This window comes from Misgurnus anguillicaudatus, chromosome 20, assembly GCF_027580225.2.
Source record: "Misgurnus anguillicaudatus chromosome 20, ASM2758022v2, whole genome shotgun sequence".
In the NCBI taxonomy this organism is placed as follows: Eukaryota; Metazoa; Chordata; class Actinopteri; order Cypriniformes; family Cobitidae; genus Misgurnus; species Misgurnus anguillicaudatus.
The window spans coordinates 30,320,178-30,392,266 of NC_073356.2; the positions used below are offsets into that span (position 1 = coordinate 30,320,178).

General features: G+C 36.9%; 2 protein-coding genes across 2 annotated transcripts; one reads left to right on the top strand and one right to left on the bottom strand.

Moving 5' to 3' along the window:
- The first annotated feature begins 3,721 nt into the window (after positions 1–3,721).
- Positions 3,722–40,140, top strand: chrna11 (cholinergic receptor, nicotinic, alpha 11). Its single transcript, XM_055220362.2, has 10 exons — positions 3,722–4,077; positions 9,732–9,871; positions 12,993–13,037; positions 13,833–13,942; positions 16,089–16,168; positions 25,962–26,129; positions 28,943–29,137; positions 32,614–32,700; positions 33,440–33,549; positions 35,687–40,140. Exons 1-10 carry the CDS (start codon positions 4,026–4,028, stop codon positions 36,473–36,475), a joined length of 1,776 nt encoding a protein of 591 aa, XP_055076337.2. The 5' UTR covers positions 3,722–4,025; the 3' UTR covers positions 36,476–40,140.
- An 8,497-nt stretch (positions 40,141–48,637) lies between these two features.
- snx27a (sorting nexin 27a) lies at positions 48,638–69,668 on the bottom strand. Its single transcript, XM_073858508.1, has 13 exons — positions 69,145–69,668; positions 64,409–64,637; positions 64,055–64,247; positions 61,850–61,914; positions 61,667–61,771; positions 61,427–61,505; positions 59,758–59,921; positions 53,548–53,637; positions 52,907–53,056; positions 52,559–52,687; positions 52,340–52,399; positions 52,205–52,253; positions 48,638–50,262 (listed from the first exon to the last, which is right to left on the bottom strand). The coding sequence occupies exons 1-13, from the start codon at positions 69,480–69,482 to the stop codon at positions 50,195–50,197; spliced, it is 1,719 nt and encodes a 572-aa protein (XP_073714609.1). The 5' UTR covers positions 69,483–69,668; the 3' UTR covers positions 48,638–50,194.
- Between the last annotated feature and the right edge of the window lie 2,421 nt (positions 69,669–72,089).

Sequence of the window (72,089 nt, forward strand, 5' to 3'; positions counted from 1 at the left end):
ATCTAGTTTAAGGTCATTACTTAATTTATTAAACTTTGTAAATTTCTGTAGATATTTAGTGGATATTACGCTGAAGTCAATACAGTTTTATCAATTTAACTTGACTTAAATCTAGATCTGGTGAATACAATTAAAGTTTCTCTCATTAGGCAAAATCTTATAATTTAAAATAACTTATTGGGAAATGCTGTAATCTAAACATCTAATTATAATTTATAAGGCATGCGAATATTTTATTAGTATGCTTGTTCCTTGGGATTGAACCCAGCTAATGCTAATGTAATGCTGAGCTACAGGAATCACTTATAGTTTGGCATTCACATAAACCTTTGGATTGAACAGGTATTCATGATCATGAGAAACATGCATTCAGTCGTGTATTTACAAACCTTTGGCGTAGTTATATGGTATGCAGCTCATTCTTTTAGAAGTTATTTTGTACTTGTTTGTATAAAATTGTCAGAATGCAGATTTACCCCATAGTGTTTTTCTTTAATGGTCTGGTCAGAAAGCCCTGTTTATACTCCACCATTCAGTGGTCACGTAGTTCCAGAACTGACCACATGGTGTCATACTTGTGACAGACCAGGCCCGGTTTTGTTTCACTGCATGCATTGTCATTGCATTGTGATTTCATTATTGCAGAACATTAAAACAGTACTTGACTTGATGAAAAGTTATGTAAGCAATATACTGTGCAGTATAAGCAAACATTTACTGGAGCATTTAAGTTTAATTGATCTTATAGATTGTATGACATGTAGTGAAATCTTTGGTACAACTTCTTCCCGCAGTTTAGGCAATTACTTATTAGATTAGAAAAAAAAGATTTATTAAATAAAAGGTTAAGAGAAAAAGAATATGCACGTGATACTATAAAATAAGAGGCACATCGCTTTTAATTGTTCTGTCTTGGAAATAATTTTCCTTAATTATTGTGTTAAATGTGTTGTTTTGCATTTGGGTTACACTGAGATGTTCTTGACTATTTCATAGTTCATGTTAGCTGTTTCTTTTCATAGTTTCCATCTATTATAAAGGAAAACGGTTGCACACACCTCAAATAGCTCATTTAAAGGGGCCATGGTATGAAAATCTGACTTTTTCCATGTTTAAGTGCTATGATTGGGTCCCCAGTGCTTCTATCAACCTAGAAAATGTGAAAAAGATCAACCCAGTAACTTAGTTTTGGTAAACCATTCTCTACAAGCACATGAAAAAATAGGTCGTTGAAATTTGGCTCTTCTTATGATGTCATAAGGAGCTCCTACTATAATAATACCGCCCCTTAATCTGCACTATACAACCACATCACTCCCATTTAGTGCAGAGAAAAGCACAATTGAGTTTTAATTGCAACAAACCACCATCATTGTGATCAGTGTTTGAATTTCATCAGCTCATTTGCATTTTAAAGGACACACCCAAAACGGCACATTTTTGCACACACCTACAAAGTGGCAATTTTAACATGTTATAATAAATTATTTATATGGTATTTTGAGCTAAAACTTCACATATGTGCTCTGGGGACACCAAAGATTTATTTGACATCTTAAAAAAGTCTTGTGACATGGCCCCTTTAAGTAACCCTGTGTCTTTTACAGTAATCGCCCAGTTAAATTCATCAAACATCTGGGCACCATCATTGTAAATGGTGCTGTCCTCCAGTTGATATATGACACGCTTGTTTACGGTGACACATCTATATGTTAGACCACAGTCGTGCTACTGTACGTCTCAGAAAGCAGCGGGGTGTTAAGTCTCTCCGGATGCCTGACTCTGAGCTCCACACACCTCGTCTCCCCCCGGTGTAAAGAGGCTACCGAAGGCCATCTGAACTAATAGGGTAATCTATTATAGGTCGCTGTGGTGCTCTGTTTTCCCATTCCCCGGTCCCTGTCTCAGCACTTCGTCAGGATGAGCGAGAGGAGGAGTTTAACTAAGCACATTACAGTGGGTCACATGCATATCACAGCACTTTCACAATTAAAACACTCCACTATAATAATCCTTATCCTGTTAACACACACACACCGGCATGCCTGCATGTGCCTGACTGTACCGATCAGATATTTGGCAATCTTAGCAAATGAAAAGCAAATTGCATTACACCTTTAAAACTGCTTGGGCTAGGTTATTTTATTTGGTTGGGCTTGACCCATTTTGACCCAACCCAGAGGATTTAAAAATATTTCCTATAGAATTATTTACATTTTTTAGATCATTATAAAAAATGATCATTACCGCAACATGATATTACATTAAATATATGCATTTACAAACTCATGTTTTGGTAATGAGAACTAAAAGTTGTCTAGGTACTATGACAAACAAAATTTTATCTTTTATCTTGAGTGTCACAGTCAATTATGTCCCTTCCAACAGTTTTTTTAAATGTTGGTTCATTGAGGGCTTAACAATGATTGAAATTTGTTGCGGAGGATGAGAACATTTTTCTTGAACACATTTATATTCCTTATTATTGTCTCTACATTTACGAATGATCACCAAACACATGTTTCTTTACTGTAAATGTTTATAATATAACATGCACTGAAGCTTTTTAGATTTTTTAATCATAAATATTTCCATGTCAAAGAACCCAAATCCAGTCATGGACACGTTGCGGTAATGAAAATGTTCCCCTTAAATATGGAAAAAACAACAAAATTGGTTTATATGATGTCATTTGAAATCATGTGCAAAATAGTACGTTTATAACTGTACGCTTCTTATTTTGATACTCTTACTTTGCATTTACTTTTTTATCAAAATGTTTCATGACACCTCATAAGTCTAATTTCGCGAGAATCACCTCATTGGGTTCCTAGCTGGGTTATTGATGGGAAATATGTTCATGGGATCAAAATGGTCTACACAAGGGTCTCAATTTCTTTTATCAAATATACAAGTGCAAACATAATTATAAAGAATAATGAATCTAAAAAAAACCAAATGCAGCATCTTTGTCAAATCAACATATATTTTTATGCTATAGTTTAACTTAAAAAATTAAATTAGCAAAATTTCAGCATCCATTGCAGCAGGTGGTTACTGTAATGGTAGTATTGTTTACAGTTTCCTATCTGAGATTTGAGTTGGTCTCACCTTTAATGTCTAAATGTACCTATTAAACGTCATTCGTGATAATTCAAATGTGTTATTTCTGTTTGGCAACTGGCTTAACAAGATACCTGTGGTTACTTTAATAGGAATTTTTTGGCTGAGGGAAACATTAAAGCCACAGATTACCCTAAAATAAAAGTGAATGATGACTATAGCAGGGACAGCTGCCATCTTAGTGTTTGGAAGAACGCAAGTAATGTAATAATTTTTTCTTTAACAATCATGGATTGGAACGACGCCAATAATAAAATATGAGCTTATTGGTAAAATGCATAATAAAGTCAAGTAAATGCTGAAATGATTGCTGACCATACAGAGGCTTCTTCAGTGGCTTTCTGATGCAGTTACACATTACAGCCTTGTTTGTTCCCCATAAATTTCAGACATGATAGTGCTGTTCTGACTCTCATTACCATTCCATTAATACAAAATTAACAGAGAAAGAAAATAGGACACACACACAGAGAGTGAAACATAAAAAGAGACTTGCAAGAAAAGAAGATAAAGCAAATGAGTTTTTTTTTAGGTATATGAAGACCCTAGTTTTGTCCTTGATCATCCCCCTTTGTATTTTCAATCTGCCTGCCCATTTATCTATCCGTCCTTCTCTGGGAATCTCCGAGATTTGGGGGGTGGGGAGAAGAGAGAGAGATCTGACTTGTACGTCTCAAAGCAGTCAGGTCCTGTTTTCTCAGCTCTCACTTGCTGCGATTTGCTGACAGCACTGGCTAACAGTCTCTCTCTCTCTCTCTCATCCACATTTATTCTGTCCACTGCTTGCATCAAGAAGCTCTTGGTTTGCCGTCCTCTCCTGCTCTCCTTCAGGATATATTCTTCTTCTTCACATCTAAGCATATTCCGTTTTTTCGACACTGCTTTTCTTCCGATCTTTTGGAATGTGGCACTCTTTGGCTTTTACTCTGTTTGGGATCTCTTCTCTGATCCAAGGTAGGTTCCTCAGGATACATTTTTGTTTCTAACAAAATTATAAGATATTTTGGAGAGTAATCTGTCTCTGCGTCTTTTTGCGTGTGGGCAACCTTGTGCTTCCAGATGTTTTAAAGGGGTTTTCTTACAACTTATAGCAGTCAGGAAAGATCAGAAGGAACATAAACTAGAAAGAGATCAAATTGCTTTGCAGTAAAGAATTAGAAGCTGCAATCATAAACTGCTCCCCCATCCCTTCTCTCTCTCATTCCTCTAAATCCATGAGTATACAGACTGCATGTGGCTTATGGATACACAGTTCTCCGGTGTTTTTATGAACATGTTGCTGCATTGGAGTATAGATGCAGGGAGTGTTTTTTTAATAGATTGACTCTCTTTCATTTTCCATTCTTTCTTTGTCTGTCTATCATATCATAGAGAGAACTTTTACACACTGAGTCTTATGGGTTCTTTTCATTTACATGACGGTTCTCTTTATAATGCTTTTTATTTGGATGTTTTCAAGTGTGCAGAAGTTAAAGTATTTTAAGAAATTAAGAGCTCAGATGCAAAACCCTCTAAGTGCATCTGACGTGTTTTCTTGTAAATGAGCATTTTTATCATGTTTAGGTTCAATCATTTCACTTTAATGTAAATGAAATGGTCAGTAATTGAAATGCCTTATTTTCACAAATGTCACTTTAGTCATTTCATTGGTATTTAATAAAATTGACTGTCTCTCGCTGCAAAACCCTCTAAGTACATCAAAAAATCTCCACTTCTAAAAACATCACTACAGTCGCTATTCACTGTCCTTTTTGAATAAAGGTAAAAGGCTAAAAAAATCATGCACCTTGAGGTACGAGCCTGTCGTTGATCCAATTCTTCGTCCGTGCACTTAGAGGACTTTGCTAAAAAATTATGACATATTTCTGAATGACCAGGATTAAGCGGATTTAAAGTAAACGTATTTGATGTACATATACATGCCAAGAGCATTTGGTCAGTATAATTATCTCATTTTTAACAAGCATGTTTAGTTGCTTTTGCATCTGAGCACTTCAAAAATTTGCATAATCACACTTAAGTCTGTTTTTAGTATAAGCTCAGTTTTAAAACATCCAGGGGTAGTTTCCAGTACAGGGCTTATTCTAAAAATGCATGTTTGAGCTGCCTTAATGTAAAAACTATACTTATATTTTAACATATATCAGTGCCATTGTTTTGTCTCAAAATACAGTTATGTTTTTGTAAGGTTTGTTTGTAAAAAAATGTCCTAAAATAACAAACGAGTCCTGGATTATTCTATACCCTTTTCCGGAAACCACCCCCTATTGTTTAAAATAGCTTTCATTTAGTTAATGTAAGTTTTTACTGCTTCACTTAAAATTTAAAATGTACGACATCATTGAAATCAATGTAAATCATACGTTCTGTTTGTGCCTGTAAGAACCAAGTGATTAAAAAAAGTGTTACATTTAATTGATTTAAAACAAAAATTTTATAAAACCTTTTTGGGTTTTTATAGGTTTTGATGAAAAAACTAAACATTGTAATTACATATTTCACATAAAATAAGAAAAACATTAAGAAGACAGGGAAAGTGTGTAAATCAAGGTCATGGGTTTAACGTAAATGTCGGTGAGGGCACATTTGAATGAATAAATATAATTAACCCTGAATATTAATTATTTCTCAGCTTCATTTATATATCTTAAAGAAGTCATTAAATATGAAACATGAATGCAGAACCTACGCTTCAAATATAGATGCAGACATGTCAGTAAACGAGTCATTCTTCAATTGGGGTGCCAAGCGGTGTCCCTATACTTTATAAAGTTTATTTAACTAATTTCGGGAGGAGCATGGTCATGTGATCCAACCAATCAGGATGAAGAGGTGCCTATAAATAGTAGTCCTCACCTCTGTCCTGTGACAGATTTTCTGCAGCATCCCTCCTCCACCCCATCACCTCACTCTCTTCGTTTCATTTATCCCAGTTAAAGAGGGGAGGGGGGTACTCTGGGTTCGGACTAAAATTCGGAGTTCGTTGCCCTTTCCTCGGACAACACGCCAAATATGCTTTCTCTCATTCCCTATCTATTACATGATAATGCAAAACTCGTGAAACCACGGTTAAAATAAACTTTAAATACCAATAAATTATAAAATGTCTCCATGTTTGTATTCTGTAGGATACACACAATTCGTGCACTATTAACAATGACATTTTTTGTTTTAAAATACATATTTAATTAAGATTGAGAGATTGCATTTGTAACAAAATATGCATATACCTCACCTTAACTCACTGTTAAATAAACACAAAAACTGGCCAAAAAAAGTAGTGTACCCCAAATTCATGTCTGTGGTGTTACAACAATGGTCATTGCAAGTGCTGTTGATCATGCAGGGGGTGCATGGTGAGTGCATTCTTTCTTATTAATTTTCATAAAGTTAACTAAATTTCTGACAATTTCACGTGTCACACTTTATTAGTGTTATGTTTATAACTTGCAGATTTTACATATTTCAATCAAAATTTTTAATTTTTCTTAAATGTCCCCTAATCTTGAAATTATCATGATTTCTATTTTAGAAAATAATGGATTTAGGCTTATATGTCTGTAGTGTTACTGTCTTAATTACTTCAAATATTGGTAACACCACAGACATAAATAGATGTTTCACCATTGTTTATTAAACTTTTGATGTCTAAAAAATGTTGATGTCTTTCCTTGTTCAGTCGAAAAGAAATTATGTTTTTTGAGGAAAACATTCCAGGATTTTTCTTATTTTAATGGACCCCAAAACTTAAAGGAATAGTCTACTCATTTTCAATATTAAAATATGTTATTACCTTAACTAAGAATTGTTGATACATCCCTCTATCATCTGTTTGCGTGCACGTAAGCGCTGGACTCTGAGCGCGCTGCGATGCTTCGATTGCATTTAGCTTAGCCCCATTCATTCAATGGTACCATTTAGAGATAAAGTTAGAAGTGACCAAACACATCAACGTTTTTCCTATTTAAGACGAGTAGTTATACGAGCAAGTTTGGTGGTACAAAATAAAACGTAGCGCTTTTCTAAGCGGATTTAAAAGAGGAACTATATTTTATGGCGTTATAGCACTTTTGGGAGTACTTCAACTCGGCGCAGTAACACCCTCCCTCTCCCATTATGAGAGGGAGAAGGGGAGCGGACTTTTCAGGCGAGTCGAAGTACTCCCAAAAGTGCTATTACGCCATAAAATATAGTTCCTCTTTTAAATCCGCTTAGAAAAGCGCTACGTTTTATTTTGTACCACCAAACTTGCTCGTATAACTACTCGTCTTAAATAGGAAAAACGTTGATGTGTTTGGTCACTTCTAACTTTATCTCTAAATGGTACCATTGAATGAATGGGGCTAAGCTAAATGCTATCGAAGCGTCGCAGCGCGCTCCAGCGCTTACGTGCACGCACACAGATGATAGAGGGATGTATCAACAATTCTTAGTTAAGGTAATTACATATTTTAATATTGAAAATGAGTAGACTATTCCTTTAACAATTTTAATGCAGTTTAAAATTGCAGTTTCAAAGGAATCTAAAAGATCTCAAATGAGGCATAAGGGTCTTATCTTGCGAAACGATTGTAATGTTTCGCAAGAAAAATAAACTTTTAAACCAATTCAATTCAATTCAATTTTATTTATATAGCGCTTTTCACAATGGTTAATTGTTTCAAAGCAGCTTTACATTAATAGAAGCCGTAAAAGCCACAACGAAAGGAACTTTTAAACCACACCTTCTCTTCTTCCTCCGGTCCTGTGAAGCGCCAGTGCGACCTCACGTAATTGCGTAATGCTGTGGAAAGGTCACGTGTTACATATATGAAACGCACATTTGCGGACCATTTTAATCAGTAATCTGACACAAAGACATTAATTAGTATCATTCAACATACAACAACGTCAGAACGGTCCTCTTTTCTCCACACTTTTAAACACTGGGGCGTAGTTTCGATACGTCATCCGTGATCTCTTGACGTGATGACGTAGTACATGAGGTCGCGCTGGCGTGTCACACCGACCAGAGGAAGACGAGAAGTTGTGGTATAAAAGTGCACATTTTTTATTTTTCTTACCAAAGGTGATAATCGTTTCGCTAGATAAGACCCTTATGCCTCGTTTGAAATCGTTTAGATTCCTTTGAAACTGCAATTTTGAACTGTCAAGTTCTGGGGTCCATCAAAATGAAAAAAATCCTGGAATGTTTTCCTCAAAAAACATAATTTCTTCTCGACTGAACAAAGAAAGACATCAACATTTTGGATGACATGGTGGTGAGTATATTATCTGGAATTTTTTTAAGAAAATTGACTAATCCTTTAAAATTAAACATGTTATTAAGCTTCAATTTTAATGGAAGTAGCATATTAAACTATAATTTTAAATGCATAACAATACATTTTATTAAAAGAAAACAAACAAGCATCATTTGCCACCCCAATTGAAGAATGACCCAACCACACTGTTATATGCAGCAGCCATTCTAACCAAGCTGTATTTTGATTTATATCTTGTTAATTCATCTACTTAACTTCATTAAGAAACCCAAGAGTGAATTTATGCTGTAGTAATTAACACAACCCAGCCGAAATTGCTTTGCAGAATTGGTTTAGCTTTTCTCCGAGACTGGTCAGACTTGTCTGGATTACTTATTTCAAAGGGTTTTTGGACACTCAGACAACTTGGTCATGCTCTGTTACCAGAGTATAGTAACAGTGTTGACACCTGTAACAAAACTGGCAGAGAATACACAGAGAATCTCTCTCACTCTCAAACATACATGACTGTCAACACTGTTTCAATCATAAATATGTTGCTGAAATAAAAATGAATCATTTAAGTTAAGGGGTTTAAGAGATCTCAGTCTAACCTTCATCAGAACATGATTGACATCTCAACAAAATCAAACTTCTGGTCTGATTTTCATCTAAAGCTCGGTCATTACAGTTAAATCATCTGTAAGGTTACATTAGCCCGGACCTACCGGGAATATTACGGAGAAACAATATTTCATGTTTCTTGTACATGAAAGAGTTGCCCCGAAGTGTTTGTACGAGCTCTGTAACAACAACACAAGCTATCCTTATTTTCCTTTCATATCCAATCATGGTCGTATTCGGGTCAGAATGCCTGAGGGAATTTGTAGTTCAATCTTACCTGTATGCTGTGAACCCAACATCAGCTTTACAAATGCCTGCTGTTTGGTAGCCCGAATAAGAAACAAGATTTTACACCAGTTATATGTCTTGAGGCTAACACTGTTTCATAGAGGATATAATAAATTCAGTCTTATAACTGTCAGCTCAGCGCGAGCTGAATTAATGTTCTTCCATTTAGCTGCACCTTGACTGTGCCACAAAAACAGATGCGGACACACGGTTCACGCTGCTTCAACACGTCGTTTATGTGGCTTTTGGGTAGAAATAATTGAATGGTTTTATACTTTAGTCCTTTATGCATTTGATATCACTTAAAAAATCCATCCATCCATCTCTCTCTCTTTGTCTGCATATGTTCAGCTATTATTGTTTCTCTCTGATGTGTCTCTTTGTATGTAACCCTTTAGTCTGGATTTAAAGTTATTATTCAGAGTGGTGTGGTAGATCCATGTTTTATTTCAGTGTCACTACAAGGACCGCACCAGAGGACCCTCTTAAAAAACCTCCTGAAGGACTATAACCGCATGGAGAGGCCGGTCGCCAATGATTCTCAACCCCTTACTGTTTTTCTCTCGATGAGCTTGGTCCAGATAATGGATGTGGTAAGTCAATCTGTTTGATTACAAAGCCAAAATGAGAAATCAGATGTCTTTAATACTCAATTACTAATCAGTTGTTTCTTCTCCGAGACAGCAATTGGACTAAATGTTAAATGCGCTCACATTTGCAAGTCGTTCATGGATAACAGGGTCGGCTAAATGACTAAATATAGCAAAGAGATTAAAAAGGGGTCAGAGAGAATATGCTGCTTAAATCAAAACATTTAAAGTTCAAACAATTGTTTAATACCATGTTTTATGGGTATACTGTATATCAACTAATGTCCCATATGTAGTGTCTATTTAAATGGATAGTTCACACAAAAATGAAAATACTGTCATCATTTAGTCACCCGTAAGTTGTTACAAACGTGTAATTTTTGTCACCAAACCGTTTTTGAGCACCTTTGATTTCTATAGTATTTTCTATTTCTAATGGAAGTCAATGGTGCTCATGTCTTCTGCTTTATTATAAATATTTTTTGTTCAGCAGAACAAAGAAATTTTTATAGGTTTGTAACAACTTGAGTAAATAATGACAGAATTAGCATTTTTGGGTGAACTATCCCTTAAATCTCTCAAAAAAGGGACTAGAAATATCAGAAACTTAAAGGGACACTCCACTTTTTTTTGAAAATGTGCTCATTTTCCAGCTCCTCTAGAGTTAAACATTTGATTTTTGCAGTTTTGGAGTCCATTCGGCTGATCTCCGGGTCTGGCGCTAGCACTTTTAGCATAGCTTAGCATAATCCATTGAATCTGATTAGACCATTAGAGAGCATTAGCATTGCGCTCAAAAACGACCAAAGAGTTTCAATATTTTTCCTATTTAAAACTTGACTCTTCTGTAGTTACATCGTGTACTAAGACCGACATGAAATTAAAAGCTGCAATTTTCTAGGCAAAAAAAGTGCCAGGGCCAGATCCGAAGATCAGCTGAATGGATTTCAAAACGGTAAGAATCAAATGTTTAACTCTATGGGAGCTGGAAAATTAGCATATTTTCAAAAAGAGTGGAGTGTCCCTTTAACTCAAACATAAACGAGCCCCTGTTTAATCATTTAAGAGCAACAGAATTTTAATGGGTCAGAATACCATTAATCATAACCAGTGTTGTTGGGCAGCAACTAAATATTAGTAATAATATTACTTTTCTTGGTAACTAGTATTGTAACTAATTCCTAAAAAAATTAATATTACAAAAAAATTCTAGTTACTAGTTACTTTGTCACAACGTCACCAACGCAGGAAGCTAGCTCTTTTTCGTTCTGCCAACATGTTTGGTTGGTTCCACCAGCTTGAGCCCTGTTGCTGATTTTAGTATATATGTTACTGGTTTATTAAATTACAATAAAGTTGTTTAAAAACCAGTCCCTCCAGAAAAACGCGATTGTGCGATCGCGCGATATATTGTATAATCAGCCAAAGTCCGCATATTTATGCGGGGCTGCATTTTTTTCAAATACGACGCACTTTCGCCCCATTAATTACATATTTCCGCGCACAAAATATGCGGGGCTTCCATGATTTCATAATCTCCGCATTTTCGTAGCAAAAAAGTCACATATATATTAGCAGAAAGTTGAAAAATGTTGCATTTACTTCCCAAAAGCGCAGCCGTGTCCTCTATTGCCATTGGAACGTTATGAAGTGAAGTGATTATGTGACGTGAACATCATTGCAGCTTTTGCAAGTTTCCGCAGTTTTGCAAGTTCCACAATTGTCGCAAATTCCCGCAATTCCATCGCATAAATATCCCTCATAATCCATCGCATTTAAGAAAACGTGCTGCAAAATCGAGGAATTTTGCCCGCAACAACCACAAAAAAACTCCGCGTTTTTCTGGAGGGACTGAAAAATAGTTTGAGCCAGTAATTTATTTGTAATTGTCATGGATTCAGAGACTGCAGAAATTAGGCCAATGCCAATAACCGATTTTTTTGGGGTGTAATGGAAAGTACTGTAACTAGTAGTGTAACTAATTACTGTTGATTGGGAGTAATAAGTAAAGTAATAATAGTACTTTTGAAAGGAATAACTAGTAATGAGTAATATATTAAAGTGCCCATCTTATGACTGCTTTTCCACAAGTTAAATAGGTTTATGAGTTCCATAAAGCATGTTTCAAAAGTTGTTTGCTCGAAATAGCTTGTAGGAAAAGATTGTTACCCATCTCTAGTAGCCTCTGTTTCAGGGCAGTTCAGATTGTGCTGTTTTGAGCTAGTCATTACATATTTATGAGCTGCTGCTCCTTTGATCACGCCCCACTACTAACGTCATGTGCGCATGCACGGTGATTTTGTGAGCAGTACAGGCCATACTGTGTTATTATTTTATATATTATTATTAACGGTTCATGTTGCCAACAGACAAATCAAGCAGAAAAGTATCACTAATAAGTACACTCCAGGAGAAGACACTCATGACACACAATGATTCCAGAGTCAATTGTGATGTAGCAGTCTCAACAATACACTCGTTTTCCCTGGACAATGCTAACATATTCCCGTTATAAAACATTTTCAAACGCATTATTTTCGCAAATTACAGAAATTAAGACTCGGCGGGGGATATATACTGCTTGTGGACCGCGTGCTAATTGCTAGAAGCTAGCGGGAGGCGGGAGTATAATCCATAATATCCAAATAGCGCTGTTATTTCCGTGAGCCGTGATAACAACAGCATAGAGGACATCAGCGAAGTGACTGCTCTGTGCTCTCTAGCTACCTGGTGGGTGGAGACCTGCGAGTGGGGTGGTGGGTGGGAAAATTCAAATAGAATGTGATGAAACGACTAGTTACGTCACTTCGGAGCTGAGTTTGAACTCGTGCAATCTGAGACTCAAGGCAGAGGACATTCAGAAACCTGTATCTCACTCAAAACAGCATGGATGGATTTTTTTCCAAGTTTGTATGCGTGTGGAAGCATCAGAGACACAAATTAACACCCAAAAACCCAGAAAAAGTGAGTCTTTCATAATATGGGCACTTTAAATTTTTTGAGAAACTAGGGACTGGTGATAACTCGACACTGGTGATAACTTGCATTATCTGACATGTAATGTGTACATTAACCAGCTAATGCCAGATTTCACATCTCATTTAAACCTCTCTTGCTTTGACAGGATGAGAAGAATCAGATATTGACCTCCAATATCTGGCTTAACATGGTGAGCTAAACCTCAGTAAACTTTCTTTTTTTAACATTTAGACAGACAGACCGTACTACACTCTTAAAATGCTGGGTTATTTTCAACCCAGTGTTGGGTCAACAAGGGACAAATGTTGGGTTAAATGAACCCAGAAAATGTTTATATTTACATCTACACATTTCTTTGTTAGGGTGAACACAAAGGAAAATATTTTTATCAAGCAATAAACAGAAGCACCATTGACCTCCGTAGTAGGGAAGAAAAATACCAAAAAAGTTTGGTTACAAATATTGCTTTTAAAAGGACACCCCCAAAACGGCACATTTTTGCTCACACCTACCAAGTTGCAATATTAACATGTTAAAATAAATTATCTGTATGGTATTTTGAGCTAAAACTTCACATATGTGGTCTGGGGACACCAAAGATTTATTTGACATCTTTTTAAAATGTCCCTTTAAAACAATTATTGTGTGATTAAAATATCTGGACCGATGTGTTTTTAAGGCACAACTGCTTTAACTCGCGTAGTCTATTGCAAAACTTACTTAATAAAAAGGTTAAATAAATTCATGTTTTCAAAGTCACTGAGTAATCGTGTGAACTAACAATGGTTATGATTTTGATCAAAATAATCATGACTATGATTTCGACCATAATCGAGCAGCCCTAATCTGTAATCACATTGTTTTTAAAGCATATGGTGATGATTCTCAGGTTTAAACACTGCTATTGAATCTGGCATTAAAAATGATGTCATCATATTTGATTGTGTTTTGAAACCTAAACATGTCTTTTCTGTATGTTCAACAGCATTGGTATGATCACTATCTACAGTGGAACCAGTCCGAGTATCCAGGAGTCAAAAACCTTCGCTTCACCACAGAGCAAATATGGACCCCTGATATTCTGCTCTACAACAGGTGAGCTATTCAATCCTCCCTTATACATACACATGCATTTGCATATTGAGAAAAAATAGCATAGCATTTGTCAATTGTTTTCGATAAAAATGTATACTAAATAAATGCTTGTAGGTTTGAATCTCAAATCCTGCATTACAGTTCGTAGCCCCCTGTTAGATGATAAACGGCAAGATTAAGAATAGTCCCCTCGTGTGCTTGAACGAAGTGGTAAAGAATTCTGGTGAATTGCAACGAGCAGACATTGTTTTTTGTGTGTGTGTGATTGAGGACTGCAGTATCAGAACAATAATTCAACCTGCAGGCCTAAACAGAAGAGCAACTACAGATCAATGAACTGAAAATTTGGTCCTTGGGCAAAAGCAGATCGTTCAGTAGAATAGCTGGTGTCCAAACAGCCTATTAACAACCTTCTTCATAGACTCTCTTTTTTCATTTGTGATTCACATGGGAGCTTGCTGCATTGTTATACATTAAATATAATCATGGCCTTAAGCTACTTTTCGAAAGGGACATGATTCATTCACATTGAGTTATAACTTTATGACTGGAAAGAACCTCATTGCATATTTAGCTTCCGCTTCACAGAGAAAATCAAAGACTTGAATCTCATCTGTATTTGAATTTCTATTGTTGGAGCTGTGGGCTAGTGGTTAACATCCCAGCAAGCGATAGCCATCATTTTATTGTCTAGGTTAACAATAGACACGATATAGTCCGGCTATGAGTAACCCACTTCTATCCAAAATAACTTGAATTTGATTCCATGTCGTTTTTGCAAAAAAAAAAAAAAATGTAAAGATGTTTGATATTTCATGAACAGTTATTATACGGCGTTTGGTACCTAAAATACCAGAAAATCGCAAATGTGTACACCGCAATGTTTTGCAATAAATTAGCGATTTCATTTTAATACTTCTAAAAGTTACACACGGTAAAAGTTTTAGGTCGATGCGGATAATATAAAACCTGAAACGCATGTATTTATTTTATTTATTTTTGTTTATTTGTTTACATTTTAACAATGTCTGATTTGTTTTATGCAACAGTAAAATTAAAAAATATATATTTTAATACAATTTAAATCAGTTTTAGGATAAGAAAAAACTTATTGCACATCGAATATCGCATTATTTACCATGCTATCGCATATCGCATTTTCCTTTAACTCATTCCCCGCCAGCCATTTTTTAAAAAGTTGCCCACCAGCATTTTTTTTGTGATTTTCACAAAAGTTTCACTAAGGAAAATTTTCTTCTAAAAATATATAAACATATAAATATATAAAATGAAAGAACAGACACTCTACTTTCAAACAAATAATAAACAAACAAATGGGGAAAAGTATTTTATCTATATTTTTTTCTCTGTTTATAAACTCTTATATGGGAATTTTTCTTAAAAAAAATAGCAAAAAGTTAAAATAATTGCATATTTGTGAAGGAATTTTGTTAGAGATCAGATTCAGAACAATTATCAAAACATACACAGAGTTTAAAATTGGTAAATAATTTTTTTGCTTCATTTATTTTATAAATTGTGATAATTGCGGTATAACAGATTAACATAAAACCTCATCATGAACACGGTTTTTATGCAAATGTTTATTTAATTGACAAGATAACTCGTCAATGGCGGGGAAAGAGTTATTACGTTGTGTTTGGTTTCATTAATTATTTAATTACATTTATTTTCGGCTACACTCTAAAAATAGCTGGATTATTTTTGACCCATGTTGGGTATATTTTGAACAAAACACATGCTGGGTTAGAAATTACCCAATGTTGGGTTGTTTTTATGCAACCATGGGTTATAATAACCCAGCAGTTGGGTTAAACAATTGTAACACAGTGATGTGTTCTGTCCAATATTTACCCAACATGGGTCAAAAATAACCCAGCCATTTTTAGAGTCTATTGTTAGATGTCTAGTCACTTTTCACTGACAACCCAAATTTGTTGTTTTAGCCAAGACGTCTGGGATGTGTTTGGACAGACGTCTTTTAAATGCAAAATTGCTTGCTTGGATTGCTTATTGCGAGTTCAATTCTGGATTGCAACCTTTTCCCCTCCTCTTTCACATCTCATCACTACTATCTATTTAAATGTATTATATATTTATATGTATCCACTCTATCTATTTGCAGTGCAGATGACAAGTTTGATTCTACCTTTAAATCTAATGTGGTGGTGAACTCCAGTGGCTATTGCACCTACCTGCCCCCAGGTCAGTGTTAAAGCTGTGCTTAAGGTTTATGGTGTGCTTATAAGATATGATGCATGAAATAGTAAAACCAATCATACACTGTAAAAAATACTTTGCTGCCATAACATTTTTTGTTGAATCAACTCGGATTTACAAATCATTTCAACTTACTATTATTTATCTTGACAAGAGATGAGTTGTTATAACTACAGGTGAGTTGTTATAGCTTATAAAATTGGGTTGACTTTTTTCAACTATATTTTGTAAGTTGTGACAACTCATCTGTGTTGACATGACTTGTAGATCTGAGTTGATTCAGCAAGGAAATTTAGGGCAGCAAAGTATTGTTTACAGTGTAGATGAAGCAAACATTATTGTGCTTGGCAATCACAAGTGGCATTAAAAGCAAGTATTATGCTATAAAACAAACATGTTTTTGGAATGTTCTACAGTTTGAGAATACATGTATGAATTTTGTCAATAGAAGTGCAACCGTTCAGATGTGGGCCTGTTTCTTTAAAGCCGTTTAAGTATTAAAGAGTTCTCCGAGTGCTAGGTGTGGACATCAGATACCGCTGGTGTATTTCACTGTAAATGATGGATCAAGGGCCGCCATCAATTCATAGATGTGCACCTTGGAAACCGAGACATTTACGGCACAAAAGTAAAGAGGGCCTTCATGAATTATGTTTCAGCTATTTCCCATGAGAGGCACTCGAACTCAAAAATATGCAAATGCAGATCACATTTATTTTTGGAAAATATTGCAGAAATGCATTTTAATGAGCATAAACATTGTTTTATTTCTAGCATGTGCAAATGTAGCCACGAATGTTATAAATTCATCTGAGAAATGACATTGTTACTCGAAAGATAATAGATCCTTCAGCCGAGGTCTATAAATGTAAGCATACATTTGAATTCCCTTTTCGTCCGTCTTAAATGCGCACACAGATTTGTGCACTCAACAACCCTCAACATGAAAGCGAAAGAGTCTTTAAATAACCCTCACTGCAGTCGCAAACAAACACACATTGACTATCGAGAGCAGATCTTGCCCGGACGGCTCGTATTTGAAGTTGATTTCATTACAATTTAAGACTGCATATCTCTCTTCTCGCATTTAAGTCATGCAGTCCCTCAACTCCAGACAGAAATCAAATGCCTTTTTGAAGTCAAGTCAGGCAGAGAGAAGGCGAGAAAATGAGGGAGGCTGCAAAAGTAGATCTTATTTTCAGAAAATATTTATTCAGATTGTTGTGGGTGTAAACTGCTTTTTGTAATCCAGTGATCTGGACAGATGCCAGGGACACAGACACAGTTTACAAAGCCAAAATATTCATTTTTATTTACTGAAACTGTGTGACTGTATCTGTGTCAGTCACATACTGTAGATGCTGGTGCTTTAAAAGGTTTAACATTTCATTAACCATAACCCATGCAGCCATCATTAGTCCATAATAATTTATACAGTTAAGTCTCGATGTAACATATTTAGAATATGGACAAAATGTCTGTGACTTCAACCGTATGTTTTTGAAGAGCATTTTTTAAAGCCAATAGTTGGCAGAGCCTGCCGTCACCATGTTGGCAGCGCGTCACCATCACTTGTGGATAACTGAAAATGGACAAAGAGGAGGGACGTCAGTGGAGCTAAGGTGCCTGGTGACTTTAAAAATCACTAAAAGTAAAATACGTATAATAATTTTAAAGAGCACCTATTTCATTGCTAAAAAAACTTTATTTTGTGTATTTGGTATAAAACATCGTGTCTGCATGGTTTATGGTTAAAAAAAACATTATTCTGAACACGGATTTGAAAAGCTCTGTCACTGATTGGCCAGCTAATCTGTATGTTGTGATTGGTCTGAATATCTCTGACGTCAGCTGGAAAGTGACGCTCCTTACCATGTTTGAAAGATTCGCACACAATGCAATGCTGACAGGAGTTAACTTACAGTCTGTGAGTCCGAAGCGGGAGGAGTTATGATAATGTCGGTCTTGTCTACATCACCAGTAAACTGTTGCCTACAATCCGTGTGTTTGTTGTAGTCTAATGGTGCATACACCCCAAACGCGAGTTCAACGATTTGCGCGAGATTACATACAAAGTCAATGCAAAGACGCGATCAGACGTGCTCTGGCGATGTGAATGACGTGAATTGGGTGGTGCGATTGCCACAAAAACACGCACTATTCGCCTCAAACGCACCCTCGTGCAAGTTAAAAATATTCAACTCAAGCGAAAAATTAGCATGACAAAATTAAATCCCGCGAGTAATCTAGAGCGAGTAACGCGATGCTACGCTTTTGGTGTGTACGTAGCATAAGAAAAATTGCGTCATCGTTTACTTTGGGGTTTGTACCTTTTGTATATCTTAAACATGTAGTAATACACACTTATACACCAAAGGAAATGTAAAAACATGAATCGGAACATTGTTGCTCCTTAATACAAAACATATTTTATAATACTAAAACAGTATCAAGGATAATTTTTCTGCAAAATACACACTTTTATTTAACAAAGTTTTTTTTTAATATTCAGGCGCGCATTGAATCTCGGGATAGCCTCAGTGTTCATTCGTTCTATACTTCTGAGTCTGCATTTTAAAGGGGACAGAGAATGAAAAACCATTTTTACCTAGTCTTTGTTGAATAATGGTAGTCTACCCACATTCACAAACATACAAAAAGTGCTAAACATGCTAAACATCTCAGTCTCATAGAAATTCCTCTTTTAGAAATGTCAGCCAGAAAACAGCCCAATCTGAAAAACTGATGCTTATGACATCACATGCATCTAACTGCCACTCCACTTTAAAATAATTGGCTACATTTTTTGAGTGGCAGCAAAGTCAGCCAATTAGTAATGAGATTGCAAGTTAATCCAGTAGGGGGAGCCAAATAGGTGCAAAACCACTTGTTTAAAATCCCCCACCCTAATAGAGCTATCTGAGAGAGGTTTTTAGGAAGCTTCTAAGGCATTACAGACCCAAACAAAATTTTTTTGTCTACATGTCACATCACAGAACAAGGATAAATACGTTCAATCATTCTATGTCACCTTTAAGCATCCTTCGAATTGGGACGGCCTTAATAAAGGTGCTGCGGAGTTACATACAGTATCACTGGTTGCCGTGGTCACCAATCAGAATGAAGAACTGGAACTGACCATTTAATAACTGTGTAATTAAACATTTCATTATGTCTAAATAATTAAATTTCAAATATGAATTTGACATCTTCACCCGTTTTAATTTTTAACTTATATTAAGCTTTGTGTAAAGTAGATCATGCTCATTCAGAGGCAGCAATAAGCAACTTGATTACTAAGTCTAATATTGATTCCTTCATGTTTTGCTAGTTCCTGTTAGCAAGAGATTAAAGTATGTAGGACTGATAGTGACTCATATCCCTGAGAGGTCCAAAAAATACACTGCCTGAACGTGGTTGTGTATCTGGAACATCAATTTGCTTCATTTCACTCTTTATCCCTGTACATTCATCATTAAAGCTTAAGATCCATGTCTTTTGCAATTTAATTCGTTTACCAATCCCACTGAAAACAGATGAATGAGAACTCAAATTAGATCTCTTTAATATATTAACCGTTTCTCCTATTCTGCAATTATTCACCTTGAGTTGTGGTGTTTGGCTTCCATAGAAATGAAATGAAAGTGCAATAATTGATGCACAGAACGAGGACGGAGAAGAATCATAGACATTCATAAACACTGCATTGAGAGCTTTGGCATGCTGCTTTGAAAAAAAAAGCCAAAATTAAATCAATGCTCGACAAGCATAAATTTTCACATTTCCCAATGACAAAAATTAATAATTCTAAGGCTATTGAAACTCAAACTGGGGACAAAGTATTTTTGCATTTCATTTAGATTGAAAATAATGTGAATCGGTTGAAATTTATGTTATTAAGCTTTTCATCCAGAAAAACTTCCATATGTGTTTATCGAGAAGTCTTGCCCTCCTCAAAACATCTATGCTTTCATGTGAATGTCAACAGTGAGCATTATTAAAAAAGACGTTGAGAGCAGTGAAGTCTTTGCATTTGCTAATAAGTCCTAATTAGCTTTCTTTTGCATTGAATGTATTTGTAAGTGAGATATCGAGTGTTACTGGCAGCTTTGCAGTTTGTTAAATGGTGTTTGGTATTATGCTCTTTTCAGCCCCATGTGATTATAAATTAGGACTGCTTTACTACCTCTGGGCTGCTTGTTTATGTTCATTTATGTTGTTTTTATGGGATGACCATACACTAATAAATTTGATTTAGGAAAGACAAAAACAGGGTGTCAGTGGTTTCAAAATTTGTTGTGGGTGTATGAGGTAATCTGGATGAGACTCCCAAAAATATGTCCAGAATTGATTTTGGGGAACACACAACGACATTATGTACCTTTAAAAATACACTAAGGTGCTTTGAATAACAGCCGCTGCAAATGTATAATTGTACGAATAAATTCATGATAGACAATTCATGCATATGCAATACCATGCTCATATCTACACGATCAAAAGATGGTCAATAAGGACCCGTAACAGGTTTTTAGCATGCATGGTCTGCTTCTGTTACTCTCTGCATCATCTCATTCAGTATTTTTCGCTGGCTTTACGGCTCATCTGACGCCTTTCAACCGAAGAATCCGTTTAGTGGGAATGTGCTGTGGTTTTGCTAGCCCACTAGCCGTTGTTATTGATTAGCTTAAAGGATTACTCACCTGCTTCCCTGGAGTAAAAGCCGCCGACATTGAAAAGAAAGGCAGCAAAAATCCAGGAGAGATTTGAAACACTTAGACTGACACTTAGACTAAACCTTGCACTGATTTAAATTTAGATTAGGTTTCAATACATCAAGATTGTGCTGTTTGTTTACTGTAAACAGTTTTGGATAAGCTTTTGTTAAATGTCAAGATAGATACTAAAGGAAGTTTTTGTAGTGTTTTTGCTAGAGGTTGTTTGGATAACAAAGACAAAGGCCTTACTGTAGTGTTTAGGGCCGTTCACATTATAACGATAACTATAACAAATATAGTTTTAAAAATCATATTAAAAAGAGAATAGCGAAGTTCACAGAACAACTATAACGATAAAGATACATCGAACAGTATCGTTTGGGATCACTTTTGGGGCGATTTGTTTCTCCACTTGATGAATGATAAACCATCATGTAAACAATTGCAAAAGTTTTTATTACAAGAAATATGTCATATTAGCTAATGCTACTAAAGGCAAGTGAATTGCGCAAGTACCGCACGCGTGAGCGACTAAGCATAAATTAATCGTTATCGTCCAGTGATGTGGACGATAATCATAGATATATACACTAGATGTCGCCTTGGGGCTCTGAGCATGCGTCAAAACCGCCGCCATCTTAGAACAGGGGTCTTGTCATAGGAAGTAGGTAAAGCTGCTATCTCCACCGGTACATCAAATTCATGAACGATGCCGGACTTTTGTGCTGCGCATGGATGTCAGGGCCACCAGCACTATGCATTACAGTTAGAAAAAGTAGATCTTCATAAAATCAAAACTTTTATTTTTTCCTGTACTAAATGCTAAATACATGTCTGACTGTTGATACGAACCAAAAGAAAACCAAGAAAATCGCATTCATGACGATTTATGGTGATTTTATTTCGGTTACACCATTGCATACAATCACGCTGATGCGGGATTCCCCTGTTTCAAGATGGCGGCTCTGTTTGACGCATTCGGTCCAATGAACTGCCGTAGCCAAGGCGACATCTAGTGTACATATCTATGGACGATAATATAGTTATCGTTATGATGTGAACTGCTCTTTACCGTAATAAGTGTTTCTTGCTAAAGAGAAGGAAAGTTGTGCTGCCATTTGAATACTTACGATTTTTGCCTGTCATAAAAACATATCGTTTTACGGACAGGGTTTAGATTAATCCATTAGGCTTTAGTTAAATTAGGACATTTAAGTAAACATACTTTACAAAAACATTACTGATGTGTATCTTGAGACAAAACAACGGCACTGATATACAGTATGTTAAAGGTCATGTTCTTTCTGATCTCGTTTTTTAAACCCTAGTTAGTGTGTAATGTTGCTATAATTGCATAAATAATACCTATGAAATGATAAAGCTCAAAGTTTCAATGCCAGGCGATATATTTTCTTTAACAGAATTCGCCTTTCAAAGCCTACAGCGAACAGCAGGTTTGAACTACAACCCTCTACTTCTATATCACTAGAACAGTTTTTTGACTAAACTCCGCCCACAGGAATACGTCAGTCGCCAGCTAAGCTAACGGCAAGCTAAGCTGCTATCGAATCACAACACACTAAACAAACTAAACAATCAGAACTTGTTACGTATTTCTAAAGGAGGAAGACATCAGCCCATTTTTTGGACAGTAAAAACAGCACTATAGAGAGAAGTAAATTGTGTGAAAAATACCACGTTTTTTACACGTGAAACATGAACACATGTTATATTGCGCACTGTAAACACAATCAAAGCTTGAAAAACACAGAAAAAACGGGACCTTTAATATATGTAAATGCGAGATGTTTTTAAATGAAGGCATTTCAAACATCCATGGACTTACTGAAGGCGGGAGATCTTGAGAAAATCATAGACAGTTAAGAGTGTTTTGACCCAAGTCAGTACGCAACCACCCCAGAATACCTTAGTGACTGCATAACAAGATGTTTAAAAAGACTCCTTACAAAAGAATATCTTACCAAGCACAAAACAATTCATGGCCGACCATTGTTGCAATTTTTTTAAACACCACTTACATCAAAGCAGGAGAAACAATTTTTCTGCCTTTATAAGAAGTGATGAAAAAGATTATATCTTAAGATCGAACCATTGACTAGGTCTTGACCGGGCATCTTTAAACTGGAAAGTGGTTTATTTCATTCTCCTGTGCTTTGTGTTCAGAAGACTTTTGTTTTCATCTGGATCAGATATTTAAAGGGAACTACTTCAGTGAAAGTATCATTGTCCCAGAATGCACAGGTGAATTATTTAGTAGTCTTTTTGAAGTACTTCGGTATGAAGAGTACATCAAAGATATGACTTTATTAATGTTACTTGAATACAAATATATTTAGCATATTGAGGGATGTTCCCTTAAGACACACAAATGCTTTTAGTCATGCTTGCTAAAGGCACTTAACTATATATATATATATTTCTATTGCATATTCATCTACCGTATTTTCCGGACTATAAGTCACACTTTATTTCATAGTTTGGCTGGTCCTGCGACTTATAGTCAGGTGCGACTTATATGTCAAAATTAACTCATACTTACTACACTCAAAAAAATGATTCAAGCCCTTCTTAGAGATGACACATTAAAATTGTGTTTAATGAATAAAAAATATCTCATTAAGAGCAAAAAGTATATATATTTAATTAGTCTAACACAAAAAGAATATGTACTATAATTTATTGATTTCTTTTTAATTGCGTTAACACAATTAGTTTGAGTTTGGGTTCTGGAAAAAGAATTTCCCAGCATGCTTTGCATGCAACTGCTTTTGGAGAGTCATTTTGTTAATTTAGTGTTATTTTACGCATTTTTAGGTAAAGAGAAAGACTTAATATTGTTTAATGTCTGTTTATCTTATTGATTAAGAATTATTTGTGTTATATATTTTTAAATTGTTTGGTTACCATCGTGCAGAAGAGTGGCGCTTGTGGTTAGGTTGTGGATGTGACGTATATCTCTCAATGAGCACTAACTGTGTTAATGCCTGTTTGGAGATCAGTCTCTTCTCACATGCTCATCCAAAGTATCATATGTTATTATTATTAGCATGCTAACATGTGCTTATGCTAATTAGTATGTTTAAAACGTTTTATATGAAATAAAAGAATTGAGTTATTCAGACTACATTGTGTTACTCAGACTATGCTAAACTGAGTTATTCAGACTACACTAAATTGAGTTGAGGCAACTAATTTAGTATTGCCATTTACTTTAAATTGAGTTGGACTAACTCAATATATTTTTGTTGTGTGAAGCAGTTTTTTATGAGTTAGGGGTACACATTCATATTGGATGGAAATCCTGCCCACAATTTTATTGAGTTAATCCAATGAATCATTTTTTTGAGTGTAACATAAAACAAAAGAAAAAATATTGTCTATATGTTGGGCGCTATATGTTGCTCCTGTAGCCTACCCCTGAAAAAACTGTTAACTGAAACATTAACTTAAAGACAATGGAGAAAGACTTAACAAACAAAATGCCCCCAAAAAGAATAATAATTTTCTAAATAAATGCGACTTATAGTCCAGTGCAACTTATGTTTTTTCCTCTTCATGACGCATTTTTTGACTGATGCGACTTATACTCCGGAGCGACTTAGATTCCAGAAATATAGGTCAAATATAAAAGAATAATAGATTAGTTGAAAAAAACACATTGTTCATTGTTAAGTAGCTCACACATTTGTAAAAATAAGATACCTGGTTGCCTTAAAGTTCGAGTTAATTCAACTTAAAAAGATAAGTCGACACAATATTTACAATAACTTTGAGTTAACTAATATAAAGTCAAAATTTTAAGGTAACCAGGTAACTTACTTTTTTAAGTTGAACCAACATTTTTTTTTACAGTTTAGTTATTTGTTTCTTATGTTGTGCTGTTTGGGGAATTTTGCTCAGATTTGTTTGATCCTGTAAGGTTTTCTGGGGAGATTTGCAGAATTATTTCTACTTTCTGTTTCATATTAAGTGTGATTTCTCCAATAAATATCTAAGTGTGAGATTATTTTAAAGCTACATTTCAACTTGACACTGTTTAAAACATGTCTAAAAATTATACCAATATCATTTTAATTTAAATCGAAATATTTAATTTGTTTTCCTGTTTTATTTATGTCGCATTTCTCCAAACTAGCTTATTTTCAAGTCCGTTTTAAATTTAATTAACTTCCTATCCCAGCAAAATGTGTAACTCTATTGTAAGTCTTACTTAACATAAACAAATGGCTTTTGTGGCCCAAACTTTACTACCGCAAAGAATCAATTACAACAAAGAGCCTCTAGAGTAGATTATTTCTGATAACAAACTAAATCTAAATAAAAAACAAGTAAATTACATTAGTTCAAATTATAGCTAAAGCATATCAATTGAGCTAATGCTACTGTGTAAAATATATACAATGTTAGCTACAGATCCTTGAATTCTTGCCAGGCTGGAAGTTCGGGGAACTTCGGGCCAGGTGCATAATCACAGCAATGCGATGACATGGTCTCAGGTCTACTTGTGGGTTCATTCCTCCAAAAACAACCAGTGGTGTGAACCTTCGGCAAGGCTATCTATTTGTTTGGCAAATGCCAGACAGTGGAGTGTTCAGAATTGTAATCATTTTTGTATGCTAATGGCAGTGGTACTGAAATTACACATTTAACCTTTAAACTGAAGTGAGTCTATTTAGTCGCACATTTGATAAAGTTCGCTGGTGTCTGCTATTGGAATAATAATGGCGTCTTGTTGTGGTATAGTGCACAGAAGTCTCTTTACATAATGGTGGTTCCTAAGTCTTAAGCATTTCTCAATGTGTATCTCTTAACTGTCTGGTTTTGTGCCAGTTAAAAGGTCAATTGAATTCAATTTGGAATTGGCTGCGGCGATGTGGCATTTTGAGGCAATACATTTGTCAGCCAGTTTGAATTAGGCTGTTGGAAAGCTGACTCGGCATTAGATCTGAATTCGTATGTAGCTTATATGTTAAAGCTTTACATTTTCTTACACTGAATGCTTACTTTTTTACGTTCTTCTTATTTCCTCTTCCACATAGGTATCTTTATGAGTACGTGTAATGTGGACGTACGTTGGTTTCCATTTGACATCCAGACGTGTAAGCTTAAATTCGGCTCATGGACGTTTGATGGATGGCTACTGGATCTCCAAATGAATGAGGCTGATATCTCTGGCTACATGCCCAACGGAGAGTGGGACCTCGTGGGTGAGTTAGTACAGACAACATCTCTTGTAAGCGTATCACGATCGATCAAACTTTCTGTCCACAGGCAAAATCTGTATGTCTACTGCGTGTTGCAGTGAGATGTCAGTTGGCAGAAGTATATTTATAATGGGAATTTTTTATCTGCTGTCACGGGTGTGAGTGGAATGACCTTAGATTGCAACTGGAATTTAGGGTTGTGCCGATAGACGAAAGTTTAGCTAATAGTGGGCTTTCATGACGATAGTTGCCGATAGTTATTATTATTATAATCATAGTTTCACATAAACAGGCGCATTGCGCGATTTTCCTCGCATGAAAGGGTTTATAGGCTTCACTTTGTGCGAGAGAGCTTGTAATTAACGCGGATTCCTTCTTGCACGCACATGGACTCAATGCGCGTATCTTGGACTTTTGCTCGGACCTGAATGGGCGTGGCATGGACTCCATCTAGCACCTGAACTCGTAATACACGCGGCTCTGACATTCCCTTGCACTTTAGAGGTTGATAGAGAGGTTGTGCGCAAAGGGTTAAAACCAGCGAGTTTGTTGTTGGCACACAGGAAATTTTAGAGCGCCTGGACTTGATGCGAATGGATTAATGGCATCAATTTTAAAAAGGTTGTGGTCATAACAGTGTTGCCCTTGCTTTTTTCTCCACCAATCAAGTGACTTGTCATAAATAGGTAAAAATGAATGAATAAATAAATAAATGAGTAAACTATTGCCCTGCCCCGCTCCCGATACTATTGTGTATCGCGATCTCACAGGCTAACGATAGGACGATCTCTAAATAGGGCATATTGCCCAACACTACTGGAATTTTTACATTGTGCCAGAAACTAGTTGGCTGGATGTCAAAACTTCTATGCAAATTAATAACATTTAAATATCTGCTAGTCAATTTAGGTTGCAAATTGTTATGGCTATTAAGACTATTCTGTATTTTTACTTAAAGGAACAGTATGTAAGAAATTTATATCATTTAATCATAAAATGGCCATAAGAAATCATTTTCAATTCAAATACTTATATCACTGAAAACAGTGGTCTGACCACGATATTGTCATTTAAAAAGTGGAGTTGCAGCCCCCAACTGATGTTTATGTTGTCATGTTGTGTATTGGCCACCAGTTGTGTGATTGCAGTACCAGTTTTAGCCACAAGTTTTGTGATTGCAATAACAGTTTTGGCCACAATCCTAAATACTGTTCCTTTAAGACTATGCAGGCGATAACTTAAATTGTATAATAATTTTCTAACGACTAATCTTTCGACTAATTTTTCGATTAGTCGACTAATCTAAACAACTATTTTTTTTAAAAACTTAAGTGTTTGTTATTTCATTGTGTCCATTTTATTTGAACTCACCTGTGTCATAAACAATATGAATAACTTAAATGTTACAAAATAAAAAATTACAATGTAAACAAATAATAATAAAAAAAACAGTGCAAAGAAGTTGCTTAACAGAAATATGAAAGAAGTTTCACTTCTACTCTTTGTTCTATCACATTATATTGCATCACATTATAACACAACTGAATGTTATTTTTACATATTATCTGTTCTGTTGTCAGACATAAAACGAGTAGTTCCTTTAAATGCTGCTAAAATACTGATTTAGATACGCGACATCGTCTGACAAAATCACCATACATTTACATTGAAGCTTTACTGATGTTGCTTTTCTCATAATTGTTGTCGTGTTTTGAGCAATTTTTTTATTTTAAATGCGAGTGATGTAGCGCAGACTTTTGTTCTCGTTTTCACATTTGTGAATAAAGATCGCTTGACATTGTTGTCATCTTTACACGAAAAGCACACCATAAACGTTTCAGTTTGTCATGTAAGCGTACAATTAGTCCCAATCCATTATTGTCTGCTTACTACAATAGAAATCAGACTGAGATAGGATAATATCCAACTTCATTGTGTTTATGTCATTAATAGTTATTCATATTCCATCCGATGAGCCTGTTAGTATTCAAATGAAATGTAATTAAATTGAGTGGATAAGTGGAAGTGGAGTGGAAAATCATCTTGCGCTGCACATTTCTGCCTCTCGGGCTCATCTTATTATTGCTTGCCATTGCATAAGTCACTGTTTTGTCTTGCCGTGCACGCTCATGATATCACGCCTCTGACCCTATTAAGCACCCAGCAGGTTATTAACCTGATCGCTTGCTGTTTTAAATTAATGCACCTATTAGCATTTATCTGAACATTACAGCCTTATAGCGTACATAGAGTAGCTTGTGGTTGCTCATTTGCTGGTTCAAATGATTGATGCAGCTGGACTACCAAGGTCAAAGCTGGTTAATAAAAAATACAATAAATGAAAAGTTATATGCAGAGTCAGTATAATGGAATACGACTATGGTTTGAGCTAGAAGGCCACCTTTATTAAAGCTTTTTTGATGCTCAGGTGGTGCAGCATGGTAATATGAATGCCAAGGTCATGAGTTTGTTTCCCAGGGAAACCAAAAGTTTGAATGGATTTACCCGCCTGACTGTTTTAAGCATGAAAATACTGTTTCTATTTCTTTATACTCCAGCATCTGTTTTTGAAAGATGTTCTTGAGGAGAAACTTTAGGGGTTATCTCTAATGATGCTCAGACATGGGGAAGAACTCGCCTCTGGCTGGCTTCCGCTGATTACAATGTTTATTTTGTAGATCAAAGGTGGAAGAGCAGCATCAGCTGCTCTTGAGAACGACAGAATCTCTTTGAACATGAAAGTAATGCCCAGCAAAAACAAGTGCGTATTTCACCAACATTATATCTCATTCTCCTTCTGCTCTGTTTCTAATCAGGTGTGCCGGGCACAAGAAACGAATTGTACTATGACTGCTGTAAGGAGCCTTTTCCAGACGTGACCTTTGTGGTGACCATTCGCAGACGGACCCTGTACTACGCCTTGAACCTACTCGTTCCCTGCGTTCTCCTCTCATCCATGACCCTGCTTATTTTTCTGCTGCCTGCTGACTCTGGAGAAAAGATTTCACTAGGTATTATGAAATTATGATGGTGAACGGAGGACGAGTATTGGAAATGGCTTCCAAAATGAGAACTAGAAACTGTAGAGTTTGTGGCAAAATGTTGAATTTCAACATAGTCTTATGACAAATCGTAACAACTTTCAAGGTGGCTAATTTGCATGAATTAACATGATCTCATTTGCAGTGTTGGGGGTAACGCATACAAGTAACGTGCATTACGTAATAATATTACTTTTCTGAAGTAACGAGTAAAGTAACGCATTACTTTATAAATACACATTATTATTTGAGTTACTTTTTAAAAAAAAATAAAGCGAGTTACTTTTTAGTTTAATTAATTTGTTTAATAAAAATGTTTTACTGAATTAAAGTGAATGTAGTCACGTAGAATTACGCAATCTATGCGTGTGCGCCTGAGCGAGAACAGTTTGAGTCAGAAACGGAGATGGCAGGCTAGAACTTGACATTTTTGCGATGGAAATATGCAAATGAAAGAGATCAAGTCTTAGCCAAATAAGAAAAAGTAACACAAAAGTAACTTAAATATAACGCAAGTATTACTTTCCAAAAAAAGTAACTTAGTAACACAATTAGTTACTTTTTTGGAGGAGTAACTTAATATTGTAATTAGGGCTGGGCCGATACCACTTTTTCATGTCTGATACCGATGTCGATACCGATCCTGATCCAATACCATCTCTATCGCCCTTTAAATCAATTAAGCTGCAAATAACACATTTGTTAGCCATAAAAATGTAAAGTAAATGTGTGAAGTAAACCATAACTTAAGTATGATAAACATAAAAAAGTACCTCTGGACAGGTCTCATCTATTGCTTATGCTTAGCTACGGTTTCTACCTGCCGGAATTTACAGCATGTTGCTTATGTCATGCTTTTACGGCATGTTGCTCAGTAAGTCGCCTTTAGGCCAAGATGCCATGACAGTTAAGGTCCGCGTTGGTATCGGATCAGATTGTACTCCCCGACTTCTACAATATTCGAGCCGGCCATTTTCACCAATATCAGACTAATATCGATACAGAATATCGGATCGGCCCACCCCTAATTGTAATGCATTACTTTTAAAAGTAACTTTCCCTAACACTGCTCATTTGTACGTTTAAGTATAATGACCTTTTACTGCAGTGATGTTAATGCTTTCCCAGATAGTGTTTTTTTTTAAGTTGCCAGCCAGCATTTTTCCTGATTTTCACTAAAGATCCATTTTATAAGTTGAAGGAGATGGTGGATAATAGCGGTATTACGGATTGCCGGAAATACTCGTCATTGGCAGCAAAGCGTTTTCTTTTCATTGATGAGTTAACTCGAGTTAATGGCGGGGAAAGAGTTAAGTTTAGGGGTGTGATTAGGGGTGGGGTTTCATAACTGTACGTCGATTCACTTCATTTGAATTCATACAAATTAAGCCCTGCTTTTAGTCTGTTTTTTATGTGTGCGGGAACGTACAGCCTTGCAAAGCATAGTTCATTTGACTTGTTAAGGGCGATTTATAGTCGTGCGTAGGTCCTACGGCGTAGGTCCTATGGCGTAGCCGCGACGGCGTAGGTTCCGCGTCGGTTTTCATTTATACTTTTGTGCGCGTCAGGCTACGCAGAGCTACGCACAGGCTACGGATAGCTACGGCGTAGGACCTATGCACGACTATAAATCGCCCTTTAGTGTACGTACGTAGACGTTTGGTGCATGCCCACTGCAACAAAATGCAATGCATTTTCTGGGCTACATACTACATTCTCTTGTACGCGCATCCGCGACCTACATGTACAAAGTATGTGCAGTTACAAAAAGTGTGGTGGTGCGCGTAAAAACTGTCTTTCTAACTTTCTACGCATTTAAACAAAGTGCAGGAACATGCAAAGGAAATGTGTCAGTGCTTGTTTCATATATAGTGCTCAACTGTGTCACATCAAATTGGTTCACACCGAGGCTTTTATTCAAGTTTAATTAATTCTCTTTTGAGACCTGTACTATAAAACACACTAACACATCAAAGAATAAGATAGTAGGAAAATATTCAAAGAACAGGAATTTTAGATATGGCTGTCAGGATACATGAAGAGGAACAAATTTGAGGAAAACCCAGAAAGGCTTACAGCCACCCCAGAGACAGTTTCTTCAATTCAAGTATGCGTATCACTGCTAACACAGTAAATGGAAGTGCTTTGCTGTACACTCATATGGGCAATTCATCTATTGATGTAATTAAAGCAGCGATGAGTCAATGTGTGTAAGAGAAAGACTGAATGCATTGCACATTCCAGGAACCAGAACTGCAATTTTTCAAATAACTGAATGGGGTGAGCAGAAATCATTTGGTCATGTATTCAGAAAATGGTTCGAATAAGCTTTGAAATTTGGCCTTAAACTCCTTTGAGGTGTCAGCAGTCATTATCAGTGCCAATTAAATGTACAACCTAATGGAGCTGGAAACAATTAACACCTAGGTCAACACCGAAATGTGATCATTGTTAAAAAGCTCAATATGACCACATATATTTTGTTAAAAATGTTCAATGCTTTCTTATTAATAAGTTACTTTCAATAAAAGCATCTGCTAAATAGATAAAAAAGCCATACGTACATAACATAAGAAGTACTACTGACACAGTCACAAAAAAATTAATTATAGAGTTTGGCCAAGAGCCTTCCAGCAGCTTGACTGGTTAACATAACACTGTTTGCTGCTACATATAGTTCAAATGCACTGTAAGCCACTTTGTATAATGTAAATGAAATGTTCAAGATGATATATTAAGTCAAGCTCATTTTGTGCTGTATTTGTGGCAATAATTTCACAGTGTGTCCATTATACCAAGATAGCACTTATAAATCAGGGCAACAGAAATGTATGAGGCAGGAGGTCGAGTAAGAGAGGTGAAGCAGATTTAAACAGCAGATAGAGATGGATGGATTGTGCGTATGCGTGTGTGTGTGTGGGGTCTGCAAGCAAATGGATAGCAGTAAGAGAGGAAGGGAGATGACTTGAGCTAAACTAAAGAGCAATTGAGGAAGAGAAATGGCCCGATGTAATTCACTTTATGTATCACTCCATCAAGCCCAGCTTCGCTGTCCAATCAGATCCAATCAAATTCTGTCAAGATGACTTACATCCAATGAGAAGCTGCGTATGGGCATCCTACGGCGATTATAAAGAGACTTTGCCAAATTCATGCATAACTAGAGATGCTATGTTAAACATATTAAATATGCATTTGTTTTAGTGGTCGACCGATATGGGTTTTTAATAACTATAGGTGTCATGAGGTGGCTGGCGCCAACATAATACCGTTTAAAATGTATACATGATGAGATACACAAATTGGAAAATCCACACTTATGGACTATCTCAAGCTCTGGGATATATCGGTCTATCACTAATTTCTTATAATATGTGTATAATTCATTATACACAATTACATGTTAATTTCATACAATCCATTTTTTGTTTTAAACCTATTTACAGGTATTACTGTGCTACTCTCATTAACAGTCTTCATGCTATTGGTGGCAGAGATCATGCCAGCAACCTCCGACTCCATCCCGCTGATAGGTAAAGCATGCATGTGGGTGCATCTGTTTGCTGTGTTTCTGCAATGTTTTAGTATTCCAGCATGCGTCTGCCTACGCAGTTCATTTGCAAAGTGAATCACACACATATACGGTCACAGAGCCCTTTGAATATATTAGTCTGCCTTTGAACTTTAATGTATATTGTAAAGACTTGTAAAATTCAGTGCATGCAGTTGTAGCTCTAAGTATCCCGAGTAAATCGGCCACCTTTTTGTAACATGGCCAAAAGCGTTAGTCTTGGCAACATAAGCTTGGCTTCTTAAAGTAATCTGCAACGGGAATCGTAAAAGCCCCTTTAGGACAAAAAACTGGAAATGACAGGCAGGGCTGTGTAGGTGAAGCAGAAGGAAACTAAAAAATGAAACCAACTGCAGACAGAAATTATCCTCTCACAAAAACCCACCACCCGCATTCTCTTTTCCACCATTTGGTTTATAAGCCTTCAGAAGCCGCAAAGATGCAATCTGCAGAAATGCATTTGCTGGAAGAGTGTTCATCCAAAGCGCCGAATCTCTTTTGTCTGTTTCAATGGAGCCCCCTCTCCTTTATGATTGAGTTTTATGGTTCACTCATCCTTTCACTATTCCCTTCGTCACTCTTTTATTATCAATCCCCTTTTTGTCACATTTGCCCTGGTTTTTACTGCTATGGAGTGATAAAAAGGATCTGTTCTACTAATAAACAAAAGATTTATGCATACCTTTCTCTCTTCTTCCCAGGGCAGTACTTCGCCAGTATAATGATCATTGTTGGAATGTCAGTTATTGCAACGGTGGTTGTGCTGCAGTATCACCATCATGACCCCAATGGAGGAAATATGCCAAAATGGGTACGTCAGCACATACACTAACTGTCGCGCAGGTGGACCTAATAATACCCCCTTCAGCTGAAGCACCTTATCTCAACATCTATCACTGTGTCAGTGCAGTCAAAGCGCTAAGTTACCGTTTCAATGATAATAAAGATAAAGTTTACAGATGGGGACTAAATGAGTAAATGGGATGCAGATGGTTATAGATCTGCAGTCTGTCCATGCTGATGAATGACCTTATTTGAGCATTCTGCAAGCCAATTAGCAGCTCAGCTCATGTGGCCCGGTCTCGATGGTCCAACCTTGTTAACTGACAAAGCCAAATGAAACTACAAGGTTTATTTACTTAGGAAGTCTGATATCAAAAGACTACATATGATTTCCTAGGTCTCGGTAGCATCCTGATGCCTACACTGCTGGCCCTGGGTATACTACACATTCAATTGTTCAGATTTCTAACCCTGCTTATGAACTATAGGAATTTTTGCAGGCTTACACAATATGTGTCCTGGGATCAACTTTTAGCAACATTTACACCCAGAACTTATTTTTAAAGTTTCTACCAGAGCCAAGACCCAAGGGTGTTAAAAACAGAAACTGTCCTCCTTTGAAGAATTTGGAAAGTACAAGTCTTATGTAACAGCAGTGGTGGTGGTCTCATGAGCTGCTGTATGAAAAGAACTAGGAGATGCAAAGCAAAAACATGTCAAAGTAAGAAGTAAGGTGGATGGTGATCAGGAACGCTTGTCGAACACTTAAGACGTTCTGGGTTTTACAGAATGTATTAAGGAATATTTTTACAGAATGCTCTTGACACTTTATATGATTTTACGAACAAAACAGTAAATCACAAAAAATAGCTTTAGCTGAGTTTTCACAGGCACAGTCACCTATTGAAAATCTCATGGTAAATAGCTACCCAAAAATATCACAGGGATGCTACCTGGAGGTTGCTGATTTGAGTCCCATTATGAGCTATTATCATTGTCACCAAGACATTTAACCCCATGTTGCTTCTGGTAGACTGTTCTGGTTTGAAGGAAACAGTTTTTTTACACAAGCATTTTTGTTTATGTATACGTACTTGCACGCTGATAGATCTTTTAAAGAGCACCTATTGTCCGAATCACTTTTTTAAATTTCCTTTGGTGTGTAAGTGTGTATTAGTACATGTTAACGATATCCCCCGAAATAAATGATGATGCGAGTTATCGTCTCCAACGTAAATCTCTTTTCTTGGACTACAACAAACACACGGATTGTAGGCAACAGTTTACTTTCTGGGATTGGTGATGTAGACAACACCGACATTATCATAATTCCTGCCGCTACGGACTTACAGCTTGTAAGCAAGCAACCGAATCTTTCAAACATGGTAAGGAGCGTCACGTTTCTGGCCGACGTCAGAGGTATTCAGGCCAATCACAATGTACAGATTAGCTGACCAATCAAGGACACAGAGCTTTTCAAATCCGTTTCAGGAAGAGAGTGAAATCTGAAGCTACAAAACTGTATGGTATGTGGAAATTAATGCGGAATTTTTTAACCATAAACAACGCAAACATATTAATATACTAAATAAACAAAATACGTTTTTTTGCAATGAAATAGCGGCTCTTTAATACACAAAATATGCATGAAGATAATAAACAACAACCTAGTTGCTTAAACTGCAGTTTTTTGGTGGATCATATCAGTGCCGACCGCACTAATCATATATTTGCTATGCTTTATGTCTTTCCCTGGCCAGAATTCACCAGTGCTACCTAATAATTCCACCTTGTCGTCTCTTTATCTTTCTCTGTGTCATTGCGGTCCTTTCAATCAAATCTTGTGGTTTTACAACTACTTTCCTCTAGAGCAGACCACAGCAAGCTGCTGTAGGGTCTGGAGAAAATTTAATGAATTTTTCTTTGCTGTCAAAGTGTTATCAAGACGTTTATTTTGACAGTATGTCTACTGCATATGCGATATGTTGCTCTCTAGGGTTGCAAAGCTGAGAAATAAAGTTACCTTCTATTTTACATGACTAAATTCATATTTTCATATTTTCTTCATATTGTCCCAATACACAACTAAAATATAACAGTACATATTCTCTGTAGTTCTCCATGAGGTGCAATTTGACTCTTCCTCTATTTTGACTGTTTCTTAGGTTCAGCTAGTCTTGCTACAGTGGGTGGCCTGGTTTTTGCGTATGAAGCGTCCTGGTGAAAGTGAAGACCCAGAGCGTCCTCCCTGTACCCCCTACTTACGCCGTTGTTCTTCGGGATCCCAGAGCGGCAGCCTTCCGAATCCTCCCGGTTCCACATCTGCGGACCTGCACCACCACCATCACCACACATCTTCCACGCTGCATCCGCTTCATCCCCAAAGCCTCCTGCAGGCCGCGGCAATTGCCGGACACACCCACCATCTCCACAACCAGACCAACAGTGCCAACAATACTGGCAACCTCCTCTACATTGGCTTCTCAAGCCTGGACGAAGCCTCGCCGCCGCCCCTGCTTGCTGAGTCCGTGCAAAGAAACAGCGTGTCCGGTGGCCCACGTCCCATAGTAACATCGCCTCCAGCGGTCGGATCCAGCCCGCCACCTCACCTGCCCTCTCAGTTCTGCAGCCCTCCGCCCCCTCCGACGCCCAATATGGAGGCCACCGGATGCCCGAGCACTGTGTCTGGTGGTGGGGGTGGATGTTCTTGTTCAGGGACCAGTGGCGGAGGAGACCCACAGCTTCAGGCAATTTTAGAAGAGGTACGGTTCGTTGCCGATAGGTTTCGTGGACAGGACGAAAGTGAAATCATGACCGAACAATGGAAGTTTGCCGCAGCGGTAATTGATCGACTTTGTCTGGTGGCGTTTAGCGTTTTCAACATCATCTGCACCATCTCCATTCTCATGTCAGCACCAAATTTTGTGGAGGCCGTTTCTAAGGATTTCATCTGATTAGTTGGTGAATTCTGAAGAGAACAGATACTGGAGTTTGATCGTAAATGGGAAATATTTGGCTACCCAAAACAGCGAAATAACGTTTTCCAAAACTTTAACTTTTGGAATATTCCAAGTGACCCTAACATCTGGGAAATGAAAGCTTTTGATTGGCTGGCGCCCTTGTACTCTGGACATGTGGGCATCTCAAAAAACTTGCTGAACTATGATGTGTGCTGAAAGCTAAAGAACACAAAGTGTTTGCAAATGAAGAGGGGAACAATTCACTGTGGGGTAAGGTTTTCTAAACTCAAGATTTGAATTACAAACCAAACATGTAGATTGATAATGACAATGACTTTGAGCTGTGTCAACCTGATCTGACACGCTACAGGTACTGTATTGGTAGCCAGCTTTAACGTTTTAAATTAGAGCAGCGCAAAGCCACTTGATGTCAAAATATATTTTGGTAAAGTTCATCAATTTGTAGGTGAGGTTGACTAAAGCGAACAAGGAGAGATATCAGAAGCAAAAGCGTATTGAAGTGAAGGGCTGGCATTGATTTGTTCGAAGGACAGGAAGAACACACAGTTGGAGAATTGCATTCGTACCTGCAGCAGGGCTTAAGTGGTTTTGATAATGGAGAGATAGTGACAGATGCAATATAACTGACATGGGCAGAGATACAGAATGATGGAGGGATTAGGACATGAAGTCAAAGAAAAAACAATGAGAATGATAGACAAAATAAGACAACGTATTAGACAAAATGAGGCCGGCTCAGTGCAAAATGAAAGATGAATGGACTGAAAAACTGGTTTAGACAACCGGATAAGAAAATAAAAGAATGATAGGGGAATTATAGAGGGATGGATAGAGACATACAGATCAGGCAGTAGGGGGTAATTGAGACTCAGCAACATTTTCTGGCAGGAGCAAGAATAGCTTCACTGTTGGAGAGAAATAGCGCATTTGATCCCCCCACCCCAAAAAAGCGAAACCATGACGGCATCAGTCACTCAAAAGGCAGGAAGACAAGAACACAGTGCAGATAGGAAGTAGAAGAGAGAGCGTAAGAACAAAGAGCAATAATCCTGATGTAATGGGGAAAGGCACAAAGACAGTAGAGATATGGATAAAATCTCTCTCCATGTGTTTCTAAAAAAAGAAGAGATGAGAACAGTGGTATAATCACAGCAAACGTGTACAGACTCTCTACTGTCATTTCAAACCATGGCGTTTCTCGTTCTCAAAAGTTAATATAAAGCAGAGTGTTACTATCTGTGTTAACCTTGCCTTTGAGTAAATCAGTAAATGGTGAATGTTGAAAATCACTTCATGGGCACAGTTTTCTTTGCTGAAAGTTGAGCTGGGACAAACTAAAGAGCTTGTCGACTTTTTAAAAAATAGCCAATATCATTTAGTTCACATTACAACCATAAATATGACTTAGTTAAGACTTGCTATTGTTAAAAGTAGGTGTCTTATACATTTACATTTATGCATTTGGCTTTTATCCAAAGCATCTTACAGTGCAAGGTATACTTGTTTTAATCTGTGTGTGTGTGTGTGTGTGTATGTGTGTCTGTTCCCTGGAAATCGAACCAATGACATTTTGCAATGCTAACGCAATGCTTTACCAGTTGAGCTACAGAAACACATTCTAAAAAATTCTAGTGTAGTTAAAGTGCACTAAAATATAGATGAACTCTGACTGTGTTTACCTGCACCCTCATAATGTGATTATAATGAGATTCAGGCATTATTGCAATTAAACTTTACACGATACTTTTATTGAAATGTGATTAATAATTGCAGTAAAATATGTGGTGCATGCCAATTTTAATAACACTTCAATTGCATTTATTCAACTCTGAAGTGTGCATATGCTTATGAAATATACGGATGTTGTGCATTCGTACACGTGGCATCAAAGATGGCATCACATTTTTGGGGTGTTCAAGTTCATGACATGAACTTTAAATGCAATATATTGATAGCCGAAAACATTGAAATATAGACATTTTCAGTGTTGGGGAAGTTACTTTTAAAAGTAATGCATTACAATATTAAGTTACTTCCTAAAAAAAGTAACTAATTGTGTTACTTAGTTACTTTTCATGGAAAATAATGCTTACGTTACTTTAAGTTTCTTTTGCGTTACTTTTTCTTACTTGGCTAAGACTTGATCTCTTTCAGGCCTTGCAGGTGTTTTTATGATCGCAAAAAATGTCAAGCTCTGATCTCTATTTCTTAATTCTACGTTAATATGTTCAGTTTAATTCAGTACATTATTTTATTTTTAAATTGAACTAATTCCACTGAAAAGTATCTCACGTATTTTTTAAAAGTAACTATATTATTATTATTATATAAATATTATTGTGTACATTTATAAAGTAATGCGTTACTTTACTCGTTACTTCAGAAAACGTAATGCATGTTACTTGTAATGCATTACCCCAACACTTGACATTTTAGGCGTGTCACCAAGCACGTTGGAAGAGTTTGATGGTGGCATATTTTAAAAAATATCACAACCAGTGGCTCTAACCATGCCATACTTCCACATATGTAATGTAATGAGTAAACATGAGTTAAGAGGTTTGCTCATGCCATATAAACATCTAATGGAGATTAAGTCCTTACTCTGATTACTGGAAATAATCACATTATTGGTGCACATGTAAACATAATGAATGTTAACAGACATGGACTATTAGCCACCGACTGCTAAGAGACATGGACTGTTGGCCACATGCCAATATTTATTTAGTGCCATTACTAGTTTGGACGGTTTTTCAACAAATTGAAGACAATTTTATTCGATGTTGCCAAAATTTACATCACCTTTACGATGCAAATATCTACAAGGTCATTTGATAGTTTGATTGGCCAAAAGGTGATTTTAAAGTGGTTATTGTGTTGTTGAACTGGGGTCCTGTTGTGTAACAAAAGGCGATGATTTAATAGGCCTGGCAATTTAAAGAAATACAGTTGTGGATAAACAATTTACACTGAAGATTTTTCCTCAGAGTAATGACCACTTATGCTAAAGTATGTTAATGTTTGACACTAAATGTACTGTATACACTGTAAATCTTTAGGATAAACCACATAGGAAATTCATGGGAAGATGTCTTTGGCGATAGCATATGCTGCAGTATAAATTGTGGAAATTAATCCTAATAATGTAGTCTGGTGGTATTGCCAAAGACTGCCGTTGACTGTCATTCACTTAAAAAATGCCAGAAAAATCTCATTTTAATGGGGGACCAAATTTCTCTCTGTCTCATTCACTCTCTCTCCTTTTGCTCTCTGACTCAGACACAAATCATTTCCCATCTTTGAATAAAGCATTCTTTTCAAATATGCAGTCTGAGCTTCGTAATTTTATGTCAAGGCTGTTTCCTAAATGAGGAAAATGACTGAGACCGGAAAATTAAAGCGGGAAACGTGTGACAGCGCGGGAAACGAGGCGACTGTAGAGCGAGAGACGAGAAGCTGAGGCAGACGAAGAGGAAATCGAGAAGCGAGAAAATGCTGACGCGCGGTCCCTGCTGGACAGGGTTTTAATTGATGACACTCATTCATAAGGGAGGGATGGAGGTATAGCGAGGGAGGGTACAAGGTTAATGTGGGAGTGTGGTGTACTGCCTATGGGCGGATTTACGAGAGAGAGAACTCATGCCTCATATACTGTATACCTGGGCCTAAAACTGCCTTAAACACCAAACATCACAACAAAAAAAACAAGATTGAGAATTAAGAGTAGGTTACAAACTACATAGAGATTGGCAGTAATTAAATCTGCATGTCTGAACATTTACGATTCTATTCGAATAACCCAGCAGCCGTTAAACACTGACTAGTGCTAAAGTTAACATGAAAAGAAAATCACAGCTCATTTTACTTTCAGACTGATGTGAAATATTTGCGATTGAAACAGAATATGTAATGAGACAAAATGTAGGACGGGACTTAATTTTATTCATTAAGAATTGATTTGACTGTGAAAAGTGAACCTTCCACAAAGCCAAACTTTAGTTTGCACTCAATTACATCAACTACATCTTTCCTGAAACACTTTTCAATGGGATTTTTTGAAAATGTGCAAATAGAAAGGTTTACATTTATACATTTGGAACACTTTTATCCAAAGTGACTTACAGTGCATTACAAGGTATACGGGTGATTCTCACGAAAACTTGGTTTTAAAAATGTCAAGCATGAAAATGTAAAAATTGCTTAAATTTACTTTTTTTCCCACCAGACATTGGAAAACAAAGTCTGGAGTAAATGGGAACATTAATTTAAAAACTTTTACTTATCATTTAACACTTTTTGCAACATAATTTAAAAAATTTGTCCTAAAAAATCTCATTACCGCAACAGTCAGAAAACATCAACACTGACATATTTTCAAAATGACATGACAAACCTCAAAAGGACATAATTTGGAGATTCTGCACATATTTAAAATCAAAGTATTATGCTTCTATTAATTAAGTTAACATTTAATAAGCATCTGTTGCGGTAATGATAATCAAAATGTCGTGTAAGCATTCTGACAAGACAATATTTCAAATTAACTGTAAAAAATGATCTTACCTGGTAGCCATCTTGAAGTAACTGGTCCATGTGCTTGGTCACTCAAAATCAAACTTTATTACAATTCTGTATGTGTGCTTAAACTGTTCTCAAAAAGTGTTGCGGAGGATGAGAACATCAGGCATGGACACATCATTTTCCTAATTTTTCTTCATTATTATTATACATGAATATTCAGTAAATATTATTTCTGTCATCTAAAGTAGTCTAGCAAAACATCCATTTATTTTTTTCTTAATATTTTTGTGTTAATTTGATTAAATTACAACATAACGCATGTTCAAACACAGCCGGACACATTGCGGTAATGAGAATTTCAGCAGAAAATGAGATAAAATTTACAATTATAAATTCTTATGTTGAAATCACACATTGTGCAAGGTAGAACACAGTATTGTGTTAATTCTGATGCTTTTTAATGTTACTATATTACACATTTTAAAGCTAAAATCATTAGTGCCGTGGTGTTTCAATGGTTTCGTGAGAATCACCCATACAACAAATTACTTTTACTTAGTATTTTTGTCTTGTTTTCAGGACAAAGACAAGAAAATAAGTTGAGCTTTTAGACAAATTTTTTTTTGTGAATTTGTGCTTAAAACACGCCCCCTCCACTCACATGGACAAACAATCAACATTCGGTGACAGGTGCTATGGCAGCTGTCACAGGAGGAGACATTTCACAGGAGGCAATTGATGATTTTTGGAGACAGAAAGACTATATATCATCTCGAAAAGGGCCTTAACCATGCATTGGAGGGTTATATTAATAATTTTATTATTGAGAAGGTCGAAGAAAATTATCTCGGTTATTTACAGATACGTTACTGAAGCTAAGTGACATGATGTACAACGCAGCTAGAAGCTTACGTTAACGTTTTCTAATGTTAGGCTAACGTTATGTTAGAGATGTTAAAGATAACTTTCAAATACGTTGTTGACTCAGCATAGAACAGATGTAGACATCCTTGTTCAATTTATCCACGTTTATTTGGTGTTGTGGTCTACTTGACTTAATCCAGAGCAGACATTTAACGTTATCTTGGTTGAGATGTGGCTTGGGAAAGAGTAAAAATACACAACGTTGCCTAGCCTCTCGGGATACCTAGTGTCAGAGTTGCATGTACCCCATGCACACAGTTTGACCACTTTAAACTTAAAATCACTAGAAAAACATATAAAAACTAATGAAAACTGACTAACTGCAATGCATTTCAATGGACGTGGAAGCAGAGAATGTCCGAGTGTATTGAGTTAGCTTTGCGCACTGTGATTGGCTCAACACTTTTGGGGGCGTGGCTTAGCCATAGGTCAATTGGGTTTTGCTTGTTTTAAGCGAGGGGCAACCTTCCAATCTCTCTGATGAACCCAATACGGAAGTGACTTAAACTGCAATTCATCGACTGGCCACTAGAGGCTGGCTCCAAAAGGGAGTCAATTAAAAATGTCCAACTTTACAGTAGAAAATATTATGTTTACAGCCTGATACAAAAAGTGTTTTTGGTCTGTATAGCTAATTTTGCCCTTCATGACAACTGTAAAGGGGGTGAATTTTTTTGTAACTTTAAATTTAATTAAGCCTTTAACTTCTGCATAATTAACGGCGTGGCCACTTGAGTGAGGGGTGAACAGCCACTGTTGTCACTAATCAAGCTAGGCGGGCATGGTTTCAGCAACCAGACACCTCAGCTTCACCCATGTCCCACCTCTTTACCCATTTTCGGTTTTCCACAAGTGATTCGCGATGACGCGCAGCCAAGATGGCGACCGCTTACTTTAAGCTTCAAAAACGATTTTCAAAAACCAATGTGTGACATCATGGATACTACGTCCATATTTTTTTACAGTCTACAGTTTTAAGCACAAATTCACTTAAAAATTTTTTGTCTAAAAACTCAACCTATTTTCTTCTATTTTGCTTATCATGAAAATATATCTTGATTTAAGAATTGTGTCAAAAATATATATGTAAATTTAAGTAATCCAATATAGCTCAATTTTCTTATCTCAATATGCTCTATGGCACCGTAGGTGGTGCATCAATGAATAAAGATTGCATGTGTCTGCTATTACTGCGGCAGCCGTGACTCGTCTGCCAGAGTAATTCACTTGCCCTTCTCCCTGAATGTGCTGTGCTGGCACATCGACTTGTCCAGATTTACCGTGCTCGCTCAGATGTAGAAAAAGAGGGAATGGGGAAAAAGAGCGCGTGTGTGTGTATGCATGGCAAATAAAAAAGATGATGGCACACCTGTTTTTTAGATATACACTAGAGATGATGATTGTTGGTTTGAGTTGGAAAAAGATGGAACCAATATCAAGATCATGCTATAAAGTTTGAAACTATACCTCGGGATTCTCTAATGATCCCTTCATGTAACTTTAAAACCAGATTAAAGACCCTCTGTCAGTTCAGAGTTTATTGGGGTGGAATCATGCTGATAACGCACCATCTGCTGCACCCAAAAAGGCAACAAATTTCAAAGTTATGTGAACGTCTACTTTCGCCCAGCTCTTGAAATCATTAAAAGTGCATAAAATTGCTTAATCTTTTTTTCTGCTCTCTATCTGCCTTTTGTCATTAAGATGCTGACACACAAACATATACACCCATGTCCTCCTGTGACGGCCTCCGTGATATTGCTGGCGTGCGGCCTACAATCAATGTTTTTTAATTAACAGGATAAGATGCACTTGATCGATAATAATGACGAGGGAGACGAGTAAGAGAGAGTGTTATTGAGGAAAAGAGATGTGGTGTTTAGGGAAAAATAAAACGGGATATAAAGATAGAGCGCTGTACATTAATATGGCAGAAGGAAAGCCCATCCATAAATCTTTTGGGGCTTAGGTCCCTCCTTCAGTGCAAAGATTTTTTTTACCTGTTTTAAAGAAATAAATGAAAATTTGTCGATACATTACTCAAACCATCTTTCCTTAAAACTTCTTTCAGCTTTATAATGCCATTGGATAGTAGCCCATTTTTAAAATCTCAAAAAAGCAAACTACTTCATACAGTTATTAAATGTATTCAGAAGTGAATAGATGGGTTTTAGTAACGCTGGGTCAGAGGTTAGCCTTCTGCCTGAGCTCATCTCTCTTATGAACACCCGCATGTCCTTACAAAAACCCATCACTTCACCTCAGAAGACAGTTAATAACTGTATGGACTGTTTTGATTGATGGATATGCTTTTTGGAGCTCTGAAAATGGGGCACCATTATAAAGCTAAAAAATAATAATGTAAGTAACACAACTCCGATTTTTTTGTTTCAGAAGTCACCTAGGATATACACCTATACACCTAGGATGGCTTGAGCAGTGGTGGCTAGTGACTTCTTTTTTTAAAGGGCGCTCGATGCGAAGTTCGTCACAACATGTATGTAGCCCGTCATGTGTGTGGTTTGTAATTTCAAAATATGTGTTCGGCGCGTCGAGTTATCCTATGTGCATCATGTGTCTTGTCAAAATAAGTGCCTGCTGCAGATGCGTCTAAATGGTTTATGATAAAAGAGACGCTCGCGTTTGCCAGATATTCGCATAATCAGAGTTAAGGGAGTGTCTTGCGTGTATTTTGTAAACATGAGCGTTTCTTATCATAAACAGTTTTGACACGTGTGCAGCAGGCACTTATTTTGACAAAATGTGATGCACATGGTTCACATGACACATATTTCGAATTTGCGCCCCTCGGTCACGAGCCGCCACTGGGCTTGAGGGTAAGTGAAATTTAGGATCATTTTCATTTTGAGGTGAACTATTCCTTTAACCACCAGGCGAAATCTGGGCACTAAGGAAAAAGCAGTATCTCTTCTCACAAAGCCACAGCCTTTGTTCAAGTCCTTTACCTTAGGTTTGAGCAGTAGTACAAGACAGGCAAAGAGTGTTTAGATAAGTTAGATTGATTGCTGTTTTTCTGTAGGAGTCTCATGGGACCACGCTTTAACACGTATTAAGCTCACTAAAGACACCTTCAGTCCACCAGACTCAACACAAATGGCCCTTTGAGACTACAGTGGTCCCACATAAAAACACATAAGTGTTTAATGCTTCAAAGAGAGTAGTGAGTTAAAAGGTGTTAACGGGGCCTCGATGCACACAAACGCTTTATGCAGAGCTGAGGTTTGAAGTAAAGTGGACCTGCACTTCATTTGGTTTGACCTATGCATCGTTGGGGTTTAGCGCCGTATTGATCAAGTCTAGCCGTATGTACAGCTTCATCCTTCAGTTGGGCAATGGCAATTACATTCTCGTTCCCTCTAAACTTTACAGTGCTTTTATGAAGATGTAATTATGCAAATGGGGGAGGACTGCTAAAGGATGTAAGTGGATATTTATTGGGTGGTTTCCCGGGCAGGGCTTAGATTAATCCAGGCCTAGGCCTTGGTCATTAGGACGTTTAAAGAGTTTTTACAAAACGAACCTTACAAAAACAATACTGGCGTGCATTTTAAATGGATAGTTCACTTTAAAATGAAAATTCTGTCATCATTTACTCATCCTCATGTTGTTCTAAACCTGTATGAATTTTTGTCCCTGCATGATGAACACAAAAGAAGATATTTTGAGAAATGATGGTAAACACACATCAGTAAGTGACAATTGACTTCCATAGTAGGAAAAAATATTTTGGAAGTATTGTGATAAATGACTAAGAACATGTTTTGATAAATGATGGTAAGCACACAGGTATTGGTACCCATTTAATTCCATCATATTTTTTATTCCTACTATGGAAGTCTATGGTCACTTACTGCTGTGTGTTTACCATCATTTCTCAAAATATCTTCTTTTGTGTTCATCAGAAAAGGAAATTCATACAGATTCGGAAAAACATGAGGACGAGTAAATCATGACAGAATTTTCATTTTAAAGTGAACTATCCATTAAAAAAAAAAACAATGGCACTGATATATGTCAGTACAAGGTGTTTATAAATTAAGGCAGCTCAAACATGAATTTTAGATTGGGACTAGCTAGCATCAGCCTTGTCCGGGAAACCGTCCCTCATCAGTGTAACGTTACTTCATAGATAACATGTAAAAAGCAGGTGTAACGTTAATGTTAAGACTTACCTTTTTTACGTCTTGCTGTCGTGTTGTTTCTATTACACGTTTGTTCAAAGTCATAACCGGCAGACGAAGTTGTTCAGATAATAATTTTAGTCAGCAATAAAAGAATAACTATACTACTAACGTTGCTTTACGTTATAGACGGGTTGCACGGCGACGTCACTAACTGGTTGCGCGCGCAACCGAGGGGCAGAAAGAAGAGAAGTGCATTGTGTTGTATGCTCGTAGCGGTGTCTGTAAGTCAAAATGCCAAGGAATTGTTGCGTGGAAAATAGTACCAACAGAGTCAGTGCTGGGTGCCTGATGATAACATACCAGTAGATGCGACTATTACGTTACTAGCATTATAATTATAAAATTATAATTCATACATGTATCACAGTAAAACTGCAAAAATAAAGACAGAAAAACAGATCCAACTAAAATCAAGTCTTATTTATATACAAACAATAAAGAACGCTTCAATAATTAAGGTTGTTGCAGTAGCAGATCAGCTCACCAATCGGGCTTTCTGCCCCCTGGATGCGCGCGCACCCTGCAATGTTTGTAAACTTGCAACCCCTCTATAGCTGTGTCCCAATTCAGGGGCTGCGACCTTATAAGCATGCGACCTTAAATATGAGCACTCGGTCTTTCAAGGTGGCAGCCTCAGAAATCCGCGAAGAGAACTGAAATGAGACGGTCTAACCTTCGGATGACCCATAATTGGCGTCACCTGCTGCGCCTGTTAGCAGGACATAGCGGAAACGTTTCTGACTTATTAAAATAAATATGAAATCAGAAAAATATTAATTTAGTTTAGAAAATATGACACGTTGATATAGATTAAACTATTCAACAGTATATTAAATTTAATTAATCAACCTTAGAAATATATGCATCATAAAAATAATAATATTAATTCAAAACATAACTTATAATACTAAAACAGTGACAAACTTTTTTTGATAAATACACACTTTTATTTAATGATGGTTTTAATTGTTTATTTTAGAATATCCAGCCGCCGTTGCAGGCGCGCAATGAATCTTGGGATATCCTCGGCTGTTAAGGATCCATTCGTTCTATCCTTAACAGCGCGGAGAAATGAGGACGCATTTTGAGGTTTCATTCTAAGCATCCTTCGAATTGGGACGGCCTTACCAGCCTGAAGTCGCGCTGCTGTGACGCAATCGGTCTTAAAATACGTCCTTAGAAGGTCGCAGCCCCTGAATTGGGACACAGCTTATATATCACAAATAAAATGTTTTCCTCAAACTTACTAGACATTGGTCGGAAAAGCGGGTTGTCCCGCCCCAAACTCACGCCATTGGTAGAGAAACTGCTTTGCGTTTTCTGATTGGCCAATACGCATTAGTCCGTAAAATAAATACTTTTCTTCGCCAGATATGTGCCAGATATGAGTAAAAGATAAATGAGTTTAGCAGCTTTAACTTTTAATATTTATAATTTATCTATTTAATTAAATTACCTATTTCATTATATATTACATAACCAGACCTGTTTCATTTATATAATGGTCATTAAAATTAATCGAATTTGTGTTATTTATTTATTCATTCATTCATTCATTCATTCTTAACGCCATTCCAGCGTTAATGGCTTTATTCATGGCGAGAAACAGATAATCTATACACAAGTTAATTTATACACACTCCAGACAGAAAGACCTCCTGACACAGGGCTGTATTTTTTTATATTAAATATAAGATTATCATCACTGGAAATACCCCAGCTAAATATTAAATAGTGTTTAGCAACAGAAAGACATTATTTAGGTTTTTATTGGAGTCAGTCTTGTGTGCTGTTAAAGAGCATTGATTATTGTATTCCTCTGGTGTGATATATTTATGAGTTTGAATTCAATCTATGTAATACATTCTTGCAATTTGGTAATTTTAGACTATACATCAAAATGAAATGACAAATGCTTTCCTATTTCGTGAGAAAACAAAAGACCACCTAAAAAATGAAAATATAATTATTTTCTTCAATAGATAATTTTATTTAAAATAGTATGTTACAATGTTTCAGCCTACATGATGTTTACTCAAAGGTAATTTATAATTCTGGTTAGTTTAACCTTCACATATTTTAGATATAAAACTATTGTTTCCCAATATTATTGTTAATTTTTTGCCATTAGCTAGGCTACATGAAATAATGCACCATCTGTCATCTCCTTATGCATTATATTTTTTTTCCTTACAAACTTGCTCCCAAAACCCCACAACAGCAAAGGCATTGTTTCAAACCCTTGATTTAGCAGTAAATAAATTAACGTTTTTCAGTCAGAAAAGCAACAAGACTGTGTCAGCACTACACATAGCAAGTAAATTTACAGATGAACACAAACAAATAGCCGATAACTTTCAAATTTACTTTGTCGTCCTCGTCCCTTACACAGATTTTCCAAAACGCACAGGGTAACACATAAACATTAATACTTTCAAAGCAGACCAAAGTAAAAAAACAACACTCAGTGGGAAGAGAAGAGTTGGTTAGTGTCTTAAATTTTATAATCAACTTCATCTGCAGGTCAAGTTAATAACAAAGTCTTATTAATAATCCTCCATATTATAAATACATTCTTGGTACATTCATGTTTTTTCCGGGCACAGTGAGACAAAATAAACACTGATCAAATTATTATTTTTATAGCGCTGGTGAATATTGCAAGGTTGAACAAGTGTCACACCTGCACTCCTGACAAAATGACAAATTACATAACACACACATTTTTTTTTTAAATTTACATTTAACTGGTTGAATTAATAACCTAAACATGTAAATCATAACTTTGCCAATTTTTTAAGTAGGCTTTAGACCAAAGACAATGTTTGCTACGTTGCTGCCAATGTTAAAGGAGACCCTATAAGAGCACATACACACAACCTCGCATACATCACAACCTCACTCATTGATCGGCCTTTCTAGCCAAGTTGGCTTAAGCACTGAATTAGCTGATTTCTGGAATGGTGGAAGTTTCTGCCTTGCAATAAATGTGCATGTCTGTTAAAAACATTACAGCAGTGTGTTTGTGTGCATGGGATTTTAAGTTTTCTATAGCCAACAGTTAAATTTAAGCATGCTCATTGACTTTCACTTCACTAAACCAATCAACAGGTGCGGTGTGGCCCTATTTCCACAGATAAGTCCAGGGAAGCTTTTTCCTCTAAATTAAACTCGGGCACACAAACGGTTCTGTTCCCTCTACAGCCAACAAACAATAAAACAATGAAAGGAAATACAACAGACTCTCATTCACATCCACACACAGAGTAATAGGATGCTGGCGCCCCCTACAGGTATCTTAACCAAACTACACCAAAATGAAATGTTTGTATGCTACACAATAATGTTTGGGATGTCCTTTTCACTTGATTTTTAGTTACAAAAATCTTCCTATGTCAGTGCTCCCAGAGACTTCCTTACTCCCATTTTATTCTAAATGGAAATAAATGTGTTTAGTAAGTATTGGGGTAACTAAAGTCAGCAACAGTGGGCAAATAATAATAATCGATTCGCTACACTATTTAACTGATTTGTTTATTTTTTAATGCATGGCTTTGCCTTCCACTATATCTTTTTTCCACTGTGATGGTTGCAGTTTTGTACATAACTTTTCTTAGCACATGCTTAAAAAAAACCCAGCCAACAGAAAAAAGGAAAGTCTGTCTCCTAAACCAATAGGCATGGAAGATCTCTAGTTCTTGTTCTATGCATTATATGTATTTGTGTGAGTTCAAAGTATGTATGAATGAAATGGCAGGAGAACCCATTGGTGGTCTTTATGTGGAGTCAAACAGCTTCTTAGCTCGGTTATGCATCTCCTTCGTCATGATAACAATGGCGTTATTTGTTGCCGTAGTGACTTGGCTGCCATATGGAATGCTCTGCATTTGAAAAGGCACACTTTTGTCTCCGTGGAAACATGGTTGGTATAGCGTCGCTAGGGTGTTGCCGTGGTAGCATGGTCGTTATGGTGGTCCTTTCTAGTTTGATGATCCAGCGCATCTTCTGCGGTTCAACAGGGGAACTCAGAGAAGAAGCATTAGGAGGTGGCGATCTCTCCCCCTAGGTGGCGCCAGCCCTTCTGCTGCTCCAGCGGGGACAGATAATCTGCAACACATAGGATTAATTTGCTTTATTGAAAGTTTTAGACCATTTCCTTATCAAGTTTTTACCTGCTGTTGGGTGTTTTAAAGGGCAACGATGTCGGTTAGTAGACTGCCCCTTAATGCTGATTGGCTACAAGTTTGTTTTGGTACTCGGTCTGACTCCCTTTTCCAAAGTGGTTTTCAAAAATCATGCACCCCGCCTTTAAAATAAATCTGATTTCTGTGAACACTGTCTGAGACACATCTCAATATTAAGTTAAGGCAGACAGCGTACAACTCGCTGAGGACGGAAACTATGTTAATGCAGGACTGTCAGACAGTGGCTGTGGGCAGGGCTTTATCAGTGTGACATCACATTAACAAGAAAATCAAAACGGCGTCTCTATTGAGAATGCTTGGTTTAGGGTTTAAAAAAAGAGCAAGTGGGTGGATTTGTTTCATTGTAGGATGATTGTGTTCACAAACTGCCAATACACATTTATGTCCAATCACCTTACAAAAGTGAATTTGCATAATAGGTGTCATTTAAATGTTTAATTTTCTAATGTTAAAAGTTTTACCTTGAGAAAATGAATACTTAAAAGTAACATCATTGGACAAAAAAAATCATTAGTACCGTAAAACTTCAAATAATAGCCGAGTCCCAAATAGACGCCTAGTGTGACGACAGGTTTGGGTAAATTAACGCCTGTCTCAAATAAAGGCCTGGTCTGTTTTTTAATTTCGGGTTGTATTTAATCTTCTAAAACCCGTCAGATCGTCTGTTTAAGCCAGTTCTATGGTGCAGATTGAACACGCAAAAGTTTTTTTTTGCTTACCGGTAGATGTCACGTGACAGACGCAGTCGTTCCGTTACTCATCACTATGACAACACAACAAGGTTCGTCGTCAGAATTGAGGTGATGATGACAGTAGCGAAGTGGCAATCGGGAGAGTCGGGACATTTCCAGGTGGGCCGGTAGTTTTTTGAGGCCGCTGATAATAGCCGGGCTTTCAGTCTTTTGTCATGCATGCACTCCCGCCACACATTGTATTTCTCACGCGGAAACACTTTATCATATTTAATATGATGCAGCACCCAAAATGTATCTGGCCGCACTCTCTCTCTCTCTCTATCAAGCCCGTCTTCCCTAGAGTTCTAGTCGAGCGAGCCAATACAAAAAAAAGAAAGAGGCTACACAATAGCCAATCAGAAAATAGCACTGTTGTATCTGGGTAAGATTTCACGCAACAACCAATAAAAAAACATATCCTTGTTTGCTTTATTTATACTGCTAATAATTTAAGACTGTTGTTCTTACACTAACTAATTTGTTGAACACATTCAAATTATAAATAAAACGTAATATGTGGTAACCTCCTGCTGTCATGCTGGAACAATTAAATTAAAAGCCTGTCTCTTATAGACGCCTGTCTCTTTTAGACGCCTGGTGTGACGATAGGTTTGGGAAAATAAAAGCCCGGGCTATTATTTGAAGTTTTACGGTAACCGATTTGCCAGCTAACAACAGCAAAAAACATTACCTGGTACATTTTTAATTTTAGGTTTTTTGTAGCACAGTTTGTTCTCATTTTTGTACTTTGTAATCAGTAAAACTTGACTATGTTAAATAATAAAAGCACATTTGCTGTTCGCATTAGAAGCCTTTACCAATTTCCACAGCCGACTGTACATGGCCTTAATGTTTATTTTGTTATGGCATTTGTGTTTCCTGTTTGTTACATAACAGAAAGGAATACATTTCGTTATTTGATCTTTCAAAAAATGGCAGGATTTCTTTTAAGCATCAAGAATGTTCAAATAAGGACCACAAGCCTGACATGTGACTTCATACTCACTCGGGATTAAAATGTAAAAATTAACCAGTACTTCAGGTTTCTGTTTATGTGCATCACATGAGTGTGTGTGTGTGTTACAAGAGGGCACAAGGTTTTCATCTCACCATTATTACTACAGTTCTTATTTCCTTTGTCCGAGGCTTCTTCTTCAACCTTCAAATTTTAAAGAGAAACACATTAACAAACAATAACACTACACTAAAGGTAAATGAAGCAAAAGGAAGAAATGTGTATAATACCTCTTTCCTCCATTTGAGCTCGCAGAAAATCCTTTCAAAGCACTCGTGCATGTAGTTAAAATAAAAAGGAGAACATGCACACACAGTTTTTGTTTATTACACTATGAACAGTTCAATATGTATCCATTTTCCACTAAACCATTTTTTGCCATATACTATATTACTTTTAGTTGTAATGTATATACAGTACATAAATATGTGTGACTGTGTATGGCTTACATAAGGAGTGAAAATTTTAACCCAGCGAGGTTTCTTCTCCCCCCGCACATACTCGAAGCAGAAGGCCATACCCTCCTCATCCGTGTCCCATCTCTGCATTTCTGACCATTCGAAAAGTATCACCTGATTCTGTAAGTGTGCCAAACACAAAGTACAAACAAGTAAACAAACATCACAATCAAGCAAGATTTCACTCTTATATAAAAAATTATATCAAAGTACGCAACAAGAAACAACAAAACTGACAATACTCTTTCTATAGATAGCATTTAGGTCTGAAACTAGCTGTGAGCTTTTACAATATATATTATATTGGTAAACAAATATTCAAAGCACCAGCCCGCCCACCTCCAAAGTGCCGTCCTCCGTGCAAGCGTGCAGTTTGAAATGCTTCATGCTGATAGCCGTGATCACATGACCTTTCCTTCGCGAGTCACATGCACAGTGAGGGAACATCACCTCGTTGTATCCTTCACATGAACGCAGGAGACTCAGATACTGAACGAGAGGGAGATTAAAGGAGAAGAGGTGGAAAACAAATGCATATTCGTGATAAAGAAGAGCTTTAAATCTAATATATCTAATAGATTTAGCATTTTTACACTGGTACAACCTAACTAGAGCATGTTAAAGGGATAGTTCACCCAAAAAAAAAAATAATTCTGTCATTATTTACTCACTCTCATATTGTTACAATCCTGTATACATTTCTTTGTTCTGATGAACACGAAGGAAGATATTTTAAGGAATGTTCCGATCAGAATCCCCATTGACTTCCATAGTATTCATTTTTCCTACTATGGAAGCCTCTGATCGGTTTGCTTACAAACATTCCTCAAAATATCTTCCTTTGTGTTCATCAGAACAAAGACATTTATACAGGTTTATAACAACATGAGAGTGAGTAAATGATAACAGAATTTTATTTTTAAACTATCCATTTAAAATAATAAACAATGTTATTCTGTCACAGAAAGAGGATGTGATACCATTGTCATCTTCCTTTGTTCTGCTAGTTTCTGTAGCTGATAGGCTTTATCTTCTGCTTTAATGAATCCCTTCTTTACATCATCCTGTGCCTGGAAAACAGAGAGAAAAGAGACAATGTAGGAGATGAACTGCTATAGCTGTTTACACCTGTTATTACCATCTGTCAGCTGAGAGAGACCAAAACTGTGTCCACCTCAGTAAAATGGGTTTCTTTATGTTCTTGTAAACACCTGTGATTACATTTGAGGGGGATTTCGAAATTTTTTCAAAATTTTTAATGTGTGTCATTGCATGTGTCAGGCAAACCAGAAATAGTTAAGTTAAAGGAATAGTCTACTCATTTTCAATATTAAAATATGTTATTACCTTAACTAAGAATTGTTGATACATCCCTCTATCATCTGTGTGCGTGCACGTAAGCGCTGGAGCGCGCTGCGACGCTACGATAGCATTTAGCTTAGCCCCATTCATTCAATGTTACCATTTAGAGATAAAGTTAGAAGTGACCAAACACATCAACGTTTTTCCTATTTAAGACGAGTAGTTATACGAGCAAGTTTGGTGGTACAAAATAAAACGTAGCGCTTTTCTAAGCGGATTCAAAAGAGGAACTACATTCCATGGCGCAACAGCACTCTTGGGAGCACCCCGACGCGCCTGAAAAGTCCGCTCCCCTTCTCACTCTCATAATGGGAGAGGGAGGGTGTTACTGCGCATAAAGTATAGTTCCTCTTTTAAATCCGCTTAGAAAAGCGCTACGTTTTATTTTGTACCACCAAACTTGCTCGTATAACTACTCGTCTTAAATAGGAAAAACGTTGATGTGTTTGGTCACTTCTAACTTTATCTCTAAATGGTACCATTGAATGAATGGGGCTAAGCTAAATGCTATCGAAGCGCCGCAGCGCGCCCCAGCGCCCACGCGCACGCACACAGATGATAGAGGGATGCATCAACCACTCCCAGTCATGGAAACAACACACTTCAACATTGAAAATGAGTAGACTATTCCTTTAAGTTTATGCAAAACAGCTTTTACCCTACAAATGCGATATGGTCACAGGCATTTTTCTCTGCTTCTAAATGAGGTTTGAGCATTCAGATTATAAAACGCATCAGATCCCATTTAAACCTGTACAGAACACTGTCCACTCCTGATTGGCTCGCTAAAACGTTTGCTTGAAAATTTAAATTATTTGAGCTTAAAGGGATAGTTCCTGATCACGAGCCTCATTCATTTTCATAGTAGGAAAAAAGAATACTATGGAAGTGAATGGGGCTCATGAACCATTTGATTTCAAATATTCCTCAAAATATCTTCCTTTGTGTTCATCAGCACAAAGAAACTTATACAGGTTTGTAACAACATGAGAGTGAGTAAATGATGACAGAATTTTCATTTTTGCGTAAACTATCCCTTTAGTAGTACTGAATCGCTAGAAGTCAAGAGTGTACTTGTTTAGAGAAACGAATGAAGGCAACTTCTATGCATACAGTGCTTTAGCCATGCAAATGTGGTGACTAGAATGCAAAGTGATGCTAAACCAAGACTTGTGGTGCTATAACTAGGCAATTCAGAAACTGTACCATTTGCTATGTTTATAGTCTGTATTTACTGTAATTTGTATAAGGAAGTATGCATGTCCACAAAGTTGTAGCATAAATAAACATGTGCCTGTGGTTAAACTTATACTCATAGCATCTCAATGCTTGTAGCTAGACTTATAACATCTCAGTCCAACCAGATTATTTATGTAAGTGACAAATCATGAGCCATATCAGTGGCTACTGGACATGCGCAGAGCATACAGTACGAGTTGTTGTGGCCAAGGAGCTGTCCGAGTCTTAAGTCTTAGCAACTTAAAGGGCTAGTTCACAAAAAAAAGTAAAAGTCAAACGGTGCTTCCTGCTTCTTAAAGGAATATTCCATTTTCTTAAAAGAAAAATCCAGATAATTTACTCACCACCATGTCATCCAAAACGTTGATGTCTTTCTTTGTTGAGTCGAGAAGAAATTATGTTTTTTGAGGAAAACATTGCAGGATTTTCTCATTTTAATGGACTTTAATAGAACCCAACATTTAATACTTAACTCAACACTTAACAGTTTTTTTTCAACGGAGTTTCAAAGGACTATAAACAATCCCAAACGAGGGATAAGGGTCTTATCTAGCGAAACGATTGTCATTTTTGACAAGAAAAATAAAAAATATGAACTTTTAAACCACAACTTCTTGTCTAGATCCGGTCGTGATGCGGCAGCGTGACCCCACGCAATACGTCATGACGTCAAGAGGTCACGGAGGACGAACGCGAAACTCCGCCCCAGTGTTTACAAATGTGTTGAAAGAGGACCGTTCCTACGTTGTTGTATGTCAACTGATACTAATTAATGTCTTTGTGTCAGTTTATTGTTTACAATGGTCCGCAAATGTGCGTTTTATATGTGTTACACGTGACCTCCCTACGTCACTACGCACAGAGGTGGGTAGAGTACCCAAAATCTGTACTCAAGTAAAAGTACAAGTACTTATACAAAAATTTACTCAAGTAAAAGTAAAAGTAACAATCTAATTATTTACTTGAGTAAGAGTAAAAAAGTATTAGATGAAAAAACTACTCAAGTAGTTAGTTACTCGTTACTTCCGATCAGATTGAAAAGAAGCGTAAAATCCCTAAATTTCAGACTACTTGGAGGGCTTTCACAAACCTCTCCTTAAAAGTCTCATTGTTCTGCTTATATACTACTAATAAACCTAGGTTAAAGTAAAGCAGTCTATCTCAGTCCTCCAACATCACATAACGTGTCATTAAAAAAATCTTAAACACACACTGACTGTTTTCTGACAGTTAACTGTGTCCTTATTTTCACGTTCACAACAAAATTTGGCTGCATCTGCCTTTAAACAAGCTTACAGTAAGCAAAAAAAGAATGTGTGTGTCTCTGTTTGTTATCATGTTTTTACATGAATAGGTTATTTTCATTGCCATTAATGTGCAATTAATGAACATAAGGAGCTTGATAAAATGCTTATTTTAGAATTTCAAATGGAACTCATCTGTTTTTGCAAATCAACTCTACATTTATTATAATATATAAAACATGTTTCTTTAAAAACATAGTATATAGGAAGGAATTAAATAAAATACAATCCAGTTTTTATTCGTATGTATTTTCTACATTTAAGTAAGGTGTCCGGTTATGTGTAGGGGAGAACAGGCAAAAAGTACCATTTTTCAGATTTTTTTTCTTTTTACGTTTTTTAAATTTTTAAAGATAATGTTTCAGACAGAGATATATTTTTGCTGTGGTCAGTAACTCACAAGTGTGGTCTATTAATACCAGGTGGAATTTTTAACAAATGTAAAATGACTAGTATTTTCACTTTGAACATAAGTGGTGAATTGTTACTTTTTTTTAACACAACAAAACAATGTAGATTTTCGTGTTACACTTGTTTTTATTAACTATACATGACTATGACCTCTTTAATATGTAACTGCAAACATATTTTGTAATTTATATTTGTAAAAAATAATGAAATTATATTTTCATTTTAAATTTCAGTTTTATCAAATGTTTCAAAAGCAACCAACAGTACAAACTTAAATTCAACAGTTTGAACACTATGTAAATTAAATTAAATTAAATTAGAATAATATAAATGGTACAAAAGTAAGTGTTACTTTCGTCCTGACAGGATCTCCTCACATTTAAACACGATTTACTTTTATTTTGAAAAACTCTTGAGAAGTCAAACTTCAGGATGTGTTAGAGCACTAAATAACCTGAAGATTGATGAAACGAGAAACACAACGCGTTATAAGAAAACAATGACCGCTTTTGGAATTTACTTATGGTTGAAAACACCTTTCTGGATCTACACCCGGAAAATGGTGAGTAAATAACGCGATATTTGTCAGCTCTGTCAAGGGTTGCAAAGATGCTGTCATAGTTTGGGATGCAAATGTTATCAGTCCTCTGAGAAAATCGCTTTGTTACTTTCGTCCAGCGTTACTTTTGCCCCGGTTCTCCCGTATTATATTAATGCAAGACTTAACATTATGCTGTTCAATTTGTTTAGTTTTATGAGGAAATGATATGGAAATGTGCAGATGTGAACGTGTGTTGTTTGTAAGGTTAGAGTAATTTTCATTGCTTGCACAAGAGCGCATATGACAAAAACAGTGCGTGAAATAATATTATTATAAGGCAATGCACAAAGTGACACGTACCGCCGTGTTGTTTCAGGTTGGAGCTTGAATTCCTGTACGCTGAGATGTCAGTTCGTTTTGGTGCACAAAGCATACATCGCATTATGAAACTATTCTTTTTGACCTTTTGTAGTGTAAACATAGACCAAACTTGAGGCCACGCGTGATCTGCCTCCGATAGCTTGCATAGGTCATCCTCCGCTTCAGTCATCTCCTTTCATCTACGCGCGCTAAAGGGTGATACGTAGCCACCCCTCGCAACACACGCAGCCTCTCTAATGTCTCGCGAGACTTTCGAACAAGCCATATAAACTTAAAAAAGAAATATATTCATTAATTATTACCATTTGAAAGTAGCGTAGTAACGCCACCGAATGTAGCGAAGTAAAAGTACAGATTTTTCATTAGAAATGTACTTGAGTAAGAGTAAAAAGTACCCATCCCTAAATTTACTCTAAAAGTACTAGTTACCCAAAAAATGTACTCAAGTAAATGTAACGAAGTAAATGTAATTCGTTACTACCCACCTCTGACTACGCATTTACGTTAGGTCGCGCTGGACCAGATCTAGACGAGAAGTTGTGGTTTAAAAGAGCATATTTTTTATTTTTCTTGTCAAAAATGACAATCGTTTCGCTAGATAAGACCCTTATGCCTCGTTTGGGATTGTTTATAGTCCTTTGAAACTCCGTTGAAAAAAACTGTTAAGTGTTGAGTTAAGTATTAAATGTTGGGCTCTATTAAAGTCCATTAAAATGAGAAAAATCCTGCAATGTTGTCAAAAAACATAATTTCTTCTCGACTGAACAAAGAAAGACATCAACATTTTGGATGACATGGTGGTGAGTAAATTATCTGGATTTTTCTTTCTTTAACAAATATGTGGTATGAAACAGAATACCATTGACTTCCATAGTAAAAAAAATACTACTACTATCGTCGTGTATAGCAGAACCAAGAAATGTATATAGGTTTGTAACAACATCAGAGTGAGTAAATGATGACAGTATTTTAATTTTTGGAAGAACTATCCCTTTAACTAGTGTTGTCACGCATAACAAGCGACTTATGGTGCTTTTCCATTGCATAGTACACCGCGGTTTAGGTCAGATCAGCTTTCTTCACTTTGTCTTGGTTAGCTTTTCCATCGAGTTCAGTAACACTTCGGAGTGGGGAGGGATTATAGACGTGTCGATATATTTGCGCTGCCTACTGCTGTGACATCATACATGTGAGAGCGTTATCGGAATCCTATACATCCCAATACATTCATTTATTTCTCAGTCCACCGTAAATTTAAATTGACCACCACAAATAGATATTTGCACATCACATTTATCACTACCCCTGTCTCAAATGGTGTTTCTGTATAAACACCTGTGGCGTCAGTCGATGCGCTCTGCTGAGCCTCATTTAAGTTGCATTTAAGCATATATGTGGACGTGCACGTCGCAAATGTGCGGCCACAAACTGCATGTCTGGAAAAAACTGTTATGGTGTTCCTGATTCTCAACCTGTGGATGTTTTTCATCACTAAAAAGGAGTTTAGGAACTTACAGCAAAGCACAGATGACAACAGGTTTACTCGAGACAGCGCAAGCTAGCACGAAGGTAAAGCTAATCTTTTACATTATAGCGATGACGCTGGTAGTGACGATTCTCTCAGACCAATAAATGATCTACAGTGTTTCACGTCATGTTTTGGTATCAGCTCGGCTCGCTTGGAACCCCAATAAATCAGCTACTACGTATTGCTCCCAGTGGAATAGCCCCCAAAAATAAGCTGACCCGACCCAAAACGTGGGGTACAATGCAATGGAAAAGCGCCATTACATAAACACTCCTGTTTAATTCTAACAGTCAGTGAAAAATTAAAGGAAAGTTGATTACGTGGACTACAAAAAGGTAAATGTGACAAGTAAAATGTAGCAGATTCAACAGACCAAAGCAGACAATAATGTCTTACTGATATGATGGAGGCTTTTGCGACTGACCTGATGGAAGCAGTAATGGAGGGCCAGCGGGTTTTCTCGCATCAATTCCTCATCTTGTGTACTAAAGAGCCACTTGCGCATTGTGAGACACGTTCCAGGCACCGCTGAGGTGTAGTTCTGCACATACAGCTTGTGTGGGAACTCATTAGGAGCCAATTTACGTACTGCAGAGAAAACAGATACTTTTAGTAATAGAAAAATATTAATGTAAAGAGGTATGGCACACAGTCCAAAGCATTTTGGGTTTGCTTAAAGGAAAACACCACCGTTTTTCAATATTTTACTATGTTCTTACCTCAACCCAGATTAATTAATACATAACTATCTTTTTTTCAATGCATGCACCCAATCTTTGTACAGCGCGTTGTAAATGTGTTAGCATTTAGCCTAGCCCCATTCATTCCTTAGGATCCAAACAGGGATGAATTTAGAAGCCACCAAACACTTCCATGTTTTCCCCATTTAAAGACTGTTACATGAGTATTTACATGAGTAAGTATGGTGGCACAAAATATAACGTGGCGATTTTTTAGGAGGATAAAAAATGAGAACTGTATTGTATGGCGGAAGAGCACTTAGTTTGCAGCACTTCGATCTCGGTGCGCAGTTCCATCATCATTACTACGCGCCAATAGTATTCACGACGCGCTGTACAAAGATTAAGCGCACGCATGGAAAAAGATAGGTATGTATTAATTCGTCTAAGCTGAGGTAAGAACATAGTCAAATATTAAAAAAACGGTGGTGTTTTCCTTTAAGATGTCCACAACGTTTTCAGTAAACATATGGACATTGATCTGACGTTGTGTGAGAAATCCATACCTTCAGCAAGGAAAGACCGTTACCCTAATAACTTTAGGACGAGACAAGACGAACACGGCTTAATAAATTGTAAATATAATCTCATAAATGTCATTAATTTAGCTTTTTTTTTGTATTAAACTTCACCTGTCAAGATGCCTTAATGTACCCGGATGAGGCTATGTTACTAATTTCAGGTGGTTGTTGTCGGAGAATAAAAAATCTCGCAACTTTCCCTTACATATTGACGTTTGTCAATAACGTCTATGTCAAAAGATACATGTTTTTTTTGTTTAGTTCAGATGGAACCCAGTGGCGGCCGGTGACTTCTTTTTTCGAGGACGCACGATGCGAAGTTCGTCAACACATGCGTGCGTTTCGTAATTTCAAAATGTGTGTTCAGCGCGTCGAGCGATCCTGTGTGCATCACGTGTCTCGTCAAAATAATCGCCCGCTGCAGACGCGTCCAAATGGTTTACGAAAAAAAGAGACGCTCGCGTTTGCCAGATACTCGTATAATCTCATGCGTAATCAGAGTTTACTGTTAAGTGAGTGTCTTGCGTGTATTTTGTGAACGTGAGCATCTCTTTTGTCATAAACGGTTTCGACGCGTGTGTAGCAGTCACTTATTTTGACAAAACACGCAATGCACATGGTTCACATGACGCAACAAACACACATTTTGAAAACACAAGCAACCCACATGAGACACTCCAAACACATATTTTGATTTTGCGCCACTCGGAAGAGCAATCACGAGCCGCCACTGATGGAACCTTAGATCTTTATCTCTCATAATAAGAATCACTATTGCAGTTACTTTTCACACAAACAAATGCATGCAGGCAGAAAAGGAGAGAATGCTTACCAAATGAGTGGTTAATAACTTCAAAAAGAGCAAAGTAACTGGCCATCATGCTGTCCATTCCAACCTTCAAAACGAGGGCCTATAAAAACGACAAATAATACTTAAGCACTTAGATGAACTTTTCATCTCGCACTGGAGAGCTCACAGGTGTTAGAATATACAGCAAGATACACGAATATCATGTGACACACTAGCTGTCTACCAGCTGGTGTTGTATAAATATGACCATGTGACATTTACCTGGTAAACCTGGTCAGTGGTGCTGTTTTTCCGGACTCTCACAGAGACCGTGGTTTTATCAGGAAGGGCTATCCGTAACTCCACGTCCGATACACCGTTGTGATTCTTTAAAGCAAGATCACGTTGAGTTAATGGGCCGAGTCACGCAATTATTTTAATACGGATCTGCGGGGAAATGCTCACCTCATTCGATTCAGACAGAAATTCTTGCATGATGTCGCTCTCACCTATGACTCGTACAGAGCACACTGAAGAAAGAAAAACAGGATATTTATATATAACACATCGCCATATCGTATCATGCAAATACCACAAACTTTCAGAGTTCTGGTGCATCTGTATAAAGTCAAACATGCAATCAAAACCACTTCCATGACTGTTGACTGCATAGGTGCATGAATATAACAAAACCAAAAATGCAAAGCAAATCATGTGCATAACAATCATGAACAGGAATCAATGAAAATTTGAGCAGTTTTTTTTTAAGCTGGCGTGTATCATTTTCAAGTGATAACAGCTCTTCCTATTCCAGTTTAATATGCAAATATACCGTATTTTCCAGACTATAAGTCACACTTTTTTCATAGTTTGGCAGGTCCTGGAACATACAGTCAGGTGCGACTTATGTGTCAAAATATGAACCAAGAGAAACCATTACTGTGTCTACAGCCACAAGAGTCCGCTCTATGCTGGTCCTGTATTTATGTAATTCAATGGATTCAGTCATGGGGAATGACTTCAGGACGTATTTTAAACTTGATTTGGCTTGACGTGTTAATTTTGCCTATTCAGCCTTCCAGGTATGTTCTGTATGGTATTGTGCATCATGTAAATAACTGTTTATGTTACTTTAACATTTACTGACACCGATTCAGCCTACCGTTCTGTACTATTGTTTAGTTAAATAACTTGTATTTCCAGATTAAAGGTGCAGTGTGTAAATTTTCGTGGCATCTAGTGGTGAGGTTACAAATTTCAACCAACGTTTCAGTCCACTGTTCACCGAAACGCATAGAGAAGCTACGGTAGCCGCCACCAGACAAACATGTCATCTTCGGAGACAACTTAGTAAAAAAAGTTTGTCCGTTAAGGGCTTCTATAGAAACATGGCGGCACAAAATGGCGACTTCCATGTAAGGGGACCCTCTGTGTATGTAGATAAAAACATCTCTTGTAAGGTAATAAAAACATAATGGCATAATGGTTCATAGTAAAAGGTCTTTAAACACCACTGAAAATATAGTTATGTATTTTATATTGCATTTCTGTCAAAAGATTCTTATAAAAGTTACACACTGCATCTTTAAATGTCTGTTCTGCGGCTTGGATTTTTTAAAATAATTCTCGAAATAAATGCGACGTATAGTCCACTGCGACTTATATTTGTTTTTTCCTCTTCAAAACGCATTTTTGACTGATACGACTGATGCGACTTATACTCCGGTATTTACTTACAAGAAGTCTAATGTTTGTTGGTTAATTTCCCAGCAAAATTTTAGGACCAAACAAATCTAAAATAACAACTTATGCTAATTTAACCAATGGCATGAATTTGGGGTGGGACAATCTGTTTATCTGACCAATGACATATACATTGGGCACTTAGGAAACACGTTTGTACATAATCATTATTTTACTTGATAGCGGTGCAGAAATGACGGAATTTACACATTTAGCTTAAAGTCCACTTATAGTCGATAATTTTATCACTTTGAGCTTTATAATAGCATATGTAAAAGTTTTTCCTGTGGCAGTAGTTTCTTCATGCTATAAAACAGCTTGAATGTAACTACACCTTTGTCTCATTTAGTATAAGAGGAACTATGAATATGCAAATTAGCACCCGCCCCCACTCTTTCCCACCACCTCGGACCATAGATATGCATGTAAATAGATGCTACATTCAGCGGTTTCAGACACATAACTGCTAAGTCCAGTTTCACACATACATACGTGAACTGCACTGATGTTAAAACCTGTTCGAGATTTTACACGACTTGAGCATCAAAAGGTAGAACTGAAGCAGCAGTTTCAGAGCCGAGGGTATGCGACAATCATACATAATATATATGGTTCGAACTACTGATCCACTCGTGATGTAGCACACAGAGGCAAACCGAGAAAATACTCAGCAATGGTGTTGAATGATGAATTTGCACATGGTTGGCTTAAAGCATATTACAAACACCACATAGACATATAAACAACAATAAAAACTTGATTTTCAGCAAAAGGGGACTTTAAATATCTTTTATATTTTCTGAGCATTATCAAGGCCTAATGTGTCAAAGCCACATAATGTAACCACAGCACCATGTGTTCCTCTTTTCCTAATGTATCATCATATAAAAATATTTCACAGACATCTGTTTGTCATTCGTGTCACACCTCTCTCCAGATATTCCTCCAGTCCTCTCCGACGCACATCCAGCTGTTGTTCAGACAAAGAGAAGGGCCATTTTCCCGGCAGCTTCGGGAAAGTGAAGTTGGAAAACTCTCTCTTGAGGTTCTGATGAAGTATTGCAAACTCCCTGTAACGCTTTGAGCAGAGCTGTCTGCCTGACATGTACACATTATACACCTAAAACCAGAGAATTAAAAGAAAATAGATTTAAAGATGAATATAATAATATATATTCTTATTATCCAGCTAAAAAGGGTTTATTTGAAATTAAGAATCATTTTTAGCATATCGATTGAATGTTCCTTAAAAAAAAAATCACATTAAACAGCTGAACGTACCACAAATTTTTCCGAGTGCTGCTCCACGTGTTTGTATGTAGGGACTGAAATGGGAACGGCCTGTTTGTCGCTATAGTCGAAATTGGGTGTCACCGAACCTTCGTCACCAACCTCAAGCCCGTCTGCATCCTGTGCCGGCACCGAGAGGACGGTCAACACCAACTCTCTCTGTCCAGCCCTGATGAGATCCACCACCTGCTTGTGTGTCGCCCCTTCTACACTCAAGCCATTACTGCAGAAGAGAAAGTGAAAGTGTGACATGTTTCATTGGTAAAATCAGGGGTGCAAACTCATCAGGGGTGAAAAAGGTGACAAGACACAAGCGCTCTTATATAAGCGGATACGCGGCTTGCACGCTCCTCTTAAACAGAAACAGGTATATAGCGCATATAGCACTGTTGTCAACGGCTTAAAATCACTTAACTTAAAACTGCGGTGCGTTAACAAATGTTAAGCTTTATGACCACGCGCACAGCAACGTGACGTGGGCGCGTAACCTCAAATGAGAAAAATACTACGAGTTAAGTATGTGCACTCAATCTGCAGACTGCTTAAACTTGGGCAGCAAATGAGGTGGCTATAAATTGTAAAACATAACCCGCCAAACTGGCTAGTAATTTGACATCGTTACCACAATAGCTGGACATGATTTTCATAATTTCATTTACTGCTACCATGTCGCAGACCCCCCTCACCCCTCATTTTCAAAAACTCATCGGATCTAGACGAATCACAAGAATGACCTATTTTGTATAAAAAAACGGCGAATTTCGCCGAAAGGTGACAAGTTTGCACCCCTGAAAATATTGGATGAAAGCATATGCAAAAATGCAATCTACAATAACCAGCCACAATGCCATTAGTGAAATACATATGTCATTAAAATCAGAGAACTAATTTGACCAAAAAAGTGTTACAAAAAATATGCAACACGTCAGGGCACATGCACTGAATCAAACCCTTTCAAAAATGCTTTTGATGGATAATCTACAATATACTTATAGGTCTCAATGCATAAAACAAACCCAAGTGTGTTTCTTCTGTTTAGTTCAGCACAAATTAGGCCTAAATATTTACAATTTTTTTTATAATTAAATTCAACCGTTAGCACATTACATCGTTCACTAAGTTATAAAACAAAATGAAAGGTTTTCTGATGATTTTATAAAATAATAAACTTCCTAGTTTAATCCAATTCAACATTTTAAAAATGTGCAACATAATTGAAATATGCTGGTTTATGAGTTTATAACAGGAACAAACTATTATATAACAACGTTCACATGACCACCTATTGAACGCAACCAGGGAAAGATTCCCTAAGATTGTAAAAGCTTCCTCATTCTAGTATAGGGAAGTACTGTAACAGTGTAACATGAGAGAACGATAAAGAAAAGCATATCATAGATACAAGTTAGGGTTGATTTTGCATGTAAAATTCAAAATGTCGCTAAATATAACAGTTTCCTTTCTAAAACATTTATGTTTATCTTGGGAGGAGACACTCAAGACAGAGAACGGAAAACAGTTCAACACAAAGAGTTCCTAAGGAAATCAGCCTCGGCTCGTCCTTCAAATTTATTAGCTATTAGGATGTATATTTTTAAAAAATAATTACTTAAAACAAATTTACATTCATGCATTTGGCAGATAATCCAAAACGACTAACAGTGCATTACAAGGTATACGTTTTTCACCTGGGTTCGAACCCATGACCTTTTGTGCTGCTAATGCAATGCTCTGAGCAATGATCACTGAGCATCCAGACACATAGGGCTGGTTTCACAGACAGGGATTATTTTAAACCTGGACTAGGGCTTAATTTAATTAGGAAATATTTAGTTTGATCAAACATGCCTTACTAAAAACTTTACTGGTGTGCATTTTGAGGCAAAACAAACGGCACTGATGTATTTTAAAATATGTCAGTGCAAGTTGTTTTCAGTTTGGACAGCTCTTACATTTATTTTAGTCTTGGACTATAATCCCTGTCCGGGAAACCGTCCCATAATGATCAGTCATAATGATGCATATGCAACTCCTAACAATCACTTAATCTATGATTAAACATTTTAAAAGCTGATTATTTTAAAGAGACACAAATCCTAAAAAATTTCCACAGCATTGTTTTGATATTCTGTAAAGTTTAGTTTTAATAATTAATAGTTAGGTGTTTTAATAACTGTGATAAATTAAAGTAACTCAATCTTATGCTGAGTCTTACATGTCCTTAAATAACATTAAAACAGGTTCAGTCACTGGTTCCTTTTGTCATTTCAGGAAGAAAAAACTGTGTTCTTAACATTTTCAATGAATGCAATATAAGAGTGGATAAATTTAGCAACATCTGACACATTACTAAACCAGCTTATTGTAATTGTAACAATATGAATGTTTTAAAAGGAAGGAACAATGACTAAAAGAAGGACTAGTGTAGCATAATAATTACACAACATACAAATTCCCTCAGTTGTTACTTCTGAACGAATGAAAACATTTCCAGTTGTCTCCTGACACCAGTTGTGTACAAAAACACTTTGACTAGACTGTGATCAATGGTTTCTTTATTTACATACACATACCATGACTTTATCTCTTGTACACAAATTAGATGATAGTGCACTAAGTTCAGGTGATAAAAACATCACCAGCACATCCTCATGTAAGTTTAGTGACAGGAACTAACATTATAAACCATGCCTTTCTAAGCATATACTTTGTTGACCTGACATTTGTGGTTCAACTTACACTGTTGCCTCTTACAATACATTTTAACTGAAGTGAATCTGAAATCATTCTCATAGCGCCAATCTGTTGTTACCCATACACCTTATCAGATAAGTTTTACAAGAACAGGACGGGGTCATGTTTCACCCCTAAAAGTTTGCATAAAGAAAATAACTAGACTACTAGACTAAGTAAATGTATACATTGACGTTATTTTAAGAACAGTTAAAGGAATAGTCCATTTTCTTAAAAGAAAAATCCAGATAATTTACTCACCACCATGTCATCCAAGGTGTTGGTGTCTTTCTTTGTTCAGTCGGGAGGAAATTGTGTTTTTTGAGGAAAACATTCCGGGATTTTTCTCATTTTAATGGACTTTAATAGAACTCGTCACTTAACAGTTTTTTTCAACGGAGTTTCAAAGGACTTTGAATGATCCCAAACGAGGCATAAGGCTCTTATCTAGCGAAACGATTGTCATTTTTGACAAGAAAAACAAAAAATATGCACCCCCAAACCACAACTTTTCGTCTAGGTCAGTCCAGCGCGACCTAACCCAAATGCGTAGTGACGTAGGGAGGTCACGTGTTACATATATAAAACGCACATTTGCGGACCATTTTAAACAATAAACTGACACAAAGACATTAATTAGTATCATTCCACATACAACAACGTAGGAACGGTCCTCTTTCTCAACACATGTAAACACTTGGGGCGGAGTTTCGCGTTCGTCCTCTGTGACCTCTTGACATCATGACGTATGGCGTGAGGTCACGCTGACGCTTTCAGGGCCGGATCTAGATGAGAAATTGTGGTTTAAAAGTGTATATTTGTTATTTTTCTTTAATTGTTTTGCTAGATAAGACCCTTATGCCTCGTTTGGGATTGTTTATAGTCGTTTGAAACTCGGTTGAAAAAAACTGTTAAGTGTTAAGTATTAATTGTTGGTGTATATTAAAGTCCATTAAAATGAGAAAAATCCTGCAATGTTTTCCTCAAGAAGCATGGTTTCTTCTCGAATAGGGAAGGGGGACATCGGCATTTTGGATGACATGGTGGTGAGTGAATTGTCTGGATTTTTCTTTTAAGAAATTGGACTATTACTTTAAGCACATAATATTCATGAGTGTATACTTTACTTTAAGTTTGTTCGTAGGTCTCATAAATAATATATATATATCACACACACACCATACCATACCATGATAAATTTTACATTTTTTTTATTGATTATAAAACACATTATAACAATGTGACACGTTACTTTGAGATACTTTGTGATACATGCTACTTTGAGATAGCTAGCTAGATATTGCTGACAGTCTGAATGTAATCCTAAGAAACATCCAAACTATTACTTTATTAGCTTTAGCTGTCAGTAATAATAAGAGAGCATATGACTAACCCACATAGTTCTGTCATTTGTGGAAGTCATTGTGCGCGTGATACTTCTGGATTTATGCAACAAATAAGATATGTTAGGAATTTATATTCATATATTAATATATAATTATAATATCCGTGGTCAAAAAAATATATATATATCAATATAGTGAATGTTGTTTTCACAGCGTCAATTGCGATGCGACGTTAGTGACGTATAGCCAACAAATTATTCAATGCACCGAAGCAATGACACTGTTACACAACAAACGTTTAAATAGGACACATACCCTATAGTAACATTTAAGAACTTCCCAAAACGCCTTTACTAGTACATCTTATCTGCTCAACTTTTAAATAATAATGATCTATTTACTGCCATCACAGGGACGTGTTTGCAAGCAGGGCCAAGAAATCTCAAAAATATCAACAGATTCCACTCCTAGCTCGAAATTTGAGTAAAAATAATGTAAAGTATACAGTCATGTATTGATCTTACTCTGCTACAATGTTGTAGCGTAAAATGTGACATCACAGCTTAGAACGAGATTGATACATTGTAACGGATTGACAGCACTACAACCCCTTAAACAAAATGAGAAATAATTTGGCAAATAAATGACTTAACCTCTAATATTCTGTCTCCTTTTACGATTCCGGCCTGATCTGCTGCGCCCCCGGGTAACACGGCGCTGACATGCTGGAGAGGAGCGTACAGCTCTCCGTTAATGCTCCGCAGTTGGCCGCCTTCGCTTACTTGACCGCGGACGTTGAATCCGTAACCCGACTCCGATTTGATTATCCGAACCACGCGCGGACCCGATGTAAGCACGGTCGGGGTCCGGCTACCAGAACCGCCCGTCGACTCGATCATATCGGATTCGTTCACGCGGGACTCTGTGGGTAGCAACGACGACGGAGGAGCGGGCCGAGCAGTCTCATCTCCTTCGATTTCCGCCATCTTTAACTTGGGTTTACCCCCGTCTCCTCCTGTAGGCCTGATCGTTCACAACAACAACCCAGAAATCCGCTTGACCCTCCCCGCCATCACAAGACAAAACTGCTTTCACTTTTCTTCAGTTGGTGTTAAGTGAATTGGGTCCTTTAGATGGGGCCAGAGGGCCACTGTTAAGTTTAGTGGGTACTTTGATGAGGTAAATTATGAAGTTTTATAAACTGATTTAAAATTGAATGCATGAAAAACTGCTTTATGTTTAAATCGTTTTGATGATAACAGAACTAGTTGTATCGAATCTGAGTTATAGCTGTTATAAAAGCAAACTGTTGAGCATACGCGTAAAGTTGTGTTAGAGCGACACCTAGTGGCATTGAGCCGACAGTTCGGCCAACCCCGCCCCTCGTGGAGTTCACACCCCCATTTGAATATCTCCAGTCTGCAGCAATATCTTCTTCTGGTGATAATGTCTATTTGAACTATTAAGATGCCCTCTTTTTATAGTTACCAAAACAATTTATAGAATCCAGGACGCCCACTAGACAGGCCAATCAATAATAGATATAAACCTCTGTTTGTTGATTTGAACCCTATCTTACTGAACAAAATAGGAGATTAAGGGGTGGTATTATTATAAGATGATCCCCCTCTTACATCAAAAGGGAAGCCACATTTCAATTACCTATTTTTTCACATGCTTGCTTGCAGAGAATGGTTTACCAAAGTTACTGGGTTGATCTTTTTCACATTTTCTATAGGTTGATAGAAGCACTGGGGACCCAATTATAGCACTTAAACATGGGGAAAAAATAGATTTTCATGATATGTCCCCTTTAAGACATCCAGGATTTTGGGGGGTTTGTTGTGGATGATATACTGATAATATTTGATATATCTGAAAACATTCTTTAGAAATGTTGGCCCATATTGATAGGATAGCATCTTGCAGTTAATGGAAATTTGTGGGATGCACATCCAAGACACGAAGCTCCCGTTCCACCACATTCTAAAGATGCTCTTTTGGGTTGACTGAGATCTGGTGACTGTGGTGGCCATTTTAGTACAGTGAACTCATTGTCATGTACAAGAAACCAATTTTAAATGATTCAAGCTTTGTGACATCGTGCATTATCCTGATGGAAGTAGCCATCAGAGGATGAGTACATGGTGGTCATAAAGGGATGGACATGGTCAGAAACAATGCTCAGGTAGGCCGTGGCATTTAAACAATGCCCAATTGGCACTAAGGGGCCTAAAGTGTGCCAAGAAAACATCGCCTACACCATTACACCACCACCACCAGCCTACACAGTGGTAACAAGGCATGATGGATCCATGTTCTCATTCTGTTTATGCCAAATTCTGATCCTACCATCTGAATGTCTCGACAGAACTCGAGACTCATCAGACCAGGCAAAATTTTCCAGTCTTCAACTGTCCAATTTTGATTGCTTGTGCAAATTGTAGCCCCTTTTTCCTGTTTGTAGTGGAGATGAGTGGTACCGGTGGGGTCTTCTGCTGTTTTAGCCCATCCGCTGTGTGTGTTGTGGCTTCACAAATGCTTTGCTGCATACCTCGGTTATAATGAGTGGTTATTTCAGTCAAAGTTGCTCTTCTATCAGCTTGAATCAGTCGGCCCATTCCCCTCTGGCCTCTAGCATCAACAAGGCATTTTCGCCCACAGGACTGCCACATACTGGATGTTTTTCCCTTTTCACACCATTCTTTGTAAACCCTAGAAATGGTTGTGCGTGAAAATCCCAGTAACTGAGCAGATTGTGAAATACTCAGACCGGCTCGTCTGGCACCAACAACAATGCCACGCTCAAAATTGCTTAAATCCCCTTTCTTTCCCATTCTGACATTCAGTTTGGAGTTCAGGAGATTGTCTTGACCAGGACCACACCCCTAAACGCATTGATGCAACTGCCATATGATCGGTTGATTAGATAATTGCATTAATGAGAAATTGAACAGGTGTTCCTAAAAATCCTTTAGTGTATATGCCTACAAGTATTTTCAGTGCTTTTTAGCTTGTTTTTGTAGATGTAACCCCTGTGTTTATGGGAAGTCAACATTTATATTCATAAAGACTGTCTTAAAAACATCCCAGTGCAAACCTGAAAACTTCCCTTTTAATGTACCTCATGTATATCATGGCTATATGGTCAGTCATAAACATTGCATGAGATGTGAATGGTTCAGTGTGTTTTACAATCACACACCCCTAACTTCTCTATCTCCCCACCACCCTGTTAGTAACCCATCAGCTATGTGTTTGCACTGTAACCATTAACAGAGGTTTGTTACACACCCAAGTGTAAAGAGAAAAAACAGTAATATTGTAAACAGTGTAGTGAAGAGAGAGAGAGAACAAGACAACACATAAACATAAAATAGCTGAATATGAATTTCTCCACCTATCAGGGCTAAAATATAATTTGAATGGGAAAAATGATTAAACAACATTCCCATATCCTGTGTGAAGTACAAAGAACAAGGCAATAATCTCCTATCAGACACACCCAGTGTACTTTAACCCAGCAGTGAAGGAATTTTATTTATGGTTTTCACTTCCATCTGTAACTCTTTCATTCTTTTTCAAGCATACAC

What these genes read in the sequence shown, in the direction of transcription:
- chrna11 (XM_055220362.2), top strand. Translation starts at nt 4,026, where the DNA reads ATGTGGCACTCTTTGGCTTTTACTCTGTTTGGGATCTCTTCTCTGATC. An exon ending in GATCTCTTCTCTGATCCAAG is followed by an intron (nt 4,078 to 9,731) that starts GTAGGTTCCTCA and finishes GTTTTATTTCAG; the next exon opens with TGTCACTACAAGGACCGCAC. An exon ending in GATATTCTGCTCTACAACAG is followed by an intron (nt 13,943 to 16,088) that starts GTGAGCTATTCA and finishes ATCTATTTGCAG; the next exon opens with TGCAGATGACAAGTTTGATT.
- snx27a (XM_073858508.1), bottom strand. Translation starts at nt 69,482, where the DNA reads ATGGCGGAAATCGAAGGAGATGAGACTGCTCGGCCCGCTCCTCCGTCG. An exon ending in CGGAGGACGGCACTTTGGAG is followed by an intron (nt 52,688 to 52,906) that starts GTGGGCGGGCTG and finishes GCACACTTACAG; the next exon opens with AATCAGGTGATACTTTTCGA. An exon ending in TTAAAATTTTCACTCCTTAT is followed by an intron (nt 52,400 to 52,558) that starts GTAAGCCATACA and finishes TCTCCTTTTTAT; the next exon opens with TTTAACTACATGCACGAGTG.